The following is a 72089-nucleotide window of genomic DNA, read 5'->3' on the forward strand; positions in this document are numbered from 1 at the left end:
GCTAAGTGTCAAAACCGCTATCTCCAATCTATCTCATTCGGCCCTCAAATGGCAGAGGTCTGCCGTTCTCGTGAGATGCCCTTTGTTTATGGCCGGCACTTGGGAAATGCACAGATCTGATCTCCCGACCTTTGGTGTCCTTTGGAGTAAGGCACCACGGCCCACAAGACTCTTAGAGCATAGATATGTCCATATTCCATAAGTGGCATTTCTAAGCGAGTTATGCCAAAACCTCCTTTTCCATTGGAAAAGGTTTGGCATGGTGAATCCATTGATAGGAAACATCATGAGGCTGCTCTACTGCTATCCACTATTTCAGCCCAAAGTGATATTAACAACTTTCCCATGTTAACCCATGGGTAGAGCAAGCTTCATAGGTAGTGAAAACACACACAGGTATTCCTCACTACCTGGGCGCATGTGAGAAGCTAGAGTGCACACAACTTGTGACGGCAGGTTGGACACATAGTCTCCAGCACCATGGGTGCTGTGTGTGCTCACCTGAGCTTGCAACAGTAGACTAGACACTGATTAACTAGTACACATGTCTATGTTAATGTACAAGCCTGCGATGGCAGGCAGCACACGCATTCACAAGCACCATAGGTGCGGGTGCGTTCATCTAGCAGCCTGCAATGGCAGGCGGCTCTTGATTTTGATCACGAGAGCTGCCAGTGTGCACACACCGATCTGCGATAGCAGACCAGGCCATGGGCTTACCCAGGCCCTAGCACCTTCGGTGTGAGTACACGCTCACCACCGTACCCGGGCCAGCCGGACTCAGGTGTACCCCCCTCAGGTGCGATTGCACACACCCGGCCTGCGACAGTGGGTCGGGCACCTTGCCACTATCACCATGGGTGCAAGTGCGCTGATACAGGCCTGCAACGGTAGGCCTGACCCCGGTGTTGGAACACCGGCGATGCAGGAATGCACTCACCTGTCTGTGATGGCAGACCGGGCATCTATGCACAATGCGATAGGTGTCAGGACTCAAACTCAAGCCTGCCACAGGAGCCTGGACACATATTTGAAACAGCATAAGGGCCATGGCACATACCTCCGGCCTGTAATGACAGGCTGAGCTCATAGGCAACACCCCACAGGTGCAAGTGCGCACTCCTAGGTCTGTGTTGGTAGACCCACCCATGGTTCCGAACACCATGTTAGTGCCACTTCCTAGACCGTGCAGGGGGGCGCATGCACCACCACACTGCCTTGACACTGATGACGTGCTCAGAGCCCTGAGGCCATGTAAGAGAATCAGAAACACTTCAGGAGTATCCCTTGGGACGTGCCGAACTCCAAGGCAGGGGCAGCCCTACTTGGGGGGGTTCCTCTCTAACTGGGCAGGGAACAGCCATATGTACCTGCCCAGCCTTTAGTCTACCACCCTGCTTGTGCCCGGCAGGGCTTCAAGAGGGACAGCCTCATGGTATGGAACAACACACTTATGGTTGGCTGAGGCATAAGTGATGCCAACCTAGGCAGGGTCGCAATGGCGCCCCACAGGGCTACAGTTGGAGGCCTGATACAGGGTTGATAAGCTATCTTGTGGCTGGCACACTCAGTGCTATTCCCACTGCTAGCCAGTGCTGGTCCCACCGTGGGTATGTGGAGTACCTGTTTACAGGACGCACAGAGTTATGGCACCTAAACCTATTGTGTACGCACCCCCTGCCTAATGCGGGCAAGTCAGGCGTGCACATCTTTACATTACAGTATAGTGGGAAGGGACCCAGATTCCTCAGCTCATGCTGAGAGAGTCGGCAAAGACTAGGAGAAAAAAGGAAAACGTTTTGGGGTGAATTCCCCTGAGAATGGCCATGTCCAACAATGTTTAACTGATTATGTTTGTTGCAAATTTCAATATTGAATAAAACTGCAGCGTTCTTTTAAAATGTTTTAGAAGCAGGTGGGACACATTTCTTACTCCTCTGCACCCCATTTCTGTACTCTACAGCTGTGCAGTGGAACTGCAGATCCCCTTCACAGCTGCACAGAGTATAGAAATTGTAGGTCAAGGCAATTTTGAAATAAAGATTTCTATATTTGAAATTGAGCACATGTGACTGTGCCTGCTTAGCATACTGCGGCCACCATAGAAGTAAAAATACTATACCAGATGTCCAGAACAAATAAAAGGGTGACACGTTAAATAATTAGAATTGCTAACATTAATTTGTTTGTGTAACCCTTCATACAACACATCTGCCATTTTTAAGCACTGAAAATAACATGTAGTATTATAACCGCGCTAATGGAACTATTTTGCAGAGCTTGAAAAGGTGGAAAGAAGCACTGATCATTTAGGATTTGAATTTGTGACCTGTATTACACAACAGATATCAACAAAAACCTGTATCTCACTGAGCCATCTTGCTGTCCATTACCGGCATAAGTTAGCTCCATTACTATTATAAGATTAATGAATAGCGCATGCACCTGTTTAACACCAGCTCCAATCAGGACTTGAGCATAAGTTGTGCTCAGCCTTTGCGCAGGTAAATGCCATCATGCCCAACCTGGCGGTGATTGTCTATGCAAAAAATAAACTGCTATTAGTATATAGCAAGAAAAAGGGGTAAACATAACATTCGCAAATATTGTACCGCATTATTTTCTAACTCGGGGCAATCAGCAGTAACAGACTGCAAGGGTCATTTACGCAAAGGAGTTTTTGCAAACACAATTTACACATAGGTGTAAATACTCATTTAATTATGAGAACTTCAATTGGCCTTGTCAGCGTTCATATGTGTTACCTTCAGATCACATTAGAATGTAAGCCTGGCTTGCAAATACCGATACACTTGATAATTGGTTGTAACGGATTTATCCTTACATTTTGATTTAATTCCTTCCACCATTCAGAAAATCATTCACATAGCAAACTTCCCTCCCGTACCACAGTCTAAAGCTAATATCTTTTTAACAGCTGGGCTTTGTTCACAAAGCCTTCTTCCATAAATATGTCCGACTTACTACTGGGAAGTCACGAGTAAATCAATATTTCTCCCAATGTAAAAGCGCTCTAGAAATAACTTAAAAATTAAATAAATATTAAGTCATCAAATGCGAGAAAAATCCTCTGCCTCAGGGCTTGGGTTGGTTATAAAAGCACCAGTGAGTGCGTTTCCAAAGGCGAAGCGTGAGCACGTGACATCTCTCGCTCAGAGCAGTTTCCCATTTGCACTTCTTAATGACACTGTAAGTCACAGGCTTCCCTAGAGCCTCGTGTAACATTCACTGATTAAACCTGTAAATAAGAAATAGAATAATGAGAAGGAACTGGCCCTGGTTGGCTTGTAGTTACCAGGAAGAACTTCTCTGTTTGAATTCTCAGTGCTTGCACGGCACTGGCCAAGATGTCTCTTTTTTTGGTCTCACTTAGCGCATGTGCTGTCTCTTAGCGACCGTGGGCCAGATGTACGACCTTTTTTAGCAGTCGCAAACGGGAAATCGGCCCGTTTATGACCACTAAATAGGTCTGTGCAATGTACAAACCCTATTTTGCGAGTCGGTAACCTATTACCGACTTGCAAAATAGGGTTTGCGACCTGCTATCAGAAAGGGGCGTGTCAAGGGCGTCCCTACCTATTGGCAAGTCGCACTTCTATGTACAATTGTTTTGCAACTCCAATATCGGTTGTAAAAAACTCGCAGTTTAGCCACTTGTAAACAGGAAGGTGTCCCCAGGGGTCTCCTTTCCCTTTGTGACTGGCAGCGAAAATATTTTTAGGAGCAGGCATGGGACCACTGTCTACTCTTAAGAAAGGAAACAGAAACGTTTCATTTTTCTTTTTTCAATGCATCCCTCTTTCCTGTAAGGAAAAAAGGCTGCATTTAAAAAAGAGAAACTGTCACAGACTGGCCAATCCCAATGGGGATCGCAAATTGCGACCTGCCTCATAAATATTATTGTCATTTGCGACCACATTGGGAATCGCAAAACAGTGTCTGAGACATTGTTGTACATTCCATTTTGCGAGTCACAAAACGTTGCAATTTGTGACTTGCAAAATGGAATGGTCATACATCTGTCCCTTTATGTTTCATATCAGTTGTCTTAGAGTAGAGACACCCCCTCTTGCTCAGAGCCATACTGGCCATAGCGGGCACCGGGCATTTTGTCAGTGGGCCGGATGGGTGGGGGCCGGTTTTGGACCAGTGGGGGATGTTTTTGGTACAGTGTGCGGGTTTTGCAGCAGTGCTGCAATATCATCCCCCTGTACCAAAAGCAGCTGCAGTGTTTTCCACGCACCCCCCTCAGCCGCCCGCGGCCGGTCCGATTAAGTTGCCAGGGCCGGTTTGCATGCTCAGCATGGAACCTTGCAACTCTACACAACCACAATTTTAGGCACTCTTGTTCGGTGGTTCTAACTGGGTCCCCATAGCCGGCTCACGCTCTATCATGGGCATCCTGAACTTGTGACTTTGCCCTGGTCCGGCACAGCCAGATATCCACAGTTGCCACTTTGTGCTTTTTAGCTCTATATTTCCAGAAATCTTTAGAATTCCACATCTCCGATTCTACTGATTGCATTTTTGTCATTTTGGTCTTGATTTATTTATTAAAATGTACTCTATTTTTTTTTTTAATTGGCATGGAATTTGTTTTGTATTGTGTTTTTACTTTATTACTGTTTGAAGTGCTGCATAAATACTTTGCACATTGCCTCTCAGTTAAGCCTGACTGCTCTGTGCCAAGCTACCAGAGGGTTGAACACAGGTTAGTTTAAGGTTTGCTTGTGCCTCACCATGACAATGATTGTGGTTGCTGCTGGAGTAGGGTTTCACCCCGCTCAACCAGTAACCTAATTTCTTACAAGGCCGAAAGGTGAAATTCACTGTGGGGAGGCTAGACCTTTTACATGCAACCAGGGGTGGCTGGACAGTGAAATGCAGCCAAGGGGAGGCTGGACAGTGAACTGCAGCCAAGGGGAGGCTGGACAGTGAAATGCAGCCAAGGGGAGGCTGGACAGTGAAATGCAGTCAGAGAAGGCTGAATAGTGAAATACAGCCAGGGAAGGACAGAAAATGGAATACAGTCACAGTGAAGTCAGAGGAAGCTGGAGAGGGAAATGCAACTAATGATTGAAATACAGAGGATGCTGGAGAGGGAATTTCTTCCCAGAGGAGGCTGGAAAGAGAAATGCAACCAAAGGAAGCCAGGGAGTGAAATGCAGTCTAAGATGGCTGGGAAGTGAAATGTAGCCAAAGGAAGCCAGGGAGTGAAATGCAGTCTAAGATGGCTGGGAAGTGAAATGCAGCCACAAGAAGCCAGGGAGTGAAATGCAGTCAGATGAGGCAGAGGAAGCTGAATTGTTAAATGCTGCCAGTTGAGACTAGAGAATGAAATGCAGTCAGAGGAGGGTGGAGAGATGAAATGCATTTCAGGGAAGACAAGGAGTGAAATGCAGTCAGAGGAAGCTAGAGAAGGGAAATGCAGTTCGGGAAGAGCACAGAGTAAATTGCAGTTAGAGGAGGTGGAGAAGCGAAATGCAGTTCAGTGAGGCAAACGAGTGAAATGCAGTCAGAGGAGAATGGAGAGACGAAACGTAGTCCAAGGAGGACAGAGAGTGAAATGCAGTCAGAGGAGGTAGAGAGGCGAAATGCAGTTCAGTGAGCAAATGAGTGAAATGCAGTCAGAGGAGAATGGAGAGGCGAAACGTAGTCCAGGGAGGACAGAGAGTGAAATGCAGTCAGAGGAAGCTAGAGAAGGGAAATGCAGTTCGGGAAGAGCACAGAGTAAATTGCAGTTAGAAGAGGTGGAGAAGCGAAATGCAGTTTAGTGAGGCAAACGAGTGAAATGCCGTCAGAGGAGGTAGAGAGGCGAAATGCAGTTCAGTGAGCAAACGAGTGAAATGCAGTCAGAGGAGAATGGAGAGGCGAAACGTAGTCCAGGGAGGCCAGAGAGTGAAATGCAGTCAGAGGAGGGTGGAGAAGGGAAATGCAGCTGAGAGAGGCCAAATATTGATATACAGTCAGAGTAGAGAGGAGAGGCGAAATGCAGTTTGGGAATACCAGAGAGTAAACTGCAGTCAGAGGAGGGTGGAGAGGCGAAATGCAGTTCAGGGAGGCCAGAGAGTTAAATGCAGCCATAGGTGGGTTCAGGGAGGTCAGAGAGTAAAATACCGTCAGAGGAGGGTGGAGAGGCGAAATGCAGTTCAGGGAGGCAAAAGAGTGAAATACAATTAGGGGAGGGTGGAGAGGCGAAATGCAGTTCAGGGAGGCCAGAGAGTTAAATGCAGCCATAGGTGGGTTCAGGGAGGTCAGAGAGTAAAATACCGTCAGAGGAGGGTGGAGAGGCGAAATGCAGTTCAGGGAGGCAAAAGAGTGAAATACAATTAGGGGAGGGTGAAGAGGCGAAATGCAGTTCGAGTAGACCAGAGAGTAAATTGCAGTCAGAGGAGGGTGGAGAGGCGAAATGCAGTTCGGGTAGACCAGAGAGTAAATTGCAGTCATAGGAGGGTGGAGAGGCGAAATGCAGTTCAGCGAGGCAAAAGAGTGAAATGCAGTCAGAGGAGGGTGGAGAGAATAAATGCAGTTCAGGAAGGCCAGATAGTAAAATACAATTAGGGGAGGGTGGAGTGGTGAAATGCAGTTCAGGGAAGCAAAAGAGTGAAATGCAGTCAGAGGAGGGTGGAGAAGGGAAATTCAATTCAGAGAGGCCAAAGAGTGATATACAGTCAGAGTAGAGTGGAGAGGCGAAATGCAGTTCGGGAAGACAAGAGAGAAAACTGCAGTCAGAGGAGGGTGGAGAGGCGAAATGCAGTTCAGGGAGGCCAGAGAGGGAAATGCAGTCATATGTGGGCTCAGGGAGGTCAGAGAGTAAAATACCGTCAGAGGAGGGTGGAGAGGCGAAATGCAATTCAGGGAGGCAAAAGACTGAGATGCAATCAGAAGAGGGTGGAGAGAATAATGGCAGTTCAGGGAGGCCAGAGAGTAAAATACAATTAGGGGAGGGCGGAGAGGTGAAATGCAGTTGAGGAAGCCAGACAGCAAATGCTGTGAGTAATGCAGTTCAGAGAGTCAATAGAGTGAAATGCAGTTCAGAGAGGCCAGAGAATAAGATGTAGTCAGAAAAGGCTGGGGAGAGAAATGCAGTTCAGAGAGGCCAGTGAATAAAATGTAGTCATAAGAGGCTGGGGAGAGAAATGCAGTTCAGAGAGGCCAGAGAATAAAATGTAGTCAGAAGAGGCTGGGGAGAGAAATGCAGTTCAGAGAGGCCAGAGAATAAAATGTAGTCAGAAGAGGCTGGGGGGAGAAATGCAGTTCAGAGAGGCCAGAGAGTATTTTCTGGCTTCCCTGAACTGCATTTCTCTCCCCAGCCTTCTCTGACTGTCCAATACAGTCAGGGGTGAGTAGAGTTGAAATGCAGTTTAGGGAGGCCAGAGAGTAAAATGCAGTCAGAGGAGGCTGGGGAGCGAAATGCAGTTCAGAGAGGCCAGAGAGTATAATGCAGTCAGGGGTGAGTAGAGGTGAAATGCAGTTTATAGAGGCCAGAGAGTACAATGCAGTCAGGGATGAGTAGAGGTGAAATGCAGTTCAGAGAGGCCAGAGTACAATGCGGTCAGTGGTGAGTAGAGGTGAGATGCAGTTTAGGGAGGCCAGAGAGTACAATGCAGTCAGAGGAGGCTGGGGAGCGAAATGCAGTTCAGAGAGGCCAGAGAGTACAATGCAGTCAGGGGTGAGTAGAGGTGAAATGCAGTTTATAGAGGCCAGAGATGACAATGCAATCAGGGGTGAGTAGAGGTGAAATGCAGTTCAGAGAGGCCAGAGAGTACAATGCAGTCAGGGGTGAGTAGAGGTAAAATGCAGTTTATAGAGGCCAGAGAGTACAATGCAGTCAGGGGTGAGTAGAGGTGAAATGCAGTTTAGGGAGGTCCGAATACAATGCAGTCAGAGGAGGCTGGCGAGCGAAATGCAGTTTAGAGAGGCCAGAGAGTACAATGCATTCAGGGGTGAGTAGAGGTGAACTGCAGTTTATAGAGGCCAGAGAGTACAATGCAGTTCGGGGTGAGTAGAGGTGAAATGCGGTTCAGAGAGGCAAGAGTACAATGAAGTCAGGGGTGAGTAGAGGTGAAATGAAGTTTATAGAGGCCAGAGAGTACAATGCAGTCAGGGGTGAGTAGAGGTGACATGCAGTTTATAGAGGCCAGAGAGTACAATGCAGTCAGGGGTGAGAAGAGGTGACATGCAGTTTATAGACACCAGAGAGTACAATGCAGTCAGGGTTGAGTCGAGGTGACGTGCAGTTTAGGGAGACCAGAGAGTAGAGGTGAAATGCAGTTCAGAGAGGGAGAGAGTACAATGCAGTCAGGGGTGAGTAGAGGTGACATGCAGTTTATAGAGGCCAGAGAGTACAATGCAGTCAGGGTTTGACATGCAGTTTAGGGAGACCAGAGAGTAGAGGTGAAATGCAGTTCAGAGAGGCCAGAGAGTACAACGCAGTCAGGGGTGAGTAGAGGTGACATGCAGTTTATAGAGGCCAGAGAGTACAATGCAGTCAGGGGTGAGTAGAGGTGACATGCAGTTTATAGAGGCCAAAGAGTACAATGCAGTCAGGGTTGAGTCGAGGTGACATGCAGTTTAGGGAGACCAGAGAGTAGGGGTGAAATGCAGTTCAGAGAGGCAGAAAGTACAATGCAGTCAGGGGTGAGTAGAGTTGACATGCAGTTTATAGATGCCAGAGAGTATAATGCAGTCAGGGTTGAGTGGAGGTGACAAGCAGTTTAGGGAGACCAGAGAGTAGAGGTGAAATGCAGTTCAGAGAGGCCAGAGAGTACAACGCAGTCAGGCGTGAGTAGAGGTGACATGCAGTTTAGGGAGGCCAGAGAGGACAATGCAGTCAGAGGAGGCTGGGGACCGAAATGCAGTAATGGAAGGCTGGAGAGTCTGGGGAGGCTCGTGAGTGAAATGAAACCAGTGGACGTTTAGGAGTCAAAAGGAGGGGTGTGGCGCGAGGGGGTGACTTTAGCATTATACGGACAGCAGCCTAAAAAGACTGGGGAGTGGAAGGCAGACATAGGGAGTGGATACTTAGGAGCGCAGTGCAACAGCACGGAGGGAGCAACAAGGAGTTGACTAAATGAACCTGCCATCAGAGGGGCCCTGCAGCCGTGCAAGGGTGCACACAGGGAAGCTGTTGGTAGGAATGGCTCCTTCACTTTTCTTAAAATGAAGTTGATGACGGCGCAAGAGTCGATTTACCCAATTATGCATTAATGCTTGACGCATTGATTAGTTCATAATTAATTAGGGCAGCTTTTTCCAATTTGCCATTCCTGGACGCACTTCTGGCTTAAATATTAATAATTAGCTAATTAGTGATAAATACACATTTTAATAATGATTTTGGAAAGATTTGCAGGAGGCAGGCATCATGCCCTGCCCTGAAATGCCCTCTGAAGTAGCAAAGCTATATACACTTCCCTGGCACTCACAAAAAAGGTACACCAATGCAACATCAGCGCACCCTGAAGGCATAGCACCAGCGTCAGGCGTGAACGTGTGCCTCGCATGCAGGGCAAATGAATCAGGTAGCAGCAGTCCATGTACAAAGGACAGGATGACCCCCAAGCAGCTGAAATTGATGCTTTCTTCAAGCACACAAAGGCATACAGACAGCAGAAATGTGGCACATACAGAAAGGTCAACATGGACGGAGCACAATCAGCAGTAACACAACATTCCACACTCTCTCTTTCACATACAAGATTCCATCTCTCTCTCTAGCACACTCTCTCTCTCACACACAACCTTCCATCTCTGTCTCACACACTCTCTCTCACACACACCACCTTCTATCATACTCTCTCTAATACACACATACTTCCATCATTCGTTCTCACACATACACAGTCCTCTATTATACACACTCTCTCTCTTACACACACACAACCTTCCTTCATTCTCTCGCTCTCAAGCACACACAATCATTCAGCACACATACTTTTTCACTCTCTCTGCCCGCCTCTTAATCATCTAGCCCCTACTGCACTCTTAGGGCCTTATTTATGAGGCCTTGCAACACTTTTACGCCACCATTGCGTCATTTTTTGTGACACACCGACAGCGTAAAAAATGTGCCATGTTGCGCCTTATTTACAAAGTGACGTATTTAAGCAGATGCCTCTGGCAGGTATAATTTATGCAGGGCGAGCGTTTCCCCACAAAAAGCCTCGTAGAAGTGGGGTATTGAAATCAACCAGATTTCACTGCGCCACTTCTTGGATACTACTGCGTCAATATCTTAAACCTACCTCACAGCAGGCATAATACTGACGCAGGCCCTTTCACATGGGGCTTGCCCCACGTGAAAGGACTCATTGCTGGAGTTGCATCTGTTTTCAGACACACCCCAGCAATGCGTCACTTTTGCGCTAACAGATACGTCGATAATACTGACGTATCTGTCATTACTTGTGACAAGATGCGTCATACTGTAAATATGACACATCCTTCATGTCGCAAGGAGGGCGGAGTGAAAGCTGTTGCATCGCTGTTTTCACGCAGCGATGCAAGCGTTTTCATAAATGAGGCCCTTAGAACGTTTTTCCTGTCTGGACCCTCTTCTGACCCTGAGCTGTGGGTATTAACCTGTGTGTTTTCCCGAATGCCTACTTGCTTTCAAAGGATAGAGGGGCATATTTACAAGCCCCTATTCCACAGGAACGTCACTTTTTTTGACGTTTCTGTGGCAATACGGGCTTCGTCTTATTTACAAGGCAGCCTTAATCCACTTAATGTGGCTTAACGATGGCTTGAAAATAAGGCACTCTTTCACGCTATACTTAGCGTGAAAGGGGTGGGCAATGGGTGTTGCAGTGTGGGTTCCGCCTCAACACCCATTGATTTTGACGCTGCCCCATATTTACAAGGGTGGCGTAAAGATGGAGCAGCACCAAAATTAAAACCAAAGAAAACCTGGTCTAAAAATGGAGCAACGAGGAGAAATGCGTTATTTCTCCTCGTTTTTAGGTCTCGCTGAGCCCAGCGCATGCGCTGGCTCGGAGAGACATTTTGTATGTGGGATTTTTAAAGTGCTGCTGGCTGGCCTAGCGCTTGCGTTCACGCGATCGTGCACGCGCGCAGCCGGCCGGCAGCAGCACTTTGAAAACCGTGCTTGCTTTAGCGCATCATCGCGATCACTTTCGCTTTCAGAGCGATCGCTATGACTTTCGCTTTTATGGCCGCGCGGCGTTACTTTTACTGCCGCGCGGCCAATGCTTGTTATCTTTTTGTAGGTGTCCTGAGGGGCGACACGTCCGGTCTATTTGAGTTGTGGTACTGCAAACCGCCGTTGAGGTTTCATATGAAACAACAGTTTTCGTCATCCAGTATTATTATAGAGACTTTTTAAAGACTCCGTCCACATTTTACAAATCTTTCAATTGATGATGTTATTTGAAATGCTCGTGATAAAGTTGTGGATTTTATGTCCTCATGTTAGACACTTTAAATTGTTTATCGTTTTACCCAGAATTCTTTGTGTTCACGACACATCATTGTATGTCCGTAGATACGACTAATGATTCCTGGTCCAGTTCCAGTACCCTCAGTTTCATTTTTACTTTCTATTACAAACCAGCAGGAATGTTGTTCCTTTTATCAGCCATGTAGCTCATTGTGCGTAGATCTAATTTTCAGTTATCTTGGCTTGCAGGTAGATAGTTGTGATAAGCCCCTGTTCCAGTTCCACAATTTCGCCACAGTAATGTGTTTCTGTGGATTACAGTATAAACTTGTGCATAGTTTGGTGACCTGACTTTATTTGGAAGCAGGTTTTGCAACTGAAATGTGTTTGAGGGCGTTTATCAACTCCTATTACTCATCTCTTGCCAACAACCCTGACTCGTCTCTGCTCCAGGAACTGCATTGCCCGCCACTTCACTGCTTAGTTTTCCATACAGTTGGTGCACAACGAATGTGCTTACAGTTAATGGTTTGAAGTTTTGGTCTGGAATTGAGGACTTTGATTTGATTCTTACTGTTTTGGTATAGCTTTTACAGTGATTTACTTTGAGGGTTTCCCCAAATATGACTTGTGCGGAAATCCACTGTCCAAAAACCTATTGTTTTGTTATGCGGTCCCTTTTATTAGGTCTGGCTTGACAAAGCAGCTGTCACTTGACCTTCTATGATCTACCGAAAAAGAGCTTTAAGAAGCATTATTGAGAGAGGGGTTTTAGCTCTACCCACAGGCTGATTACCTTTAGTATAGCATTTGATTGGGCAGAAATGAGGCCCTTGAGACAAGGGAGCGCTTCTATTGAAATCCCATTAGCTAATGACGTTTCTCTTCATTTGCTATGGCTGCTGCATTCAAAGGTAACGATGCAGTGAGCAAGAGGGACATTCTACCATACTATTATGCTGTTTGTTTAATCCGCCCTCCCACGCCACTGTACTGAAACGCAATTGCACTGTGGTGTGCATAATCCATGTCAGTGATGTGCCACAGCTAGAATGGAACGAGGTGCCGGTGGAGTTCATCTTGTCTTACAATATTCTGTGCATGAAACGCTGAGGAATCACTGCTGGCATGGGCACATTCTTGTGCTTAAGGGATTACATTGCAAGGGAAGGTGCAGTGATGATTGGGAGCCAGTAATAGGTGTCGTTGGAGTAAGAATTGCACAAAGGGTCCCCATGCATCTCCAATTGTCTCTCTGCTGCGGGTGAATCCTTCTATCTCGCAAGCTGTTCTGTTATGGCAGTGTAGCAGCTAATAATAAATGAGCTGGACAATATTTCACGATTAAATTCAATACTGCAGAAGACCGCTAGTCGCTCTCGTGCACGAGATCTGCTAGTGTGCGTTGACCTGGCCTGGCAGTTCGGGCTGGACTGGTCCCATTGGGCGCAGGGTCAAGACTGATTTGCATATGGCTTGGTCCAAACTGGAATGGCATGGTGAGCAAAAAAACAATGGATTTAGGCCCAGATCTCTGTACTGTGGTGAATGTATGACATTGTTCTACATTCTGTCCATCAATTGTTATTTTTGCACTAATCGAAAGCCAACGCTCCCAACCCTACTTTTGCCATGCCACTGACCCTTCAGTAGCAATAATGTCCACAGAAAGGCTGCAACAGCAACTGGTGTGTGTGCCTGAAAGCCGTGCCCACCCTGCCGTACATATGTCACTGACATCTTCCTGTTGTTGTCCAGAAGGCAATGGCTACGGAATCTGCACCACAAAACATTGTTGTAGAAGAGAAGTCACCCATGCAGGAGTGCAGTGGCCCCTGTGCCATCAACGCCACCGCCACGTCTTACTGTATTCTTGTGTCGGCTGGTGGCCAGCTAGTGTTGAAGAGCTAGGATTCCAAAATGCCATGTCATGGATTTGAGTCCCACCCTACCATGTAGGAGATTCCCATCTCCACGTGCCGCAGGTGAACGGTGCACATGTAGCGAGCGCGCATTAGCTGATCTCACTATGGATTATGCCAAAGATTATTTTGTAGCTTGAGATGCAAAATGATTCAGACAAATCGTCTGTCCCTTCCATTCAAGCGTCTTTTTCCTGCTTCGCTTCGCCCTGCCCGCTCCTTGCGTCTCCTGTTCTTGCAGAGCTTTGAAGCAGCGGAACCCTGCTTAAGTACTTTTCAAGCACCAGCATGCTAGAATTTCTGGTTTAGTCCAAACATCTTTCTTTAACCCAACTCCTCTTCTTGTCTTGTTTCCCTTCTTCTGTCCTTTTCCCTTCCTTATCTTGCCTCACGTTTCTGGTTACCTTTGCCTTGCTTCTACTCTCCGAACAGGCGCTATAAAAGCACCACCATGGCATAACCCAATGTTCTGTTCATCTCTTGCACGCCCCTTCCCTCTTTGTTGTCCTGCCGCCCTTTCTCCTGGCTGCTCCTTCACTCCCCTGTTCTGCTGAAGGGTTGGTAGAATGCCTGAGGGACTCTTGCATAGACTGGAAACACCTGGGGGGGACAGATTCCAAAAGCACATTGTGGAAAAACATCTGCTTTTCAGACCAGAAACAGACGAAGGAGAGCCTCGATACAGCCCCAGAGCTAGAACTGGAGGGTTGGGGGGACGTCCATGCACCGCCTCGGTTGTATGGAAACCAGCCCATTCCTTGCCAAGTAGTCTGATCATTTATTTTACAGAGTTTAACATTCCTGGTGGGATGCAGCTCATGACAACCTGCCCCTAAAATACAACTTGACAGCAGATGGAAACTCCTGGCTTAATCAGGCTTCCGACATTGGTTTAGTGCTCTCACTTAGATACTACATGGCCTCAGATCTTACCCTTGTTTGCTCGGCACTGTTCCTCCCCAGCCTGCCTGGCCAGTTTGAATCGATTTTGCAAAGTTGTTCAAAAGTTAACTTGGACCTTGGTTATATATATATATATTGTGTGTGTTCGTTCACGATCAAGAGTGTATTTGTGTACAAGTTTGTGTGTGAGGAAGAGCAAGTACAGTAAGTTTTCTTTTAAAAAACATAAATAAAAGGCATTGTTATTTACAATGCCAATAGCTGGCATTGTTATTTACAATGCCAATAGCTTAAACTTGTTTCACTGCGAGACCTATTGCATTGCAAATGCTTGTTGCTCTTTCTATGTGTGCTGCCTTGTGCAGCACACATAAAAACAGCAAAACGCCATGCATGATAGGACAAAAAAAGGAAACACCAGGGGCCTTTTTTTACAAGCCCCTTGCGCTGCCAGTACGCCACTTTTTCCCATTTTAAAAGTGATGCTCGGCGGCCCAAGGGGCTTGTAAATAAGTCCCGCTGAAGTTACATTCTAACTTTGAAATAGTAACTGAATTAAACACGTCTCCAGTGCTGCGAAGCATGTTTGTGCTGTTAGCGCTGCACACATAAATAAAAAACAGACATCAAGGAAAATGTACTCCATCACAGAGGCAGGGCTGGGCATGAACATCTGCTCAACTCCAGCATACCCTCGCGGGTGACAGTGCACTTTAAAAATGCAAAAACATAACACATCATGGGATGCTGGGCTTATTCCCTTGGTTATTCATGAGAAATAGAGAGAGAGAGAGAGAGAGAGAGAGACATATGGTGGCTTCTTCGCAGCACTTCCCTGTGCTATCCTTTAAACTAAGCTGAAAGGATATACTGGTGAACCAGAGAGAATTTTCTTGGAATACTTCTCTGACGGCTTCTTGGAATCACAGGAAGTGTGGCACTATGTCTTAGACTCAGGGCAGGTGGGCAGCTCTCCTGAGGCCCCTGATGCTCGCTAAATGGCAAAAGGCTACCTGCATTTATCTTTCGACAGTTAAGGGACTTTGCATCAGAGGGCTTTGCATATTTATTAGGCAAAGGTCTGAATTAAACATTTTTGCTGTAACATTCTCCTTTAGCAGCTAGAGAGCCGTGTTACTTGCCAGGAGTGTCTGCAGCGCCTGCTGTTGATTGTTAAGACCAGTCTCTGCCCATCGACTTGATCAACAGGAACAATGCACTTCTGTGCTAAAGAGTTTGAATTTCAGGTATTGATTTCAACTGGAGACTGAAAGACATTGGGGCAGATTTACAAGACCGTTGCGTAACCAGTACGTCACTTTTTGTGACGTACTGGAGGCGCATTTCACTTCTCCATACTTACAAGGAGAGGAAAAGCCACCCTGTGTGACTTTTCCTTTCCTTGTAAATATGGCCCCTTCACACGCAGCACTTTGCGTGGAAGGGTCGTTCCATAGGTGTTGCTGTGGGTGTTCCCATGTAACACCCATGGAAGGAGACACATTTCCAGATTTACGAGGAATCGTAAATCTGGAAACGTGTGTCATTTGTAGTGAGGCACAACGAGGAGAAATGTTTTCATTTCCCCTTGTTTTTTCCTCTTTCAAAGCGTGCTGCATTCTACAGCACGCATTGAAAGAGGAAAATGCCAGTAGTGATTGTTTTAGTGCAGGAAGGTGCCCCTTCCTGCACAAAAACAATCTCCCCCATGATGCAGGCATCCTTGCACGCCTGCGCCGGCGCATGGCTGCAGTTTGTGTGCCAGTGTAGGGGGAAGCACAGGAATGCGACATATTATTGTAAATATGTTCCATTCTTGTGCTTCGGAAGTGCCGCAGCGTGGTGCAGCCAAAGGGCTTGCATTGCCGCGCTTTGGCACTTCCTTGTAGATCTGCCCCCAAGTGTCCAGAAGTCTGTGGTTCTAGAAACACTAGACTGCCCTTCATTTCTAAACCTGTGTCACCCAGATTTTGAGATCTGTATGGGAAACCAACCTGCTTCGGTTCTCCTGAAAGCCCTACCCTCATTTCTAAATGCACTGATCAAAGAAACATAGACACCACATCTGCACCTACCACTGTTCACTGGATAATTTAATGTTGGTGCATTATAGTTTGAGGCCCTTGTCTTTGCTGCTGATAGCCCAGCTGACCATAGTGCATGAAGGATGGAATTAGTTTGTTTGCTTCCACCAGTCACTGTGGAACATGAAGTGGAAGAAAAATTTCAATGCTGCTGACAGATCTGGGCTCAGGCCAGCTGGCATGCATGAAGACGGATTAGTAGAGCTCCCTCAGAAAGAAAAAACTTCACACTCACAGTGCAACAAAGTAATGATCCCAAGAGTTTCAGGCCTCTTCTGCTATCTGTCCAATCTCCGCCAAGCCACCTTATCCATGGACCCTCACACCTATAACTGGTTGGAATATACTTTTGAAAGACTGGTCTACATGATTTCTTTCCCTCTATTTATCTCTTGGACTTTTTTGAAAAATGCTAAACGGTTTTATATCCCAACTGGGCTATTTTTGATGCTTTTCATATTTTACCAATTTTTGAATGACTGATGAATATTAGTTTATGAATATTGGTCCTGTTTGTCCTCCCAACCTTATCATAATACACACAAGGACCCACTCACTTATTTAGAAAAAGCATAGGACAGGGCGAAATACTACACAAAGAAATATAATAAAGTGCCCTACCTGCCTCAATCTCTTTCACAAAGGAACAAATGCAGACCACACTTGGCCTATTTGTTTATATATAGCATATTACTTTGCCATATTTTATATTTTATTTTCTATTTGTTCATTTTGTCATCCTTCACAAAAAAAAATCATTGTTTATTACAAATCAGAAATTTATTAATGTATTTATATCATACACTATATTACAAATATTTCAATTACTGCAATGTATACATTCATTTGACACATTTTAAACACCTCAAAACATCAAACTCCATTTATCCTCCTATATCACACTCTACTAACATCCCACTCACACTGCAAACCATGCATTCATCATACAACAATCCGGAAAAACAACAAACATCCTAAATACACAGGTGTAGTGTCTAGCACCGGACCGGACACACTGACAATCTTATACCAGCTGTTAGTGACCTGGCATACTAGGCATGCTTTTTCACTAACAGTATGCCTTCTGAACCTCCTTCTGACCTCCTGTTGTTGCCGACTTCGTTTTTAGCTGGCCTTAGGACTCTGCACACTTTACCACTGCAAACCAGTGCTAGAGTGCTTGTGCTCCTTCTCTAAAACATGGCAACCTTGGCTTTTACCCAATTGGCATATTTAATTTACTTGTAAGTCCCTAATAAAGTGGCACCACATGTGCCCAGAACCTGCAAATTAAAGGTTTCTAGTTGGTCTGCAGCACTAGCTGTGCTACCCACTTAAGTAGAAATTTAAACATGTCTCAGGCCTGCCAATACAGAGCCTATGTATGCAGTTCTAAACTGCCATTTCGACCTGGCAAAGTAAACCTTTTGCCAGGCCCAAACTTTCCATTTAAATACATATAAGTCACCCCTAAAGTAGGCCCTGGATAGCCCATAGGGCAGGGTATAGTGTATTTAAAAAGTAAGACGTGCTTTTAAATTTTACATGTCCTAGTAGTGAAAAACTCTTACATTCATTTTTCACTACTGCAAGGCCTACCGCACTGATACGATAACATTGTAATTACCTTATTATCTTTCAGATTGTATATTCCAAACGGGAACAGGTAACCCCTTCATGTAGGATGTCTCTGGAATTGCAATCTAAACTCCTAACTAATGGTGAAGTCGAATTTTAACTTACAATTCTGAAAATGCCACTTTAAGAAAGTTAGCATTTTCTTGCCTTAGCCATTTGGTGCCTGTCTCTGGGTCACATGGCTGGGTTTGCGTGACAGTTGGGCTTTGTGTATTCCACATGGACAGCCGCACACAATGTAACGCTGAGCAGCACCGACTTCATTACGGATTGGACCCATATCAAAGACCTGTATCACCGTCATAACCTGAAAACCCTTCAGAACCGCTGCTCCACAACACATCCTTATTGCAGGCCCTTGCATCCCTCATCGACGGCAACCTTGAGGATGACGCTGGCCTCACAGCTCTTTGAAACTGATGCATCGATCCAACTGCATGCTGCATCTTCGAAGCTGGACTTCGTATCGCAAGCCCCATCAACTGAATTTTTGATGATGAAGCAGGCCCTTGCATTGCATCCTCACTGCATCAAAGAACCGACTCATCTTTTTAGCTGCGCAACGCATCTTTGAATCAGATCCTCGCAATACTTTGCAACCAGGAGTTAAGGTACTTTGTTCAGCTGGCCTAACTGTGTCCCCATGGCCAGCCCACGCTCCATCGTGGTCAACCTGAACTTATGACTTTGTCCTGGCTAGTACAACCAGATATTCACAGTTGGCGCTTTTTGCTTTTTGGTGCTATTTTCACAAAAATCTTTAAAACTGAATATCTCCAGTTCCACTGATTGGCTTTTTGGTCTTGTGTTATTTATTAAAGACATTTCTCTTATTCTAACTTGGTGTGGGATTCTTTTTGTGTGGTGTTTTCACTTACTTGCTATTTGAAGTTTTGCAAAAATAATTTGGGCCTCATTTATGAGACTCCATGCACATACAGAACGTCACTTTTTGTGACGTTCCGTGGTGCAGAAGCCTGCGTGGTATTTATGACATATGTTGGTACCACACATTATCTAATAAGCCAGCATGAATACTATGAGATATATTTTCTTGCTCAGGTACTGCTCTCAGCAAGCACTTAGTATTACTGCATAATCCCATACATGAAGAAAAATAACATTTTAATGTGGCTGCGAACATAAGTAGGCATAAAAAGAAAAGCATAACAGCAATACATAACTATCCACTAGTAGAGTTCACAAAATACTCCACTCGCGTAATGAAGGGAGACGTTGTTACTCTTGTGTCTCCTTTTCCCCCTCTTGTTCCCTTTCTGTCCGTGGAAGTGTCTGGGGCAAGGCAGGATCCATTCACACATCGCTCCTGTAAATCCATGGTTTCCAACCATTTACCTTCACAGCAGTGGGAGTACTCATTATCACCAAGAAGAGACCATCGCATCGAGGATCCTTCCATCTGCGGATGAAATTCCACATATAAAGTTGCTGACCAACAGGTATCGGGCTGGTCTGCTGGGCTGAGGCAGTCTTCTCTTTTCGTTACACCTGTTTAGAGAAGAAAGTAACAGATTTCATTAAGTTGGCCAAATTATAACTCATCTCATCCCCTAAGACTTCAGTTGTCTTTTGAACATCTTTCTTTTGCCCCGCTAGCGCTAAAGGGGTGGGCATGGGACATCCTGTCACAATTTGATGTGGCGTTAAATGGTGATTGCTTCCTGGCTGATTTCTGAGAGAGTACAAGGCTAGCGGTAGACAGTACAACCATTTCTTTCTCAGAGTGCCACACAGTTTGCTTATTTAATTCTTGAGAAGTCCATTCAGGCGCTCCACTATTCCATTACTTTCAGTTGATAAACAGATTTCAGTTTATGTTTTATTCCTAAGGTGGCACAAATTGGAATTCTGCAGCACACATAGAAAGAGGAAAAAGCCTCTTGTGATTATTTTTGTACAGAAAGGTCTCCCTTCCTGTACAATAATAATCATCCCCGCAACGCAGGCACCCTTGGACCCTACAACTGAAAGTTATCACTATGTATGCATTCTCCTCAACACCCTGCACTCTATTGACTATTCTAGTAGTGAATATTCCCCCTAACTTTTGACTAATCCATTTGCAACATCTCTATCTGGATGAGACATCAGCAACAACATCACATATCAGTAACAATATCACAAAAATAGGCGACACGGCCTTAAATAGACCAGACATCCAGGATGGTACCCAAGCAGACCACCCAAATGCCACTCACAGGGGACACCCCATCATCCACCATCTTATTTTGCAGGGTGTGCAAAGTTGCATAGCCTCTGTTAATGGTCTGTTATTGGTCTGTTATCGGCGTAGTAGGCTGGGATGTAAGTCCAACAGGTCATGTAATTCTTGCCACTTACTCATCCTGTTGTAAATAAAACAGCGATATGATTAAGCATTGCCTGAAGACATGTGCTGTACACGTCTGAATTACGTTTTCTGATTTATATTGACTAATGTTCAGACTCCATTTTGCTTAGCCATCCGCCATCTTGTATGGCAATGAAACCACGTGCTCTGCATGAGAAGAGTCTCACCTCTTCATTAGCCACTCCCAAGATCTGCCTAGCAACAGTCTATAAATAACTCCTTTGTGCGTTCAGTGCATGTTCAAGACTGACCACATCTGTCACTAATTAGGCTTTACTCGAATGTGTTTTCGTGGGTCTCAGGAAACGTTAACTCCACCCATGTATTGCACTGAACATGTCCATATAAGACCATAAATCTTGCTTCATGTTGTACCCGCCTACTTATGAGCCCCCCCCATTGTGTATAAAAGGGGACCATGTGCGCAAGTTCTTTGTGCAATACTGTAGAGTGTTGCGCAGGTTGTAGAACCACCTTTGAAGGTTAATAAACGTTGTCTTTGTATTTGCAGTTTCCGTGCCAATTTCCTTCTAGTACTTCGTACACAGAAGGGCGAACCCTTTGTAATTGCGGGCCTAGCTGGGGCCTGTACTCATCAATCCTTCCATAGCCGTCATTATGTCTAACACATATCTAAGCTGCATAAGCATAACTCTCATGACTCGCAGTTCTTCTGTGATGGCATTGAAACCATCCCCAGTGGCATTTATAGTCTTTAATAACTCCCAACGTGTTATCTGCAAACAATATTCAGTTGCTTTTGCTTGAACAAACAGAAGGATGCTCCCGAAGAAAATCCGGGCATAATTAAACAATCTGTGCTCCTTCAGGACATCTTCTCAGGCTGTAGTACCATAATATTCTCAAGTTCTCTTCCTCCAATGATGATGCAAGTAGTTTGTTGAACGCTCATGGGTTGATCATGCAGTTCAGAAATATCAATTCCTGGAATCATCAAAGAGGGGGTTTGCACAGTCACCAAAAAGCAGAGGCCTCTCCAACCTGAAGGGAGTTGTGTATACAGCCATTCACCACAACGCCAATAAATATTAATTAGACTGTTGGTGCCTCATTGCATGTAGGAGCTGAATTTTGAGACGTTGCAGTTGATGTTCTCTCCCACTGGGACTGTTCCATTGCCCCTAAAACACAAAGAGAAAACAATGGGTTTTCTACCTGCTCAAAGAGTTGTGGGCATTTCTACCTAAGTTAACCTAGATATATTCTTATCCCGCATTGCCTGACACTTCTGTTTTATACTATTGTCTGTCTTATTCCCTGGACATAAAGATAGGGCCCTGTACTCAAATGTAGCGCCATGGTGCCAATGATCATGAATATATACTGACCCATGTACTCAGAGATATGGAGTTGCCTGACAATCGTGGGGCCTAGGTATTGCAGAGTAATTCTGGCAGAAAAGCAAAGGTCGGGATATCCCTAAAAATCACTGCTGCGATATCTTAGCACTCCATGTTTCACTCTTGCACCTCATAATCCCTGTCTTGGCTATTGCATCTAACTTCACTCATAACTCTTTGTGGTCTGTTAAAACATTCATTATATCTGCTAACTCTTCTTTATACTGCATAGTGTTTAATAATAATGTTCCCTGTCTAACCCAGAATGGTTGCATCTGTGCTCGTATCCTACAAAAGAAATGGTGCAACATACACATGGTAATATTTGGAGGTACCTCCTTGGATGAGTGTAACCTATCTGAGTTGGTAGCATGTGTAATCAAAGAAAAAACAAAACAGGAAGTCTTAGCAGTCTGCATACCCGTCTCTGACATATGTTGGTACCATACATTATCTAATAAGCCAGCATGAATACTATGAGATATATTTTCTTGCTCAGGTACTGCTCTCTGCAAGCACTTAATAATGTTGCATAATCCAATACATAAAGAAAAATAAAAAAATTATGTAACTGCGAACATAAGTAGACATTAAAAGAAAAACAAAACAGCAATACATAACTATCCACTAGTAGAGTTGACAAAATACTCCACTCGCGCTTTGAAGGGAGACGTTGTTACTCTTGTGTCTCCTTTTCCACCTCTTGTTCCTTTTCTGTCCGTGGAAGTGTCTGGGGCAAGGCGGGATCCATTCACACATCGCTCCTGTAAATCCATGGTTTTCAACCATTTACCTTCACTGCAGTGGGAGTACTCATTATCACCAAGAAGAGACCATCACATCGAGGATCCTTCCATCTGCGGATGAAATTCCACATGTAAACTTGCTGACCAACAGGTATCGGGCTGGTCTGCTGGGCTGAGGCAGTCTTCTCTTTTCGCAACACCTGTTTAGAGAAGAAAGTAACATATTTCATTAAGTTGGCCAAATTATACCTCATCTCAGCCCCTAAGACTTCAGTTGTCTTATGGGCATCTTTCCTTTGCCTCGCTAGAGCTAAAGGGGTGGGCATGGGACATCCTGTCACCATTTGATGTGGCGTTAAATGGTGATTGCTTCCTGGCTGATTTCTGAGAGAGTACAAGGCTAGTGGTAGACAGTACAACCATTTCTTTCTCAGTATGCCACACAATTTGCTTATTTAATTCTTGAGAAGACCATTCAGGCGCTCCACTATTCCATTACTTTAGGTTGATAAACAGATTTCAGTTTATGTTTTATTCCTAAGGCGGCACAAATTAGAATACTGTATTGACAAAATGAGGCCTTGCGGATTGCATCAGCCTTGCCCATCTCAGTATCAGCTCTCTTATTAGTGTTGCGTGGCCCGTATGGACATTGTTGTCGGTCCTATATTAGCATGAGGACGTTACTGACTGTCCACTGCTTTGCGCATGTCACTACATGGATTTATTTTGCTTGTGCAACACTGAAACCTTCACATGGAACATGCTGTTGTTTTTGCACTTTGCTTGTTCCATGTAACATAGTGAACAAGGTCGAACAACAATGCCCCTTGGTATTTTGTACTGGTCAGGCCCTAGCACCAAGGCACAACATGCAGATGCAGCTGTTGTTGACCCGACCGTAATTAGCGCCAGGCACCCTGGTTCTCCAACCACCCACCGCTACGACTCAACTGCCCTTCATGCACTCAACCCTGGAAGGAACAACAGCTGCCAGCTGTCTACGCCGAACACCACCTACGGTCAGTTCTCCTGCAGACACTGCTGACAAACCTTCACCAACCTCCTCACCCCCACGGCAACCGCCCTCTCGCCGGACGCCAGCCCACCCGCAGCCCTGAGGTGCATCCTCCTCAACGTGCGCTCCCTACTCAGACACGCAATAGAAATCTGGGGCCTCCTCGAAACCCTGTTGCCAGATGTCGCCTTCTTCACGGAAACCTGGACCAACCCCACCCCTGCCCCGAAATCGATACCGCCAACCTCAACAGATACAATATCCAGAGGAAGGACCACCCTAACCACCCAGGAGGAGGACTCGCTATCGCACATAGGAACTCCCTCTGACTCACCACCTCCAGCACAAATGACTCCTCGTCCCCCACGGAACACCTCCAATTCCAGATCCAGACCTGCCCCAGAATGATCTTACGAGGTACCCTTGCCTATAGATGCTCTGGACCTCGAACCGCATTCAACATAACCATCACCGACCTCATCAAACCCCACACCATCGCCTCCACCAATTACATACTGCTCGGAGACCTAAACTTCCACCTCGACAACCTCAGCGACCTCAACTCTTCCGCCCACCTGGACAACCTCACTAACATCAGACAGCTCATCACCACCCCCCTCCTACAAGGCAGGACACACCCTCGACCCCATCTTGGTAGGAGGTAACAACATCCAAATTCGGCCACACCACTCAACCCCCTGGACAGACCACCACTGCATACACTTCTCTTTTGACAAAGCCACTGCTCACAAATCTACATCATGCCCTCCGCGACGGAACTGCAGCAAGGTCACCGAGGAGCACCTCAACTCCACCCTCAAGAAGGATCCCCATCCCACCTCAACAGACGCCAACACATCAGCCAAAGAACTACACAGATGGATCACCAACTGCACAGACAAGATCATCCCCCTCCGCAACCCCAACAGACAGCGCCCTGCAAAGGCCACCTGGTTCATCACTGACATCCAAGAATCCAAATGCACCTGCAAACGCCTCGAGAAGCTATAGAGAAACAGCAAAACTGTGGAAGATCGGACCGCCTACAAGAACGCCATGACTGAATACCACCAACTCATCAGATCCACCAAAAGAACCTTCATCCAGAATAAAATCCTCACCAACTCCACAGCGGCTCAAAGGAACTCTTCAGCATCATCCAAAAATTCACCAGACCCCCCCGGCGAAGCCATGGACATCACGCCCATCCAGGACTTTTGCAACAAACTCGGCTCCTACTTCCATCGGAAAATCAATTCCCTCTACGACATCTGCAATGAACAGGCACCAGTCACCGAAACCACTCCTTCCTCCAGCGACAACAGTCGGCCTACCACGTCCGCCTGGACCCTGGTCACCAAGGAAGACACCACCACGATCATGAAAAGCATCCACTTCCATAGAGCCACCACCGCCATAGCACCCGAGCTACGACACACCATCAACGCCACCTTCAAATCCGACACCTTCCCCAACGACTGGAAATGTGCAGAAGTCAAGCCCCCCCTCAAGAAGCCCTCTGCAGACCCGACGGACCTCAAAAACTACCGACCCATCTCTCTCCTTCCCTTCACTTCCAAAGTCACTGAGAAGATCGTCAACATCCAGCTAACGAACTTCATCGAAGAGAACTCCATCCTCGACCCTTCCCAATCCGGATTCTGCAGCAACCACAGCACCGAGACCGCCCTCTTCGCCGCCACAGATGACATCCGCACTCTCCTCGACCAAGGCCACACGCGGCCCTCATCCTACTAGATCTCTCTGCAGCCTTCAACACCGTCTCTGACTGCACTCTCACCAACAGACTCCACGACATTGGCATACAGGGAACCGCCCTTGACTGGCTCCTCTCCTTCTTCACCGGCAGAACCCAAAGATTCAGACTCCCGGACTTCCTCTCCAAACCCACAGGGATCAACTGCAGAGTACCCCAAGGATCATCGCTCAGCCCCACGCTCCTCAACATCTACATGGCCCTCCTCGCCGCCATCGACAGACAGCATGGACTCAGCATAGTATCCTATGCTGATGACACCCAGCTCATCCTCTCCCTCAAAAGGATCCCCACACCACCAGACTCAGCTTCCAGGAAGGAATAAAAGACATTGCATCCTGGATGAGCAGCAGCTGCCTGAAGCTCCACTCGGAGAAGACAGAAGTCCTCATCCTCTGACCCACCCCCTTTGCATGGAACAACACCAGGTGGCCCACTGTCGGCGGTAATACCCCCACTCTCACGGGCCACGCCCAAAACCTCAGCATCATACTCAACTCCTCCCTCACCATGACCCGACAGGTCACCGCCATCACCTCCACCTGCTTCAACACCCTCTGCATCATTCAAAAGACCTTCAAATGGATCCCCCCGAATCAAGAAAGACCATCAGCCACACACTCATAACCAGCAGACTGGACTACGGAAACACTCTCTACGCCAGGATCAACAAGTCTCTAATCCGCAAACTCCGGACCGTACAGAACACCGCAGCCAGACTCGCCATCGGCATCCCTCGACATGAATACATCACCCAGCACCTGTTCAACTTCCACTGACTCCCTGTTGAGAAAAGAGTAACCTTCAAGATACTTACCCACGACTACAAATGCCTCCACAACACCGGACCCCAATATCTCAAGTACAGTATCTCCTTCCACACACCCAAGAGGAACCTCCAATCCGCTGACCTTGCCATCGCCTAACCCCCGCGCATCTGCAGAGTGAAAACAGGCGGAAGAACCTTCTCCTACATCGCGGCCAAGACTTGGAACAAGCTACCGATCAACATCAGGCGCACCCCCACCCTGCACATCTTCAGGAAGACCTTCAAGACCTGGCTCATCGACTGACCGGAGTTGCTTTTCCCCCTCCCCCCAGCACCTTGAGACCCTTACGGGTGACTCACACGCTTATAATTTCCCTGATTGATTGATTGAATCTCTGCCCGGACCCCCCTAGATGCACTGGGAAGTCTCTTAAATTTAAACCCTATCTCGGAGGTAGTAACTAACAGTTTGATGCTATAAGTAAATTCTGTAGATCCCGTGTCCCCAGCCATACTAGAACAGGCAGAGAAGCTATTTTTTCGGACTTACTAAGTTTGCTCAATCTATCCTTTATCTCTGGGCATGTTCCCCAGGAGTGCAAGCATGCTATGGTGATCCCGCTTTTCAAGAAACAAACCTTAGATCCCTCTGTACCTGAAAATCTTAGACCTATATCTCTAGCGCCTTTTTTTCACAAAAATTGCTGAAAAATGTGTCAATCAACAACTGATGAATTTTGTGGAAGAAAATGCTCTTGTTCATGAAACATAATCTGGGCTCAGACCTTTTTTCAGCACTGAATCTTCCCTTCTATTCACGTCAGAATCTCTCCACCAAATAGCAGTAGAGGGCAAGCCGGCTGCACTAGTCATGCTTGACTTGAGTGCAGCCTTTGATACTGTCTGCCATGGACTGCTATTAGATAGGTTACACAATGCAGGGGTGGGAGGTACGGCGCTGGGCTGGTTGGCAAACGTCTTGGATGGCGCACCTTCCAGGTTGCCCTACGGTCATTTACTTCCACCACCCGGTTGATTAAACAGGGAGTGCCTCAAGGCTCAGCCCTGAGTCAACCCCTATTTAATTTATTTTTCCATCCGTTGGTGGAAATAATAGAAGGCTAAGGTGTGCAGATGGTGTCCTATGCGGATGACACAAAATTGATTCTAACTCTGGCTCAGGACAACAGCCCAGCGGCAGAAGATTTTAAAATATGTCTGGTTGACCTGGCTAACTGGATAAAAAGCAGCTGCCTGAGATTAAACGCTAATAAAACTGACATCCTGGTGGAGGTGAAGCAACCATCTATCTGGTCCATGATCTGGTGACCCAGTGAGTTAGGCCATCTGCCTTCCCCCAACCACAAAGTAAAAAATCTTGGAGTCTGATTCCACCTTACTTTTACAGACCAAATCTCCGCTTTTTCAGGCACTTGCTTTGGGGTCCTGAATATGTTTCAGAGGATTTTAGGGCTCATTCCAGATTGCGCAAAAAGAACGTCAGTCTAGTCTCTCGTGGTATCATGACTGGACTATTGCAATGTCAGTTATTTGGGGGCCTCTAAGAGGAGCATTCAAATGCTCCAGAGAGAGCGAAAGGCAGCAGCCCGTATGCTGCTGAACATTCCCAAACATGCCCCCACAGGGCTAGCCTTGGAAAAACTTCACTGGCTCCCCATTGAGGAGAGGATTGTCTTTAAAGCCATGTGCTATGTACTTCAGGGAAAAGGTCCTAGCTATCTTCTTCCTCTGATTCCACCTTACCGCCCCAATCGCTGTCTCAGATCAGCAGGAACAGGTCTCGCCAATGTTTCTAAATACTGTAGAAAGCGCCTTGGTGGTAGCTATTTTAAGTTCCTGGCAGCCAAAGAATGGAACCTACTCCCTTTGCATCTTAGATTAGAGCCTTCAGAAGCTTCTTTTCAGAAACACTTAAAGACCTGGCTTTTTAGGAGGAGCTTAAACCAATAAAAGGGGTAGTTTGTTATCCACTCAGTCTCTCAGAATTCAGCACGGGGACACTCCGAATTAGAGTAACCATGCACTCAAGACACTACTAACATAACATAACAAAGGTCCCCAAAATAATTCCACGGGTCAGGAGTCCCATCCCCCAAATGAGAAGAAGTGGTTCCCTGATAGTAAATCTTCAGAGAAGGCACCTGCCTAGTGCTCTGTGTGGGAATGCCAAGTGTCCCAAGCAGGCAATCCCCCCCCCCATTGGTGGGCAGTCACTGGGGTTGCCTAGTGTAGCACTTGGGTAAGAAATTGTCCCAGTTATTAGGGGCACAGTGTAGATGTTACCCTAGTGTCCCTGGGTGATAGCGAGATGGTGCAGGGAACTCACATACCTAGTGACACTGGAAGTGGGGGGGGGGGCTCAGGTTCCTTGAGGAAAGCTATAAGTCCATCCATGCTTGAGGATTATCTGCTGGGCAATGACCTGGAGCACACCGTCTGGAAGGAGGTGGAGCTCAGGTCCTACTTGGAGATGTTAGTGTTGCCTGAATTGGTGTGCCTGGCTGCCGGAGTGGATAGTCAGGAGGAACGGGCACCTGGAAGAATGTCCAGATGCCTGCCAAAAAGAGGAAAGGAAAAGGGTGTGGGAAACCTGCTCCCAAATCTCCCACAGTCCAAGAGGAGGCTGAACTTGAGGGGGATGCCTTGGAGCCTACAGGTGGCTCCCTGAGGTACCATCCTGAGCTGGCCAACGAGCAGCAGTAAGGGGGTCCTTCCAGAGAGGAGTTCTGAAAGGCGCAGATGGAGTGGCCTGCTCTTGAGGGCCTACCCTGCATCCTGAGGCCCAGGAAGCTGTTGACACCTCTGGTGATCACCTGATTTACTAGAAGCATGGTTTCCTGTATGTCGATCCTAAGGTTCCTTAGCCTGGGGCAATACATGTATTGGTGGTCCGGCAGTGCTACAAGGCCTTCCTACTGTAGCTGGCTCATGATGTATCCATGGCAAATCATTTGGTGGGGCAGGACAAGACCTTTGATAGGCTTGTCACCCACTTTTATTGGCCTTAAATTCGGAGGGCCTCAGATACTTTCTGCAGGTCCTGCTCTACCTGCCAGGCTAGTGGCGAGTCAGAGGAAAAGCGCAAGGCTCCCTTTCAAACTTTTCCGGTCATTAGAACCACTTTGAAATGGTTGACATCAACATTGTTGGGCCTCTGGATCCCAAGACAACCATGGGCAAAAGGTTTATCCTGGTTTTGGTGGATCAAGCCACCCGGTACCTGAAGGCTATCCCTCTGAGGACAGTGACTTCACCTGCAGTGATTAGGGCACTGATGGGGATCTTTACCTGTGTGGGGTTCCCCACGGAGGTGGTGTCAGACTGTGGTACCAACTTCATGTCGGTTTACATGAAGGCAATGTGGAAGGAGTGTGGGGGGGTAACCTACTAGTTGTCCTCTTCTTACCATGCTCAAACCAGTGAGCTTGTTAAGAGGCTCGACACAACCTTCAATGGCACGATTCTGGTCCTTTCAGAGCCCTTGAGCTAGGAGTGGGATATCCTCTTGTCATGCCTGTTGTTTGCTTACTGAGAGGTGCCCCAGAAGGGGGTTGGATTCAGCCCCTTTGAGCTCTTGTATGGGCATCCCTTTTGAGGATTTCTCATTCTGGTCACGGAGGGGTGGGAAGAGCTCCCAGGAAGGCCCACATGATGTGGTCAGCTACATGCTGGCCTTACGGACCCAGTTGCAGCACTTCTGGAAGCAAGCTAAAACAAATCTAGAAGCCAGCCAGGAATCTGTGAAACAGTGGTATTATCAGAAGGCCACTATGGTTGAGTTTCAGCTTGGCCATAAAGTGTGGATGATGGAGCCTGTGGAGCCCTGGGCCCTACATGCCCATTGGTCTGGGCCTTATAAACTGGACTTCACGGTGGACGACTGCCCTGCAACAGACCAAGACAATGCTGATGATCTCTCCAGGTTCTTCCACCTTATGTAGAGAACTCCCAAGGAGATGGGAATTTCTCCCCACTTTCTGCTGGGGGACGAGTGTTAGAACTGGCATCCTTGATGTGGTTTCCCCTAACATTTTACCTCCAGACTTCTGTTGTTATGGACTTCATTTCTGCTGGCCTTAGGACTCTGCACTTTACGACTGCTAAACAGTGCTAGAGTGCATGTGCTCCTTTCCAAAAACATGGTAACCTTGGCTTATACCCAATTGGCATATTTAGTTTACTTGTAAGTCCCTAGTAAAGTGGCACTACATGTGCCCAGAGCCTATAAATGAAATGCTTCTAGTAGGTCTGCAGCACTGGATGTGCAACCCACTTAAGTAGCACTTTAAACATGGTTCAGGCCTGCCATAGCACAGCCTATGTGTGTAGTACTAAACTGCCATTTCAACCTGACAAACTAAACCTTTTGGCAGGTTCAAACCTTCCTTTTCAATATATAAAGTCACCAATATTAATGGCCCTGGACAGCCCAGAGGGGCTGGTGCAGTGCACAGAACAAAATTGGAAATGTACTTTTAAGTTTTACAAGTCTTTGTACTGAAAAACTCTTAGATGTGTTTTTCACTACTGCAAGGCCTACCTATCCCATAGGATAACATTTGAACAAATGGAAACAGGTAACTTCTTATTTGGTGTCCCTGGAATCACAATTTAAAATCTTAACTATAGGTGAAGTCTGATATTAACTTGCAATTCTGAAAATGCCACTGTTAGAAAGTAAACAGAACAATTGATGGACAGAATGTTTAACAATGTCAAACATTCACCCCAGTACAGATATCTGGGCCTAAATCCATCGTTTTTTGCTTCCCATGCCATTCTAGTTTAAACCCAGCCATATGCAAATCAATCTTGACACTGCTCCCAATGGGTATCATATAAGAAAAAAGGTACCCCCTATTTACTTTCAGGTACAAGAGGAGGGGGAAACAACAACAAATGAGAGAAAACCTCTATACTGACCTATCTAATTTCAACATTGGCCAAAAGCTCAAACATAAGACATCTTCCCATAAACACAATCTTGTCACATGTGTTTTCTTAAAAGATTGTTATTTTATTATGTATCAAAAAAATGTTTTTTTTCATTTTTATATATATGTTTTCTTCTTTTTGTGCTCACTAAATCATAAAATCATACATATGTTTACAAATTCATATAAGTTAAATCAATATGCACATTTAAGACAAAAATTACAAAGTTATGAATAACCCCACAAACAACCATCATACCTACATTCTCACCTATCAACCTATTCACTCATACTATCATACATGCTAACAACACAAAAAGTGACAATAAAATATGGGATCCTATATGACTTTAAATTCAATACATAGACATTCGAGAGTTAAAATATTCTTCTCAACAGATTCTCTTCTTGTCGGTGTCTGTGGTAGGAGTCCCAAGTGTCTACTAGTGGTCTACGCACGTTTTGGTGAAAAATTATTCATATCACCTTCATCAGGACCAATTACAGATACAATTAGTTATACCAATGAGAGTGGACGGGGGGTTATCGGTAAAAAACAATAATAACTAACATCAACCTGGGAAGTGTTATGATCTACAATGATTTAAGGAAATTATTTAAACATAGTCATGCCCGTGATGTCTGAAGCTAATACCAATGGTGGTATTACTCCATAATCTGCTTTATAGTGACAGCTTATCTGTACCCTTGGTCCAGTGCACGAAATTGCCAGAGTGGTGTGAGATTTAGTTCAAAGTTCTAGGAAAAAGACCAGAGTGTGCACACAGTTGAAGGGTACTAGGAAGGCAGGAAAGAAAAGAGAAAGGGAAACAAGAACATTTGCTTTACCTAGAACATAGAATCAAGAAGTTTATATTGTGGAGCCCGAAGAGTGTAGAACTGAAATTTATACGGTGTTTAAAGAAGTAGGAATAGAATTAGAAAATTAAAAAACCAGTCTAAACCTGCATAGTTCTGTTAGCAGCAGAGTTGTCTCTACTTTGCCATCAAACAAGAGCCAGCATATGGGTGTTCCTTGAAAAGCCGACTGGTTCTATTTACAAGGGACGAATACAATACAGTAAGTAAAAAGAGCATCTCCCAAGACTTCGTAAAGCGGCAGGGTTAGTACTATCGAGAAATTGTAATATCTCACCCCAGTCAGATTGGTCCTGTCAGGAGATAGTATTATCTCAGTCATTATCAGGTGTTGGCACATGTGTTAGATCGCATCCATATATAAAATGATTTTTTAATATGCTTCTAAAAATCTAAGTATTATAGTGTATGTCTTGGCTCCATCTGTTGAAAGAAGTTGACAGAGACATTAACAGAGACCGTCATAAAATAGAGTCTGCTCTGTGTCTGGGCACACTACAGGTGTTCTACAGTGTGGTAAACATCTTACCTAAATAGTCACGACACTTGTGACTAACGTCTCTTCATGGTTACCCAATGGACAAGAATGGACCAGTTCTCTTTGTGATCTAGATTACTCCAAAAGATTATTCTAAAAGGTAATAAACAGTATTTGCATCAAAATAGTATAGGAGCCAATCGTGAAATTAATATAAGTCCATGGCACAATCTATATGTTGTGTTTAACCTAGTAACACCTGCTCCATTGTTAAGAAATAAAATAGGCAAACATAATATCCTTGCTCTGAAATATGCCTAAATCTAAAGGCTGCTGAGATACTATAACCCTATCAGATCCCAGGTAATTAGATGCAAATGTCAGGCGCTCTCACAGAAAGAATAGAAAGATGATCTCTACATAGCCCTGGTTCAGTGATGGGCTAAAGATGACATAACCCACATGATATAAGTATGTGGTCACATATACAAAAGTAGTATTCTCTCTCTCTAATCTGGGAATAGGCATTGCCAGGAATTGACCTTTAATTTGCCAAGAGACAAGGCCAAATATCTCATGATGGCAATGATGTGATCTAGTATTTAAAATAAACGAGAGCGTAAAACAAACCGAGTGTAAGGTACATATTCTCGTATAGACATAATTTACGATATAAATTGCAAAGCCTTCAGTGAGCATGGGTACACACCCACCGGTCAATGCAAAGATTTCTTGTAACATCTATCTAGGGTGGACACAGAGAAGGCTGCGAGAGATAAGTAGTTTAAATGACAATAAATTAGTTTAAAAAGGGGGTTCCTACGCCTAGTGGGCGAAGTTCTCACCGATTATCTTGCTCTCATGCGACTGAGTCCATTCACGTTGTCCCATAATTCTTCTGTGTGTGTGGGAAATACTTCTGTATTTATGATGCTAAACGTAGTCCAATTAGCGAGGTCTCATGATATCACGTAGTTCCGAGAGATCCAACTCTTGTGTGTTCATACAGTAGGCACCATATTCAGATGGTTAACAATTCACTTATAACATTGAATATATACGTTTTGGTGGTTAAAAGTCTATAGTTGGAGCAACCTCAGGGATGCCTTACTATGAGGTGATAAAAATTGTGTATATTGATAGGCTTGGTATTTTATACACCAGACACCTGGATCGCCTGGGAAGATCAGAAGAATACAAATTATGTGACTATAAAAGGTCCCGAATTCAGGCTCCTTCTAATAGATGTTACGGTATATATCAGGAAGTAAATGACTAAAATCTCTTTTGCGCATGTGTCACAGCAGGTGCCATATTGGATTGGTTTTCAAATGGCCCCTAGTTCTAATAAGATGCATATTTTTATGTTCATAGTGTCCTAGAGAGGACTTAATATTGGTAATCTAATTGGTCACTAAAACCCTCATAAGCTTCCATCTCTTATGAAAGTCACCACATTTTTTAATGTGACGGACACTAATAAATTGCTACAATCCCAACATGGTGTATTAACAAGATGTAAATTTCCGAAAATATGATATACGATCATATGAAGTATTGGAATCATATATAAGGTATTTAAGTCAAGTATAATACTGTGTAATTGACATGAGATATAATAAGTATATATGATATAAAGCTGTCTATCAGGTATTAATGCGAGCACCGAGATGTGGGGCTCTAATGGACTACACTAGGTTACTGGGATGGAAACAGTCCAGCCCGAACTGCCAGGCCAGGTCCTCCCTGGACTCGAAACAAGCATCCTAGGGCCAGTTTTGGGGTCTCACCATTCATCAGTCAGGCTAGCTTGAATCCAGTGGAATGGAGAGCACGACACCCACATCTGGGCATACCCGCCCTACTCAGGGTGACAAATGCAAAAAGAACAATTGATGGACAGAATGTTGAACAATGTCAAACATTCACCCCAGTACAGAGATCTGGGATAAATGATGGATGATGGATTTAACCCAGATCTATTGACCGGGGTGAATGTTTGATTTGATCTGCATTCCGCCCATCATCTGTGTGTATTTTACTGTTAGAAAGTTGGCATTTTCTTGCCTTAGCCATTTGGTTCCCGCAGGCTGTCTCTGGGCCACATGAATGGGTGTGGGTGACAATTGGGGTTTGCAAATTCCTCCTATACAGCCACACATAATGGCAGCTTAGGTGTGACTGGATGAGCCATTACTGGCAGGATGGGAGAGAGGAGTAAGGCCCCGCCCACTTAAACTTGAATAGGCTGTGCCTTGTCTCCACACAAAGGGTGGCATACCCCCTTTAGTTAGTTTGGAGTCAGGGCTAGGAAGGCAGCGAGCCTGTACATTTCAAAGGCAAGCCTCTAGAAGGTTCTCCCCACTTCAAAAGCACAACTAGGTATAAATACTGGACCTCAGACACCACCACTTCAGTATACTTCTGGACCTGTGGAAGAAGGACTGCTGTGCTGCTGAAGGGACTGCCACTTTGCTGGACCGCTGCTCTGAAGGAACGTCTGCCCTGCTGTTCTGACCTACCATCCTATTGCCTGGGTGAAAAGGACTGGACCGGTATCTCTTAAACACAGGGTGACTCCAAGTGCTAGTTGGCTGGCCTCCTGATCTGTAGCCTCAATAACATGAGAGGTTTCCATCCACCTTGAACCTGTAATTGGACTCTGCCACCTGTGAGTCTACTCTACCAAGTGGAGCCACTGCAGGCCTGGACCCTTGGAAGTGGGCTTAAGGTGCTCTGCCAGCCTCTTTAGACCCAGCAGAACAGACACTTCCTGAGCAGAACTGAGGAATTTCCACTGCTGCATTGATTGGACCTGTTGTAAGGACCTGCATCGCTGCTGCAACCTGCAGGGACTTCGAAACCGCCAGGTCATGGCGCATCCTCAACTCAGGCACTTGGATTCCTCGACAACAGCCTCAACTATGACATCGTACTGCACATTGCAGTCTTGCAGCTCTTTGAAACCAACGCATCCTCGACACCGGATTGTGCATCGCAAGCCCCGTTGATGGGATCCTTGATGACGAGACAGGCCTCACATTACAGCCTCTCCATATCTCAGAACCAACACATCGCTTTGGCTGCGAGACGCATCTTCGACGCAGTTTTTTGTAATGCTCCGCAAACCAGAGTTTGAGGTACTTGGTTCAGCAGGCATAACTGGGTCATGTAGCCGGTACACACTCCATTGTGGTCGGCCTGAACTTTTGACTTTGTCACATTCCAGCATGACCAGATAGATATCCACAATTGGCACTTGGTAGTTTTTGATGCTATTTTTACTGAAATCTTAAAATCTACATATATCTGGTTCTACTACTTCGGTTTTTGTTGTTCGGTCTTTTTTTATTTATAAAAAATTACTCTATTTTTCTAATCTGGTGTGGGATCCTTTTGTGGTGTGTTTTCACTGTGTTACTATTAAAACTGTTGCATGAATACTTTATACATCGCCTCTGAGTTAAGCTTGACTGCTTTGTGCCAAGCTTCCTAAGTGCACTATCTTCACTGACAGCTTTCAGACTGCGTATCTCCGGTTCTACTGATTGGATTTTGTCATTTTGGCATCAAATTATGTTTTTTAATTTTACTCTATTCTTCTAAATTGGGATGGCTTTTACTTGTATGGTATTTTTACTTGATTACTGTTTGAAGTGCTGCATAAACACTTGACACATACATCATTGAAAACCAAAAATTCACAACAGGTGATCCCAAATGTATATATTGTTATATCTGTTGGACTGGGTAGTACTACTGAATATTGAAACTACAATATTAATGGGACACAATATTGGTGGCAGAATGTAGGAAATAAAATATCGACAGGTAAGTAAATCTACTGTTTCTATACTTAACTGCACATAAATGTACCTTTGCGGTACATATATTTTAAAGGTGCGCAGATGTGGAGTTAGGAATAGTAAATCTGTACACCCCTCGATATTCTGTCCTCGATATTCTTGTACCATGATATTGTTGGTGTCAATGTTCAGTGGCACAACCTGGTCCAATAGATCTAGCGTTATTTATATTTGAGATTTCCTATTGTGAAATATTGGTCCTGACAGACTAAGTCAAACATCTCACCTAAACTGCAGAGTACCCAGAGGTTCTGAGGGTGATTTTGGAAAATATTGTCCTCCACCACAGTAAGAGATAAGATACTTTAGTTTTTAGCCAACGATTATATCAGTGTATTTGGTTTGTTCAAGAAAAACACGGAAACGAAAGCTTCAACCATAGGGGGTTGGAGGGAATCACACAGAATAGAGCTAGATGATGATGATGCCATCCTTCTTTACTGGACTGTGATTTTGGATGGTATACTAATAGGGCCAAGGCCACGTAAGATTATGTCACCATCCCGAACTTCTTGATAGCTCTCCATGGTGCTGAACACTTTCTAATTCTTCTTTTTAATATTTAATCAGGCAGTACAATTAATGATACAAATGCCTACGTTCAGAAAGCAAATATAGCAAACAAAACAGTGCAGAGAATTACATTATAATACCTTAAAAATTAAGGAAATTAATTGACAATGATAGCTACTGACATTGATTTTAAATGTGCAGAACCAAAGGAAACTCAATCATCCGGATATCAAAATAGTATCAAAACATTAAGAACAAGCTAAAGTTAACGAGGGCTTTGTTTATATATTTATTCCATAGATTTCCCAAAATGTTCCATAGACCTCAATAAAGACTCTGGTTCTACCTATTTGCTTTATTTCCTCGCTAAAGCATTTCTTGAATGAAGGTAGCCATGCATAATTGTTCATTTGTACTTCTAAGTCAACATACTTTGCAATCTGTCATTGATTTATTAAAAGTTACAATAATTTAAATGTATTCTTTGTCAAGCACATATCTACCACCATAGTGCTCCTCAGAAAAAATTTATTCCTAAACTTAACTGTCCAGCATTCCATTGGAATATCATGGTGAATTAAACTCCCCCTGCTAACAAATGTTGTGATCTGATGGTCACAAATTTGAATCCCAGCGAGGTGTTTCATGATTTCGATATCAGTAAATCAGGGTAGTATGAATGGTCACATATGAAAAAAACAAGTTAATATTATAACTAATATGAAATAGGGCACAGATATGGTCATCCCTTTCTATACATTAAGCCCTTCACTGTTTTTAGCAGTCCCATGTTTTGCTCCCCAGTTTGTTAAACTCTTTTCGAGTAAAACTCAACTATGTTAATCCTCGAAAGCAGATCCAGTAGCCCTTGACCTTCTGCCCCTCTTCCCCTGCTGACAGCTCCTGACAGCCCTGCGAGACCAGGATTGTGATCACAATCGCCGTAGCCTTCAGTTCAAGACGGCTGCCCGGAGGTCTGCCTGTTAGGCATTTCTTTCTGCTTTGCTCGGGTTGAATTTCACTGGAGGCCCATTATAATCTAATTTAATTTTATTGGGGGTAAGCTTACATTCCTATTATAGTCACTTCCTCTGGGGTAAGACTCTATCCCTCGTTGTTTTTAGCTGTTCCCACTGCATTGTTTTCCAGCCTCATTGCTGTTCCCGCTCATCGCCCTCACGTCTCCCTGACAGCCCCTCCCGGACTACTTATGGAGGCCGCTGGAGCGCCAAAGGATATTCCGTCTACACCCATCCACGCCTGGACAACGCACAGCACCAGAACCTCTGGTTCTCCCACCATTCACTGCTACAGCTCCAAGGAGCTCCTTGCTCTGGACCTGGGACACCGCAACAACAGTTGCTTCACAGCCTCCCCGCAATCAACAAAAGGACCTTTCACCTGCCACCACTGCCGATTCGCCTGCTACACAGGACTTCCTACCCGAACTGAACCCTGCGCCACTCCTTGTCAGAAAACTATGAACAACCCAGAACAGCTCCAATGCATCCTGCTCAATGCTCGCTTCCTCTGCAAACATGCCAAGGAAATCTGGCATACCATCACCACCCTCTCCCCAGACATGGCCTTCATCACCGAAACATGGCTCAACACCTCCTCGAATCCCGGCATCACCACCACCACACCCTGACAGCTATAAGTTAATTCACCATGACCGTTCCAACAAACACGGTGAGGGCATCGCCACCATCTTCAGGGAAACCATCCGATGCACACTTACCAATGACGACCCGACACCTCTCATGGAGCACCTCAACTTCCAGCTACAGACCAACGCCAGGACCACGATAAGAGACACTCAAAATTTACAGACTCCTGGCACCTCATCCAGCCTTCTGCCATGCCATCTCCAACCTCATCACCTCCCCTAGCCATTGACTGCCACCACTACATCCAACCCAGTGACCTCAAATTCTATATGGACGAGCCCAACAAAGCTAACTCCATCACCCTCCTAGAAAACCTGAGCAACATCAGTCTCGCCCAACTGGTCATCGAAGCCGCACATAAAGCTGTACACACACTCGACTCCAACTTTACTTCCAGCAACAGAGTCAAATTCACCCACTCCACTGATAACACCTGGACCAACCACGTCATCATCCACTTCTCCAATGCTGACACCCAGCACACCACCACCATATTGCTGAAAGGAAAGAGGAAAGTTTCCTATGCTCGGAGCTTCTCTCTCTTCTCCATGCCTCAAATCAATTTCCTGATTGTGACTCAGATTTAATAAACTGTCTAGATCAAGACAACTTTTTTAGCAGGAATGGAACCGCAGAGAACATAAAGTTAAGGAACTAGAAATAAAAGATTTGCAACTAAAGGATAGGTAGGTACTCCTCCTCAAGCCCACATTGCTATACCCACATTGAAAAGAGAAAATTCCATTTTCTGTTTTCATAGGAGGGGGCAGGGTCAGATCGAGAGGGAGGCCCTGGTACATTTTCTGAAATTAAAAAAGGAGGCATAGGGGCATATTCACAACAATGTGGCGAAGTGTGTCGTTGAGCCAAGAAGGCTAACAACACACTCTGTCACTTCAGAAACGCAGGGTTGCACCATATTTACAACAATATGGTGCAGCACTGCATCTCCCCCTGTGCTGGCGCTAAATTTAGCAGCCTAGCCCCAACGCAGGCATCCTTGCACCATAGTGCAAGGTTGTCTGCGTTGAGAGGAAGATTGTTTATGTGCAGGAAGGTCTCCATTCCTGCACACAAACAATTTTTAAATGGTGTTTTGTTACTTTTATGTATGCTGCCTAATGCAGCACACATAGAATTACAAAATGTCACTTTTTTAATGATTTTTTATGTGCAGGAAGGGAGACCTTCCTGCACATAAACAATTATTGTCGTTTTGCTGTTTCCATGTGTACTGCACAAAGCAGCACACATGGAAATAGCAAAAATGGGGAGAAATACAGCATTTCCACTCGTTTTGCCTGTTTAAGACTAGGTTTTCCCTGGTCTTAATTTTGGTGCTGCCTCCTATTTACACCACCCTTGTAAATAGGGGGCAGCGTCAAAATTAATGGGTGTTACGGTGGAACACCCACGGCAACACCCATTGCCCTCCCCTTTCACTCTAAGTACAGCGGGAAAGGGGACCTTATTTACAAGGCAGGGTTAAGCCACGTTAAGTGGCTTAACCCTGCCTTGTAAATAAGGCGAAGCCCCTATCGCCACCACAACGTCACTAAAAGTTACGTTGTGGTGGCAATAGGGGCTTGTAAATATGCCCCATAGTTGTTTAAGTAAATTTAAGTAAAGTAAATTTGGAAGTGTTGGTAATTGTAAAAGAAAAAAATAGGTAAATAAGAACAAAGAGATGTAAAACTGAGAAGGAAATGGAAACAAAGGGTGAGGGACGCATACAGAGCCAGAGAAGAGAAAATAAATGAAACTAGCCCGATGCAAAAAAAGGAAAGAATGAAAGGACGTGACAGGAGGAAAGAAAGGGGTTGCAAGAAATGATGAAAAACTTAAAAAATTAAAGGTAAGTGGGGAAGATAATGGTACAAGAATACAAAATAAAGCCTCCCCCCCCCCTTCCTGCATCCCATCCCATTTCTTCACTCTGCGTTGTTCTTAATTCTATCTTTTAAAACTGCTTCAATGTGTTCCTCAGATAGTTTTGGGTTTTGTTTACGGCATTTTCTAACGATTCTTTAACCAAGGGATTGATAAGAGAGATCTCAGGTCTACAACCCCCATCCTTCTGCTCTAAAGAACTTTTTCTCTCCCACTCTACAGTGGGAAAGCAAACACACCTCGTGTAACATCCCACCTCTTACGGGTTTTAACTGCTGACATATTTAAATGCACTCCTTGTCATTAATGTGACAAAATCAAAGAGCAATGCGCTTCCATTTGTGAAAGGTACAAACAAAATGCTTTGTTTGTCTCGTTGATGGTGATTGCCATGTAGGGAACGCGCTGTTTTCATTGTTAGCCCCCATCACTGGATGAAAGCCTGTTTGCGCGTTCTTGGCATCAATATAATCACAAGGCTAGAGCAGTGCCATTCACTTCAATACAAAGGAATCTTGCTGCACGAAGAATCATCTTGTCAGTGCGTGAGGGGTGCTCTGTGCACCTCACCCCACCTCACCTCTTTAAGCCGCTACAAATACTCTGCACTGTACAAAGAGAGTTTGCCTTCCTCCAAAAAACTGGAAGTGTGCACTGCTGTAAACTTTACTCACTGATAACTGGGGGTGTGTGAAGTTTGTTTAATTTGCTATCACATAGTCACACAAGATTTTAGGAAAAATTTACAAAATTGGCGCACCTACATGAAATGAAAATCCATCATTTAGTGCAATATTTTAGCAGGAAATGTGTCCTTTATCAATTTTTGACGCGGGGATGCATTTTGTGGGAAAACACAAGTGCTTTGAACAACAGCCATTTGTGTAGTGGTTGTTCCCATTATTTTCACACTTCTGTGCTATGATTTTGCCTCAAACGACACAGTAATTACGCGATGTAGCATAATGGTGTAATTCATGAATTTCACTTAACGCTCATACCACACATTTCTCGAAATTACTCAAATTATGCCAGCATAATTTCAATTTTACCTGGGCCTACTAATAACTAAAGGTTATGCATGTTTATATTTAATTGGTAGATATATTTTTAAGTGGTTTACATAAGAAATTCAGATTTTGCAATCTAGTCTACACAGTCTAAGACAACGGCGAAATAAATACTTATTTATTAATTTTATTTGTGCTATTTTATATGCAGATTTATACAGTGTCACAAATATTTTAGGGCATAATGCTTCCATTGCTTTTAAATTGTATGTGAGAGGGGGATGATCTGGATCCTCTGAGTGCTTGTAAAATTAAAAAAAAGAACGAATGGCTGCACACCCTTCAAAGTACACATCCTTCCCGCCTTCTGTTTATTGTATGGCTGATACCTTTGTGGAGGGTCTGATACCCTTAATGACCACAAAGCACATTTCAGTGGGCGGATTGCATGCAACGCCTTTGGTTGGGCGGAAGAAGGTGGGTTTATGGTGCTACCTATGTGGGAAGTGTTTTGGTGTAATTAAGACTGAACAAATGGGTGTTGTATATTGTCACATCCATTGGAAATTCAGTGTGGAGTGGAAAAGATAGAGGAACTTATGCTTATACTTAGCAAAGTTTGGTTTGTAGAGAGTGGCTTTGTAGTGTGTTAAACAAGAGGAAGTGCTTTTATAGTGGTATGTTAGTCTTCTAGTTGTGTTTACGCATGAAGTGGAGAGGAGGCGAGCAAGAGATACATCTGTAGTGCAGTTAAAGAGTGTAGCAGCACCATATATTAAAGATATTCAAGTTCATTCAGTTTCAGGTACTTCTCGTTTAGACTTGTACAGAGCATTAATGGAGTGTCAGGAGTGAGTGGCATGGATTAACACAGCACTATCTGGTGTAAGGGTTAGGGCATGCTATTTAGGGCATGGCTCAGTAGCATGAAACACCACATTACAAGGAGAACAACTGAGGCTTGTGCATATTGTTGCACAATGTTTTACCATGATGTGCCTTCTCGATGAATCTGTGTGACAATTGCAAGCTTGATCAAAATCTAACCTCTGAACCCGTATGCCACTTCAAGCACTCTACAACCCTACAGTGTGCAGAGCCTTTTAGTAAACATTACCATACTGCAGTTATCTCAGGTAGGCCTGGGTATAAATTAAATAATGACAGCTCAATTTGAGTAATTTGGGGATTTTCCTGTTAAAGTTGTTATGTGAAATTCCCAAATTATGCAAATGTGCTACATTACATAATTACGTGCCATTTTCAGCAACATTTTACAGTGAATGCACACGCATAATGAGAATGACCAAAATGTGAGCAGGTTTTGCTTACACCACTTGGGTTTTTGTGCTATATTTTTACAGTGAAATGCATCCTTGTGTCAAAATATGACGCCAGAACACCTCACGATAAATAGCACCAAATGACAGATTAGCATTTTCGATATCTATGCTTAATGTTCCCAAATTTTGCATAATTATGCTAAGGCAAGTTGCTCAAATTTCTCACAACTCTCATCTTAAGGCAAGGTCTTATCATTTTATATCTTTCATATACTAGTACTCGTGGGCGCTCATTCCGAATAGCATGGCATTGGTGGCACAGTCAAATCACATGCAATTTTACAGTTAGCATGCAGTAAATCTGCCCCAGTACCATGCAATTACAAGTTAAGCCCCATGGAATATTGCATTACAGTGTGGGGCCAATTTTTCTGGTGGTAAAACCATACAAATTCTCAATTCTGTTGAGTGTAATTCATACATTTACACATACACATATGTGGGAATCTCTAGGTCGGGTAAAGTGTGGCCGGGTTTGGAGATTTGGGGGGGGGGGGGGGAGGAAAAAGATGTTTTCAGAAAATCAAATGGGAATGAGGCTTGGCTGCTTCTGCAGCCAAATGTTTATGCAAATGTATAGTGGGGAATTACCACACAAAAAAACTGGATGTGGTACTTTCACACCTGGAAAAAACAGGTGTGAAAATCCCAACACACTTGGAATCAAGTGAAGTAGAATTTCATGAGGCAACTCCACTCCATCTGACTCACAATGAGGGCCTGGGAGTCTGAGGATACCTGTCAAACCTGGGGGTCATGTTTTCACAGTGCTTCCGATAGCTCACCTACACATGCATACTATCCTACACCCACCACCGTACATCAGTACTGAAAGGGTTTCAACAGTGGTCTGCCCCTGCATGCTTGCATAGTCACAACAACCCTCCAGTGGTACTGCAAGGTGCCTATTTCATAACCCTCTTTTACAGCTCTAAACTCCACAAGTTTGCAAGAGGTTGTAGATGCAAAGAGTCATCAACCTCCAGCATGTATCTTTACTTCTCAGACATCTTAAAGGCAAGCTCCTTGTTGTGCATGGGTGTGTGGTCTCCAGACACTCTATGCCTTGCTGAAAATACTCCCCAGTTTATGCACATATCTCAGTATCTGGCATGGCCAAAGACTCCAAACAAGCTTTACTTAACACTCCATTACTAGGAAATTACTGCTAATTCCACATGATACTGTGGGAATGGTAATAGCACGTGAGTCTCCTTCCATGTCCATATTGATACAGCCTGTTATTCGTGTTCTATCAAGCTTACCTGAAGTAAGTATCAGAACTTACCCCTGTCCATTGCACAGATTTCAGACTTGAAGGACCCATCCAGTGCAATCTTAGTGGCCTGCTCTGGATGTGCTCTTTAGAATAAGTTCAGCACACTCCTGACATCGGGATATTGATGGAAAATGTGGGCATTGTGATTAGGCCTGGGAAAAATTTCGATTAAATTGAGTAATTTCAGAAATTCCGTGTTATTCTTTGACATGGAATTATCGATAATAATGCAATTACGTCTGCTGGTGTAATTCAGAGTAATTTAGGGGGGAAATCCTACAGCGAGAGCACATTTAGTGAGTGTGAGTGGCTGCTCGAGCTGCTGTTTTGTTCTTTTGCATTCGGCACTATTTTCTTTGTGTAAAATGCATCGTCGCATCCATTTTGGAAAAACTCTTTTGTGCTAAGAACCGAGCACTAAATCCTGGGAGTACATTGGGGGTCAAATCCTACCCCAAGTGAACATTCACTTGTGCTGCTATTCATGTTCTGTTGTGTTTAACTTAAATTGCATTCTCCCATCATTTTGGAACACAAGGGGACATTTTTGCAATAAGACACTGACAGTAATTGCAGAATTACTCTTCTTCCCTAATTCTGTGTAATCTAGCAGAGTTTTGGGGTAATTCTGTGGGATTACGATACACAAAAACACATAAATTACGCCCCCACCTAATTGTGATACGCTACCATGTGGATCCGGTGAATAGTAGGTGGGCCTGCTCCATTTGGCAAGCCATGTCTCTTGTTTTGTCCATAAACTTTTATACTGTTTTTATTAGGTATCGATAATACACACAAATAAAACCAATAGACAATAAAAGCAAGGAAATTTAACCACCTCACCTCTTCTGTCCGTTTGCCTTCATAGTCCCATTTGTTCATAAAAAAAGTTCTCTTTGATTAATTGCCTGTTCACTGCCCCTGGGGTCAAAGAACAAGCATCGCCCCCCCCCCCCCCCCTTGGGTTTTCCTCCCCTACACCCGCCTCATTGAGCAGCCAGTCTCAGGGCCCTCAGCATAATCGGTCATGGAGGTAATCTAGTAGAGGTTGACTTCAAACCGTTTGCGTTCATCTTGAATGTCATATGTCAATCTCTCCATAGGTTCCATAGGCAGCGAGCCCACATTGTTGCATCAGGAGGGCGCTTATCTTCCATTATCCAATGATGTCTTGCTTAGCTGCTAAAAGCATGTGCATAATCCAATCAGCTCCACTTAAGCATTTCCAGTTGTTTGTATGCAGACCCCGGAGAATTACTGTCTGATCCATGGGATTAGGCAGGGCCACCGCCCTTATATATGGCTTAGCACATCCTTCAAAAATACCATCAGTGCTGGGCAGGATCACCAAACATACATCATGGTCCCCTCCATGTTGAATCCCCTCCTGCATTTCCTGTCAGTTGCAGGGTAAAGGTGCTTCAACTTATAGGGAGTCATGTACCACTCACACATTACTTTGTGCATGTCTCTCTTCTCTGGACACTACAAACCATTTTCAGGATGTTGCTCCTCAGTCTTGACCACTCTACCGCTGTCATTACTGTACCTAGCATGTCCTCCCACTAATGCCATTTGTGTCTGCGAGGCGTAGAATTTTAAAAGCTGTATAAGGCTGATACGAAACCCTTGATCAACTCATAAGCGGGGAATAGTTTCCCAAAGGGCATTAGTTCTCCTGTGGCTGGCTTCCTCCGTTATTTGCCAGTTTCAGTCAGTTTATAATCCGCTTTAGAAAGACTGAATGGTTTAATGGTCCCCTTAGAAAACATGTCCAGTAGCATGGCATCGTTCCCCGCTTTCCATGTTGCGAAGCGTGACTTGTCCAGTGGTTGGATAAAAACAGCATTATGGAATAGTGGACTGAATGGGGAAGGAAATGAAGTCAATTGTTCAGTTCTCATGAGGAAGTCACACATGTCCGTCCAGAGTCCAATTATATTGGAGACATAATCTATTTAAGGCCTAGTCTGTTTGGGAAGCCAAAGAATATTCCAAAGGACCCACCAAGGGGGTTTCTTTCCATAATGGGCCAGTGATTTTCAGCCTCCCGCAGCGACCACTCAAATGCTATCGTAGACTGGGCCACCGTGGAATAGTTCTTTAGGTCTGGAACTCCTTTGTGTTCTCTAGACTAGGACATCCCTCTTAACTCTGGGTTTGCTATTTTGCCAGATGAACTTAGAGGAAGCTGATTGGAGCTGAGTTAATTACTAAGCTGAAGTGGACATAAGTAAAGCTTGATAAAGGTATGGGAGACGTGTGAGACTATTCATCTTCAACACAGCAATACCACCCATCCACGATATAAAGAGTGGGCCCCATCTTGTCATGTTTGACTTTATCTCCTGAACCAAAAGTGGGAAATTTGCTCGGTAAAGATCTCCCTGCAAGAGGGTCAGAAAAATACCCAAGTTTTTTGGCCTATTTAAAGGGTGAGAATGTTGGTATTTCATCTTGCATGACGTGTCTCAGTTTGATGCCAAGAACCTCTGATTTGGAGAAGTTGATTTTAAGGTCAGAGTCTCGCTCATAGTGTTGTTATATGGTCAGTACCACCTGAATGGAAATGGTCGAGTTGGTCAAGGTAAATTATACATCATCTGTAAGGAGATGGATTTTATGTTGGGTACTCCTACAAGGCATGCCTTCTATTAGAGCTGATTGTCTTATCATTTGGGCTAGCAGCTCAACTGAGAGGGCAACAGAAGTGGCAATAATGGGCAACCTTGCTGCGTTCCCTGCGAGAGTAGGGAGCTAGTTGATCTTTCCCCATTTATCTGGGTCTTACTGGGGTCTTGTAACTCGCCCATATAAATTGTTGCATGTGGGTGAAATTTCCCGTCCTCTGAAATGCTTGAGTCAAAAAAGCCCATTCTATGTGATCGAAGGTCTTTTACGCATCGATCACAAGTGTCAACAGTGGGATATTTCTTTTATTCGCATTCTCAATCAAATGCACAACTCTACTAATGCTATTGAAGCTCCGTCAAATCTTAATGAAGCCTGATTGATCAAGATCTATTAAGTATGGCAGGCACCCCTCTAATCTTTTGCCAAGATTTCAGTATATAACCTTCGGGCTGATTTAGTGAGATAGGTCAGAATGCCATGCATTGCTATTCGGCCTTGCCTGGTACATGGATGGAGGTAATGACGGCCTCCCTTATAGAGTCTGTCATCTCACACTTGTCCGTCGGGTCGGGTGCGAAGGTTTTTAAAAGCATTTGTTAGCCCTTTCGGGCCCGGGGCCTGTTAGAAGGTACTTTTTTGATCACCATCCTCACCTCCTCCATCATGATATCCTTCCCTAGTTCTAACATAGTATTTCTAGAGAAGGTAGGTAGTTAGATGGACTGTATAAAAGCAGGGATTGCTGTTGTAAAGGGGTGGTGACTTTGATATAATTGTTTTTAGAAACCCAGGATTGCTTCCCTTTTTTCTTGTTCTTTCTCTTTAGGGACTTATTTAAGAATCAGGCGTTAGGGGTGTGTTTCCAATACCTTGCGTGCCACAATCCGTCTCCAAAACCTTGTCTTGCAAGCATTTTTGTTATAAATTTGCTGTAGTCTTTGTAGGTTTTTTTCAGATTTTTCAGTTAGTATGAGTTTAATTGCCCTCGTAACTCAGTCACCTCCTTCAGGTGTATGATCTTACTCCTTTCTTTATATTGCTTTTCTCTGTCTTTTAGCTCTAGCTCTAACTTATATTTCATCAAAGATCATGTCCGCTGTTGTTGGGTGCTAATCGCGAAAGCTGTTGCTCTAATAACTACTTTAAAGGTGTCACTAGCCATGGTTACGTCTACGTCGTGGTGCTTCGTGAAGTATTCATGATTTGGTCTATGGTCACTTGTGTGGGGAGTCTGTTTTTCAGGATAGTTGGATTGAATAGCCATGGTTTGCTCCGTGAGCTCCTCTCCCCCCACCCAAAATCCCATATCACCAGGGCATGATCAGATACTGTTATGAAGCCTACATCTATCTTAGTTGTTTGAGATAACTTAGTGGTCGCCCCCCAAATGTGGTCTATTCATGAGAAGGTTCTATGGCTATGAAACAATAATGCATACTCCTCCTCTGTGGGATGCCTTTCCCACAATAAATCATACAATCTAAAATTAGCTAGGCTCTATAGGCAAGTGCGGGACACCCTCCTCCTTTATTGAGTGACAATTTGGGTGTTTATCCAAGTCAGGTTGTGGGACTAAATTAAAGTCGCCTGCCCACATTATCTCTCCCCTCACAGTTTCTGTAATCTTGTCCAATATTGAGTTAATGTATTCTTTCAATTTAGTGTTGGGGGCGTCACCGCTGTGATCTCTTGCCCTCCGATCAAGCCTGTTATAATTATAAAATGGCCTGGTGTGTGTGTGTAGCCTTTTTTAAACTCCATAGGAAAGTGTTTGTGAAATATCACCATCACCTCTCTTGGGGCATATTGAGGAGAAAATGTCAGAGCGCGGAGATATGCCAAATGTGGCAGCGCTGCGCTCCAACATTTTCAAAATGCAGGGCTGTGCCATATTCACAACAAAACGGCGCACCCTGTGTTTTCCATGGCAATAGCACTACATTTAGCATCCTAGCGCCAACACAGGCACCCTTGCACCATAGTGCAGGAGTGCCTGCATTGCAGGGAATGATTGTTAATGTACAGGAAGGGACACCTTCCTGCACATTAACAATCACTAATGACAGTTTGTTACTTCTATGTGTGCTGCAGAATGCAGCACACATAAAAGTAGCAAATCATCATTATTTAGTGATTTTTTACGTGCGGGGGCCCATTTCCGCACATAAACAATCATTAATTGCATTTTGCTCTTTCTATGTGTGCTGCAGAATGAAGCACATATAGAAAAAAAGCAAAAACAAGGAGAAATAAAAGTATTTCTCATAGTTTTGCCCTTCTAATGCCTGCTCTTTCATGGCGTTATTTTTTGGCACTGCCTCAGATCTGCACCTCTTTGTAAATCTTGGGCAGCGTCAAAAGCAATGAGTGTTGTGGTGTAACGCCCACAGCAACACCCATTGCACACCGCTTTCATGCTAAGTGATGCATGTAAAGGGACCTTTTTTACAAGGCAACGTTAAGCCACTTTGTAAATATGGAGAAGGGCATATTACACCAGAACGTTGCTAAAAGTGACGTTCTGGTGACGATATCCCCTTGTAAATATGCCCCTTGTTTTTTTGTCTGTCCGGAATGCAATACACTGCATGAGGTAGAGTCTGTTAGATATAAGCCTGGTGTCTTTGGGCAGCAAGTGTGTCTTCTTGAGACATGCTAAGTCAGGCAACTCATTTGAATGACCCTCCATAACTTTGTGGCGTTAGATCGGGGTGTTAAGAACCCATATGTTCCGAGTTATGAGTCTAACTATAGTCTTGGCCAATGTGCCTACTTGCGGCCCGGCCTTTCTGGAACTCTTAGGGTCGCTTAAGACTAACACTCTACAAACAGAAATTGCAATTTAGGTGTGGCATTTGTGTAGTGTCCACCCTCCCATGACCCTGTTACCCAATCGAAAGAAGAAACCAGCTCTCTTTTGTTATGTTACCTAATTTGATATAGCGCAATGAATCATCCCTGTAGGAATATCTCGTTGCTAGGCTAAATACAGGCCAGCACCAACAACTGAGCTAGACCAATTAACTTGAATAGCCAGGTTTTAAAAGCTTTTTGAATCTTCCATATACCAAACATAATCAAACATGCAAAGGTAGTTTATTCCAGTGGATGGGAGCGAGATAGGAGAACGGTCCCCTACCATATCTGACAGTGTGAATTCACCGAGTTTGCAAAAAAGCTTTATCTTTATATCTTAGCAGTCTGGTCAAGTTATGCTGTTTGAGCCTATTTTGCAGGTAAGATGGAGCATTTCCATTTAATGACTTATTTGTAAGACAACATAACTTAAAGATGAGCCTTTTCCTGAGAGCTAACCAGTGCAAGGAGTTCTGGATTAGAGCAAAAGAGGATCTGGATGGAAGATTGCAAACCAGTTTGGCTGCCATACTCTGTACCATTTGTAATTTGGACAGCAAAGTCTTCTTTGCAGCCACCAATAAGGCATTGCCATACTTCAAACGACTTCTGATCGAGGCTTACACAAGAGGTTTTCTGGAAGCCGGAGGGAGCCAAGGAAAAACATTTTTCAATAATCGCATGGTGACATAGCAGGTTCCATAAATAGTAGATACATGCTCTTTCATATTGAGAGTGAGATCTAGCTTTACATTCAGGATGTTTGCCACTTGTTTTGGGAACGGGGCTGGCCCCATTTCAGAAGGCCATCAATTGGGCTTCCATAGACCCTGTGCTTTGCCAAATAGGAGCATTTCTATTTTTTCCATTCAATTGAAGACAGTCACTAGACATCCAGGAAGCAATCTTCCTCAAACAGTCAGAGAAGGGGGATTTAACTCATTCTAGATCTTGACCAAAAGAGATAACCAGTTGTGCATCATCAGCAAATGAAATTGCCTAAAACTACATACCTTGATGATCAGTGCACGAGGGGTAACATAGACATTAAATAACGTAGGGCTAATTGTGGATCCCTAGGGTACCCCTTGGTCAGTGGGCATGGTATGAGATTTAAAGGGGTTCAAAGAAATGCATTGGGTGTGATCTTTTAGAAAATCATTACCCCATTTGAGCGCCTTGCCATAAACCCCAATATCATGCAGCTTGCAAATGAGAATCCCATGTGAGATCATATCGAAAGCCGCTGTCAGATCTAGAAGTGTCAGTATCGCTGGGGTGCCTCAGGTTGACTAACAGTATCAGTGACAGCTACCAGCACTGTCTCTGTGCTGTGGCATGCTCTAAAACCAGACTGGGAAGGGTCAAGGAGCTTGTGTTTTTCCAGGAAGGCAGAGAGTTGCTTATTTGTGATGTTCTCCAAAGATTTTCCAAGGAGAGGGAGTAATGAAATGGGCCAGTAATTAGATAGAATGTCTGGGTCAGCGTTTGGCTTCTTTAAGATGGGGGAGGCGAGCAGTTTTCCAAGAGTTTGGGACTGAAGCTAGGTCCGTAGAGGGGTTAAAAAGGGGCATGATGGAAGGAGCAGTTAAACTAGAAATGCTCGCCATAATGCTAGGTGGATACAGGACCAGTGGGGATTTAGCTGATTCAAGCAGTCCCAGGGTCTGCGCTAGAGTGCATGATAAGAAGCTCTCTAGATAAAAAGTGGCTTTAGGAGAGGGCGGATTGAAGTCAGGAGTGCTTTCAGACTGGCCCCGAGCGGCAGGAAAGTTTGCATAGATTTTATTTAGTTTTTCCTTGAAGAAATTGGCTAATGTGTCACATAAATCTTGAGAAGCCGGGATAGCACACGCACAGGCACATGGTTTTATAAAGTCGTTAAGTGGTTTTGAAGAGAGCTTTTATGGAATATCCTGCTTGCTCAATTTTCTTTGTAATAAAATCTCTCCAGGCAGTCTTAATATTATGATGATAACTTTTAAGCAGCAGTGTTAGTGCCCCTTTATCTGAAAGGGATTTAGTCTTTGCCATCGCCTTTCTAGTTTTTACACTTAGATTTTTCAGTGTCAGATCAACCGAGAACCAGGTGCATTGTTTCTTCTGTGGGTAACCGATGACTTTTGGTGGCGTGCGACTAGGTCAAGGTTCTGATTGAGAGAGTCGTGGAAGCTGCCTAAAGCATCGTCCATGCCTGGTCTCTTTTTTGGATAGCACAGTTTAATTTGCCTCAGAGATATGAAGATTTATTAAGTAATGATCCATTCAAAGGAGCAGTAAAGGAGATTCACACCTACACTCGATAATTGGTAAAGATTAGATCTATGGTATGACCTGCCAAGAGGGTGGGACCCACCACGATCTGCGTTAAGCCTAACATCTCCATATCAGTGAGAAGCTTTGCTACCTTAACTTCTTGAGTGTTTTCACCATTACAATTTTAAACTCTCAGGAGTACAAAGTCCTTGAATGCCAAATTTTGAGGAGCAATGCTTTCTGATAGAAAGTGACTGAAGTCTCTCTTTGCTCCAGGTGGCAGATACATTAAAGCATGCTTCCAAAAATTTGTAGCCGAGAGTTCAATTCTAAAGATATCCACTCAGCTAACAGGGTCTCGATTACTACTATATTGACTGTGTCTCTTAAAGCAATAGCCTCGCCTCCTCCTGGTCTGGTCTCTCTATCCAGATTAAGCAATTGATACGACTCTGGGAGAGCTAGTGAAATTCATGGCAACACAGTTGAATTCAGCTAAGTTTCAGTTAGAAACCACACATCAAAAGATAGGGAAGTTAACAAGTCCCAAAAGTTCTGTTGCATGCTTAGACATTGATCTAATATTGCAATATGAGCTGTTTAACGCATGGGTGGTGGAGGAACTTGGGGCTGGGAGGGGGGAATGGTCATTTGGGCTTCAGACTCTTTATAGGGGTTGGGCTCTTGGAGTTAACTGGTACAGAACAGCAGTAAGTGGAGAGGGAATAAAGGAACAAGAGAACCTGCACATTAAACAAGAGACAGGCCCTTCTAAGTTAGAAGGGAAATTGCCAAGGCAGCATAAGGAGAGCAAGTCAGAGTACAGATTGGAGTTCTGCAAAGTAGCAGTGTAGACTTGGTAAGGAATCAGCTTCTCTAGTTACAGCAGCAGAGTACCTCTTACAATCTCACTTGTCTTGGTAGCTGAGGTCTCAGTCTGTAGTCTGTTCCTTTAGTTATTTTGCTGTTGGTTTCCCTCTTCTTGTCTTTTTGGATTTCCTCGTCCTCCTCCCCCATCTGTCAGTCAATCTGCATTGGCCCAGTAATGATGTAGAGCCCTCCATGTCTTTTGAGGGACCTAGCAACTCCAGCATTTCTCTCCCCTCCTCCATGGATTTGATGATTCTAGTTTTTTATGCACAGAGGGTATAGTCTAACAGTTTCATAGTTCTTGAGAGGAAAGTCCATCACACCCTCAATAACATACTAGATGATCAGCTTCTTCTTGAGTTCTAAGAATGTCTACAACATAAACACTGTGCTGTTCTGGAATCGTTTCTTCCAGTATATGCATAACTGTTAAACCATAATTCTGTCTGTTGTCACACTTTCATTGCCTTTATCACACATGTTCTAACAGGTTATCTTTCTTTACTCTCTAGGGGACATATTATCAATGGCCAGTGATAATTATCGCTGGCCGTGCTTAGCGATAAATTTCTTATCGCAGGCTAAATCTGGAATTTATCGCCCTGGTAGCGCGTTATTAACAACGCGTTTCTCCAGGGCGATAAAAATTCCAGAGAAAGCAAGGTTATCGCCATTCTACAGGGAACATCGCTGGTTTTCCAGCGATGTTCCCTGCAAAACGGCAATAACCTTGCTGATACGACCCTGTGGTCGTATCAGCATAATCCACCCCCATGTCAGATGTTAGATTTTGGCAAAAACTAACGTTTTCGCCAAAATCTAATGTCTGCTAAAATCCGGTGGGCTGACTTGTAAATATGGAGATGTGAACAACAGCGATATTTGCAAGATAGTCCATCCGGGGTACGCCCAGTGATGCCCACTTTGCATCTCATTAGAGATGAAAAGGGAAGCGCTGGGAAAAAGGGTGCTAACATGCGATTATGCATGTTTGCCCCCTCTTGTAAATAGGGCGATAGTTTTATCTCCGCTTTTTTGGCTTTATAAGCCAAAAAAGCGGAGAGAAAGCCCTTGTAAATATGCCCGAGGTCAGCAGCAGGTGCACTAAGTGTACACTAGACACTAGCGCCTTACCTTCAGATTCAGAGACAGCATTTTATGTGTTTCTTGATTCCCTACTTTGGTTGACCGCCGCTGCAGCAGGATCACTGGAGGAACGAGCGGGACTCGTGCAGCATCTGGCGAGCAGGGTAGAAAACAGGCAAGTTATAGAAGGCTTCGGAGTTCTATCATCTGTGCTTGGTCTGGAATCCAGGCATGGAGCTCAGTTCTTCTCCTGCGTTCTGGATGGAAATCAAGGATAGCAGATTGGTGGCTGCTTTATATTGCCATGTCACAGTCAAGATCGCCACCAATGTCACTGGACCTCCCTGTGACCCAAAGGTTTGTGGGTAGATGTGAGAGGTTACAACCTCTGGCACCATGCACCCCCTGGAGATCTGAACCATTCGGCAGAGGCATGCATTGAGGCTAGGGTGCAATGTTGTGAGGTGGTGAGATGAGGTGCAGGTTCAGGTCACTTATGAGGGCTTGCTGTTCCTTGCTTTTTTGAAACATTGCCAATGTAAGTTCCCTCTGTGTTGGGGGAGGTAAGGAGTGCAAATGTGGCTGTTCACTCACCCAACACGACTTGCGGGCTCTCTGGTTAGCAGTTCCTACATTTTTCCTTATATGTCACTTGAGGGAGTCTGACAGTCAGTACCTCACTAGCGATAGTGTCCCAGAGGTGACTCTAGATTGTATGGTCCCAGCGTTGTTTCATCTATGGAGTTTCCCTTCATTGGATGTATATGCCCCTGTGTGTCTGTCCTTAATGAGCTCCTCTCGGGGATTCTTCCATAGGAGGCATGCTGTTATTGTTTTGCCACAGCAGAAGCTTCTCTTGGTGTAGAGGCCTCCCTCCCTGATGCGCCAATTCTTTTCTCAATTCTGTTTTATCCTGCAGTAAATCCAACCTGAGTGTCCTATTTTGCCACATTCCTCTAACATGGTGAAATGAAGTACCGTGGGAGTCAAGGTTAGTTTCTGCTTTTTTTTTTAGCCTTTATAGTGATAGCCAGGAGGGAGCAGCCAGCCAGGATCCAACCATCTGCACACACCTGCCTCCCGAGCCTTCCCGTCCAATCACCCCGTTCCATGGAATCACGGAATGTGGAAGGCTCACGAGACACGATGCAGCACATCTCTCTCCTCACAACACAAAAGAAATGCACAAGGATCATTTCAACAATTAACCCCTTGCATGCCCGCCCCTTTCCCCGCCCAGTGCCGCGCCTTTCATTAGCGGGCGGAGTTCATGACGAGCTGGACTCGTCATGGGCACAGCGCCACCGCAGCCCATGACGAGTCGAGCTCGTCATGGGCACTGAAGGGGTTAATGATACTATAAGCCAATATGAAAATAACTAACAGATTTCAACAGGCAATTGAGATAAACACATAACAATGTAGTTACCAGGTGACTATGGAACATACCTAGGAAAACATGAGAATAACACACTATAAATACAGGTTCTCATTGGTCCATGATCAAATTCTCAAACCCTTATGGTAGATTATGTGTCCTGATCTGTTTCACCTCCCCACGTTCAGACAACCCCCGCATTATCATACCATCACTTCCACGTTCAGACTCCACAGCACTCTCAGTCATTTCTCCATGTCACAGACAGTCAGGTACCTTCTTGATATTCCACCCATTACCATCACTCAAAAGGACAGTGTAGAGATTCACCATTTTGATCTGGAGCAGCCTGGAACATTTTAAACAAACCCTTGCTTTCCATCAATTCGTTCTTCACACGCACCCTTCATTTATACAAAAACACAAAATAAAAATGGATAAATGCAGAAAAGATGAGCAAAAATAAATATGGATAAATACAGACATAAATGTCCAAAAAATAAAAACCATAAAACTGGGAGCCCTAATCTTGACTCAGGGAGTACTGGATACCTTCTTTCAATGTCCTGTTCCACCTTTCCACGTGGCCATTGCGTTGTGGCTAATCAATGATAACTAATGTATTCACAGGACAAGCACCTAAGACCTTGTAAGGCCCCTAGATGTTCATTCCAATTTTCTTCCAAGGAGCATCCATCTCCTCCACATCCACTGGAGGATAAGTCACAGTCTTCTGTGATTTATCATTCCATGCACATGCCAGGCACACTCTGACCTCTCTTTCCACATCTTTGTCCAAACCGGGCCACAAATATTCCGCCCTAATTCTTCGCTTAGACGCACACATGCCCACATGACCCTCATGCTCCAAACAAAGAATACATGACCTTAAGCCCCTAGGCACAACCAACAATTACCCCCTCAATAGAACACAATTCTCCAGAGACAATTCTGTACTTTTTTTTATTTTATTTATTATTCGATCAATAGCATGATCATACACTCATATCATAAAAACCCAACACATATTAAAAAAAAATCTCATTGCATAAATTAATTGCCAGTAAATACAAGTAAGATGAATTAGCAGCGTAACATCAGGCGTAATGTCAAGGGTATATCGAGAAGTATGACTTTTTCAAAGATTAAAATAGAATAAAGAACAATTCAAATATGTGGAATCTGATGAGAAGTAAAAATTTAGCTTACGCCACTACACTTGGTTCAGGGCCCTCACTATAGTTTCCCCCAACTTCAGTGAGCATGGGTCGTGTTGCCGCCTTGGACCTCACCCACCAAGCATATAAAAGATATCTGGATAAAGTAAAAACAAGCCATTTGGTTGTGTTGGAGCTAAGTACACTCAAGGCTTCTGAAGGACGGGAAAATGACAACATTCAGCATGCCGGAACAATCCATTTTTTCCTCAGAATAGCATACACAGGACAGTAAAATAAATAATGTTCAGTGGTTTCACCATCAGAGTTGAAGGACGAACACATAGGTGTAATGGTTGAGTTTGTCCAACTGCTTCTAGTAGCGTTTAATGGCAGAGTGCCAAATCTGAACTGTATATCAAGTGCACATGCCTGCGGTGGTTCTACATCGTCCATATACGTTTCAAATCTAAAACAACTTTTGACGTTTAAAAAATGTGTAGATAAAGTGCCTAGTGACCTAGCTTCAGTGCAATCAGAATTATTAAAATTCCAGTACATTATTTTCAACAGAGGAATCATATTTTGTGTTATGGAACGTGGATCATCCCACAAGATACCCAACCCTATTTTAAAGAGCCACCCCTTGACTTTCCCAGACCAGGGCAAAAGACCTGAATTCTTTTGGAGAGATAGTAATTCTTCCACAGCTTCTTTTACTTACGGGTACTTGGGTGTTGCAAGTACAGAGTCTCACCCAGAACATAAGCGCCCTCAAAACAGCTAAATGGGAGATGGATTTTAGCCCAAGGTCGAGTCGAAGTGTCAATAGGGGTGTGTTCTTTGGAATATTAAGAAGAGCTCTTAAAAATGTGTTTTGAGCAACTTCTAATTGTTTGATATCCTCAAGACCCCAGAGGTCTGCCCGTAGAGTGCTGCTCCCAAGCCTTTTTCCCTAAGTATTTCTAACAAGGGCGAAACATTGAGCGTTTGGCTCTTTTCAGTAATGCACAATCTAAGTGTTGGAGTGTCAGCGCACTTTTCGAAATTTGAGGGGACCATGCCAGGTTATCACTAATTCTTATGCCTAGATAGTCAAAGGCATTGACCTGCTCTAATGGTTGACCATCCAACACCACTTTCCCCTTGGCAGATTTATAGGGGTTGAAAACCATGTACTTGGTTTTCAAACAATGAATTTGCCAGCATTTGAAAATTTGGTTTAAACATTCTGGATGCCCATTGAGGTTTTAGATATGAGTAACGTATCGTCTGCAAACAAAAGTGAAGGAATTTGCTTCCCTCCCAATTTCGATGGGTCGCCTCCACAATCGTACAACTCATTTATCAGCTCATTCATAAATATGCTAAGCATAGTTGGGGCCAGCACATACCCCTGGTGCACTCCTTTCCCAATTAAAATATTTCCAGACAGCCTCCCATCTTAACTCCATCTGACTCTGGCATAATTATCGTGGTGTAACCTGATTAAAAGATGAAGAAGGGCCTCAGGGTAGACCAGAGTCTAGTGCGATCAATGGAGTCAAAAGCAGTTTTGAGATCAACAAACACTACATAAAGATGGCCTTTCTTAAGTTTAACCTCTTTCCAGATGAGCAATAAAAAATGAAACACTTGATCTAAAGTACTGGTAGCAGCTCTGAACCCCGCCTGCAGGTGCGAGAGTATATTCTTGTCCTCTTGTGGAAATTTAGCTTGCAAACTGAACATTATCTGCGCCATCTTGCCTCTCCCCAGCGCCACGCACAGCGAATGCACGGCCGCCATTTTAAGCACCCCACTCTCTCCCCGCTCGTTCTCGACCGCCAGTGCTTTCCCCTGGCGCTGCGAGCATCCCCCGTGCGCCGGCCGCCCCCGCTCTCTCATACACGGGCCATAAACCCTCTCATTCAGCGCGACCCTGCCATGGGACCACATCCCACACCTGACCGACATCCCATACATGGTCATGCCCCTCTTTGATAAACCCCCTTCCTCTGCGCCCCATTGTCCGAACCAATCCCAGGCCATCACCTAGCCCTGCGGATGCAGTTTATTGCTCCTACTGTAAGGGAAACACCCCACATCAAAGGGATTACGGTGGATCAAAGCCCCTACCCCCTGAGACCCGGCCGGTTGCACACACCCCCGGGAATTGGCGGAATATCTAGCTGCGTGATAGCCATCTCCTACTGTGGGTGGGGTGGGGACTTCTACTGTAGATATGTGTGGGAACGAGCTTGAAGTGGGGGTTCCAAGGAATGTCTTCCCGTACATCAAAGCCTCAACAAGAATGTACCATATGTAATAAAGCAATAAACCTGTGTATAAGAGACCAGGTCTCAGAGATGCAGTTAGAGCACCTCGTGACGATACCTTGCTGTCTGATCTGATGTGTTCTGCTCCGACGGAATAAAACTTTGTTTCCTGCCTTCCAGTCTCCGGCGCCTGCCTCTTTCATTGGTAAATTATCGAGTGGTATGAGAGGCGATTACCGCCGGGCAATACTTGAAAGGTTATCGACTGAAACTGCCGCTACCATTTAACAATTGGCGTCCCAAACGTGGGGCCCATCAGCGACACGTGGATCCAGTGGGAGAGGTCCCGACGACAGAGTGAACGACTGCAACGATCGGGAGAGCTCCTGCCCAATAGACCCTCGTCTGGCAGCCGATCATCCGAACTTCACTGGTTCCGAGCAGACCTCTCTCGAGTGATCTACGGTCCTGACTGGGAACCATCAGGAGTGCCGCGGCAAATACGGAGAGTAGAGGACGATCGGGCGCTGGAGGCGGAAGACGAGCAACTGTCCACGCGGTCCGGGTAAGGTCGTGATACACGACAAATTGCGAAATAATTGATTGATTGTTTGAAGCTTTGGAATACTAGTATTGCTCATTGATTGTGCTCATTGATTGTTCTCTTTGAGATATTCGCTGTCTACAAACGGGGAGGAGTAGAAATACTCTCTCTCTCTCCCTTTGCAGATAGTGAAGGGTAGGTAACGCAGACTTTTGTCCCCGTTGAAACCCGTCGTGCCTATCTTTATCTCCCCACTGATTGATTGTCCGAACATTGATTGTTTTGAAGAATAGTGCTCTTTGAGATATTCTCTGTTTGCAAATAACGTAGAATAGAAATATTCTGTCTAGTCTTTGCAAATAGTGAAGGGTAGGTAACGCAGACTTTTGTCCCCGTTGTAACCCGTCGTGCCTATCTTTATCTCCCCATTGATTGATTGATTGATTGTCCGAACACTAGTTGTTCGATATTGGTTCTTTTGGAGGTATTCTCTGCTTACAAATAACGAGGAATAGAGATATTCTGTCTAGTCTTTGCAAGCAGTGAAAAGATAGGTAGTGCTGACTTTTGTCCCCATTAAAACCCGTCATGCCTATCTTCTCCCCACTGATTGGTAGTTGGTTCTGCCCGGACCGCTTATTAGAGGTGGACCATCCGGCTCCACTGGAAGGCACCCCTAATAAGGACATGTTCACTAAATATGGACTAGTCGCCGTAGCTTATACCAAGCTATGGCATAAATATACAAAGAAGGACCCCGAGAGTCAGTGGCCACTGATGGGATCCTTCGACGACCATAAGATAGAAGTGCTAGAAATAGCTCTGCGTAGCAATAAGACGACGCCTACTATGCTTGACAGTATCGGCATGTGGCGCAAAGAAGCAACGCAACGGAAAAAGAGGGAAGAAGTAAAAGCAGAAAAGGAATTACGAAAAGCAGCTCACCTTGCCGCTAGAAAGTTAGAAGAAGAAATAAAGGAGAGAAGGGAAACTAAACTAAGACAGGAGCCCGAAACATCAGGCCAGTACGCTGTTAGGACCCCTTCTTTGCTCTACCCTGAGTTATCCTCTAAACAGCGAACGAATGATGAATTACTATTAGGTCCCCCGATCATTTACATGCCCCCTCCATACGCACCCTCCCAATCAATAGTGCAACACCCACAACCCCCAAACACGAACAAAAGCAGTACAGGGGCCTCGGTCCTCACGGCCACCGCGCCGGCCGAGCCTCCTGTACTGAACACAACGTCGGCAATAACGTCGGATGACCCTGAGATGAGAAAGAAAGATCCCACCAGAATGAATCGACTAACGAAGGATGAACGAGCAGGAATCGACAAAATAGTAAAGACTCTAGTGGAGCGTAAGGAAAGTGAGGAGTATATAACAGACGTATATAACTCGTATGCAGACAGCCGCAGACGACACTTTGTCGTACGACTTTGTTATCATGCCCTAAATGCATATGAGGATAGGTACCGCGATAAAGGTCTCGAAGGCTTAGCGACCCTATATAGGAAGGTAGACATTGGGGAAGAAGGAGAGGGCGATGTAACGAACCTCTTCACTCGTACACTCGAGGTCTATCGACACCTTAGAGAACACAGGCAGACCACCAAAGCAGAAACCCCCATAGCGACTAAGCCCCAAGAAGGAAGGGCTGATACCATGATGCCCATCAAAGAGGCTGCCCCCTACTGGGTCCCCCCACGAGGTCAGGGAACACATGACGACATCAACCACCAAGATGCGAAGGGAAGGGTTGTATATAATTGGGTCTACCAGCCATGGGACCGACAAGATATTTTGACCTTTAGAAAAACTCTACCCGACTTGAGAAAGAACCCGACTGCCTTCTACACTGAACTGGGTACAGCCTTAGGTTCTACGATAATGACTTTAGCAGATATCGACTTGTTCTTTGGGCTATGTCTGCCGGCTGATGTGTGGAAGCAAATCCGGAAAGTTGACCACGCTGAGCCATTCGGATATACCTGGGTACAACTCGATACCATAGATAAACAGCGAGAACCGGGACAGAAACCCCCGAAAGCCATATTAGAGCTCCCAGACAAGATTGTACTTAAGTTGAAGACTCTAATCCCGGAAAGAAAGGTAGATTGGTCAATAGTGACGGCTTGTCGCCAGAAACCCCAGGAGGATGTGTCTGAATATTTCTCTCGGTTCGAGACTGTGTTTTCCGATTATAGTGGCCAGGACATGACCACTGCAACCGGACATCACCTCTTTGTCCAGAATTATGTGAAGGGTCTGTCACAAGAAGTTTCCCAGAAGCTACAGACCAGCGAGAGTAGTTGGGCAGCCTCCAAACCCGCAGCAATTCTCCAGATGGCCCAATATTACGAAAACCAGAAGAACGAGAACGATAGGGCGTCAGAGAGAAAGAAAAAGGAACTGAAGGAGAGGGTAATGATAGCACAGTTGCAAGGGGTGACCATAGGAAGGGAACCCCCGAAAGGGAATTACCAACCAACCGCCCCTAGAAAGCTACCCCCTAGAGACCATACACCTGCACCCTACAACGGACGGAGAGACTTAGATGGGAACCAATGTGCGTTCTGTAGAGGGTTCGGACACTGGAAATCCCAGTGCCCGGTCCTTCTGGAACTGAACAAAAATAGGGATCCCAGAGACACAGCATATGACCCCAGAAATAGAGGACAGGGACGAGGGCACACGAACGACGCAATCAACGACAGGCCAGGCAGACCAAACACCTTTGATCGCCCCCGACAAAACCAGTGTCAGCAGTCCGACTACGAAAGCACCCATGACTTCGCATAGGACCGCCAGGGGCAAGGGAGGGATCCAGTCGAACTCCGTGTTGACCAGCAAGGTCCTTACATCACTGCTAAGGTCTTGGGCACAAAATCTCCATTCCTGGTAGACACTGGGGCGACACGTAGTGCGTTATCCAAACGACTGATCCCTAGGGCACCCTTGTCTGGCTCACATGTAACCTCAATAGGCTTCGATGGAACGCCCTCCACTAACCCCTTATCAGCACCAATCTCCTTTGACTTAGAAGATAACACCACTGACACGACCTTTTTGCTCTCCTCCAACACCCCCGATGCTATTATGGGACTTGATTTGCTAAAACATTTTCGAGCTACCATCAGATGCTCCCCAGACGGAGTTCGAGTCATCCTACACGATAACCCAGATCTGTCCAGACCCTGTCACACACGGCGTATGCTCTCTATAACCGATGCTGACATGTCCCTACTCGACACATTACCTTCACATCTATGGGCTAAAACCGACTCAGATGTAGGGCGCATGGTGATCGACCCGGTACACATAACCGTCCGACCGGACGCAGTGCTCCCAAAGCTTCCACAGTATCGGATATCACCCGAAGGCGAGAAGGCATTGGTGGAAATCATCGAGTCCCTAGTCGAGGCAGGAGTGGTAGAAGAAGTAGTCAGTAATGTTTGCAACAGCCCTATCCTACCCATTGTAAAGAAGCAAGGCGAGGGAGATGAGAAAGCCTACCGTTTCATTGTTGATTTGCGAGAGGTTAACAAAGTAGTCATACCTCAGTACCCCGTGGTCTCAGACATCACCACCATCCTCACCCTGATTCCATCCACTGCCACCACCTTTACTGTTATTGATCTCAAAAACGCATTCTTTTCCATCCCCATCCACCCAGACAGCCGCTACCTGTTCGGCTTCACTTTAAAAGCCCGTTCGTACAGATTCTGCAGGGCACCCCAAGGCTACACTGAGAGTCCCAGAATTTATAGCCAGGCCCTCAAGAGGCAGCTAGATGCAGTCCAACTACCCGATGGAGTGGTGTTGATACAGTACGTCGATGACATTCTTTTGGCGTCCGACACCACTCCACTTGCCGTCACAGCCACCATTCACCTCCTCCGCTTCCTTGCGGAGAACGGTCACAAGGTCTCCAGAAAGAAATTGCAATTCTGCCAGCCCCAAGTAACGTATCTAGGCCACCTACTATCCAAAGACGGGAGGAAGCTTACCCCTGACCGAATTCAGACCATCCTAGAAACCCCTGTTCCCAAAACTCAGAAGCAAGTGCGGTCCCTAGTAGGCCTCACCTCCTTTTGTCGACAATGGTTGCCAAACTTCAGTCTTATCGTAAAACCTCTGCTTTCCCTGCTGGCTAAAGATGTCCCCTTCCCCCTCCCCTGGACACCCGAATGTCAATCCTCCTTCAAAGAATTACGAGACGCCCTCTGTTCGGCCCCAGTCCTAGGAACCCCAGACTACACTAAACCTTTCTCCCTCTACACCCACGAAAGGGAGGGATGTGCGTTGTCTGTCCTAACCCAGTCCATAGGCCCTAAACAACGCCCTTGTGCCTACTTCTCTGCCACTCTTGACCCTGTGGCCAGAGCTTTGCCCGCATGCCTTCGAGCAGTAGCCGCCGCGGCTATCTCTATCCGGCAAAGCGAGGGGATCGTACTCTCAAACCCCCTCACAGTATTGGTACCCCATGCGGTTGACACCCTCCTGAACCAAACCAAGACTCAACACCTGACTAGCGCACGACTGACCGGTTACGAACTGACTCTGCTTGCACCCCACATCACATTGAAACGATGCACCACTCTGAATCCAGCTACTCTACTACCTCTCCCTGACACTGATCCCAATGCGTCCCCTATACACGACTGTGTGACCCTCACCGACGAACAGACCAAGAGTAGGGTCGACCTCCGAGATACTGCCTTCCCAGACCCTGACGGAGAACTGTGGGTGGATGGCTCATGCATCAAGCTCCCCGATGGCACCACCTCAGCTGCCTATGCAGTCACCACAGCCCGAACAGTTGTTGAGACAGCCCGCATCACACAGCGATCCGCACAGGCGGCGGAACTAATTGCTCTCACACGAGCCTGCATCCTGGCAGCAGGGACAACCGCAAACATCTACACAGACAGTCAGTACGCCTTCGGGGTAGTTCACCACTTTGGGCTCTTATGGAAAGAGAGGGGATTCTTGACTTCTCATGGCACACCCATCCTGCATGGAGATCTAGTCTCTGCCCTGACCGAAGCGGTCCTCCTCCCCACACGGCTAGCTGTGATCAAATGCCAAGCACACAAGAAGGTGACAGACATTATAGGACAGGGAAATGCACTAGCTGACATTACTGCCCGAACCACAGCCGAGAATAGGTCCACGACCCGTATGTACGTGACCAGGTCACAAGCTGAGAAATGGAAGGATGCTAGAGAAACGATTAGGGACATCCAATTAGCCAGTACACCACACGAGTTAACTGAATGGGCACGGGTGGGATTGAAGGACGATGATGGTTGCTGGCGGACTAAAGACTCGAACAAATGATTGCTACCAGACTCATACTTGATCCCCATGCTGACCATGGCACACTCCCCCGCACACATAGGGTCTGCCCCCATGATCGAACTCATCTCCAAAGTCTGGCACAACGACAAGATCCCAGACTCAGCCAAACGTCTGGTCCAACAATGCCTAGTATGCCTCCAACACAACCCTGGGAAAGGAACTGCTGTACCTCGGGGAGGGTTCGGGGTCCCCAATCACCCTTTTGAAGTCCTACAAATGGACTATGTCCAGTTAGAAAGGTGCCAAGGTTTGAAGTACGTACTTGTCGTTGTGTGTGCCTTCAGCAAGTGGGTGGAAGCCTATCCAACCCACGACAACACCGCCATGACTACCGCAAAAGTACTACTGAAGGAATTCTTCCCCCGATACGGCCTTTGTCGAATTTTGTGGAGCGACAACAGCCCTCACTTCGTAGCCGAAGTTATCCAACTCATCTTAAAGGGGTTGGGTGTAAAACAGAAACTCCATGCGGTCTTCCATCCCCAATCTGCAGGCTTGGTTGAGCGACACAACGCCACCTTGAAGCTTAAGATAGCAAAAATAGTCGCCACCACAGGACTGAGATGGCCAGACGCTCTCCCGCTAGCATTGCTATCAATGCGTTCCACCCCCACTAAACACCACTTAACCCCCTACGAGGTCGTTTTCGGGCGGCCCATGAACCTTTGGGCTGCTCCAAAGCCAACATCCATCCACGACGTCCCGGACGTCCTCATGTCTGACTATTTGTATAACCTAACTAAAACGTTGTCTGTCATCCATCAGCAGGTGCTGCACGCCATTCCCGATGTTTCCAGGGGCCCCGGACACGACATCCAACCCGGTGACTTCGTCTTAGTGCGTAACTTCCAGCGCACCAAGAGTCTGGAGCCCCGGTGGACGGGCCCCCTGCAAGTCCTGATCACCACCCGAACAGCTCTTCGAGTGGAGGGGAAACGCAATTGGCTGCATGCACACCACTGCAAGAAGGTATCACCGACCCTGACAACCACGGACAACATCGCCGCCCAAGAAGAACTTCTGGACAAAGACCGACCATCCCTGAGCCGCTGCCCAGATACAGAGACACTCGAGTTAGTAAGATATCCTGATCCCACCGTGCCATCCAAGGAAGGGTATAACTTGCGACGAAAGGAGAGAACTTCGGCTAAGCAGACCACAGGCTAAGTGGAAACCTCAGAGCGGTAGCCTAGTCACCTCAAAGGCCACCAGGAGAGAAACTAAACGAAGTCTGTGGTTCTGCCCGCTACCGAGTCTCTTGAAGGTGATGGAAGCGCCCGACATGAAGATGATGGAAGCAACCGGACGTCCGAAGATCCACTATAAAAACCCAAAGACTGACCGAATGCACAGCTTAAAGACTATTGCACTTTTCATTACCCTTCTCTTTTGCCTTCTCCTCGTGGTCACCTTTTGGATCATGGAGGAGGGCACACCCGCTCATAAGATGTTGCTGACCACCGTTCAACCTACCACCACGAAAGAACACCATCTGATCTCACTTTCACCCCAACTCCGAGAAAGGCGTAAGGAGTTCTGGAATAACTCTTTTGTGCAGTTGCTCCACCAACACAATCTTGCTGCCAACGCCACTAATTGCTGGATCTGTGGATTGCTACCACATGCCACTGGACACTCTATCCCTTTCATCCCTTCACCTTTTTCTGTCCATGGTTCCTGCCTCGCCTGGCTAATCCTCCTGCAAGAAAGCTACAAGGACAATGCCACTTCCGGCAGAACCATGTCACACTTCTACCATGGGTTCTGGCTGAACAAAACTGGAAGAACTTCTGCCCTCTTCTGCCCTCTGAGATCGAACACTTCCTTTCACATGGACATCCCTGCCAAAGAACGAGTTGAAATGCAAGTGTTCAACAACCCAGCCAGACCCACCCTCTCTTACCTCCGGAAACGGACGGCCGCCACCCTAACAGTGGCCCTGTCCGTCATCAACATCACTGGATTTGTGTGCCTCGAAGGCCTGGGGGCGCAGTTGGTGGGCCACAGCTCCTGCCTCATCACCCGAACATTGGACTCAGTTGACCCACCCTCCTTTGTTGCCTCCCCGAATATGTACTTCGTCTGTGGTACTAAGGCCTACACCTGGCTTCCGAAAGGTTGGGGAGGCACCTGCTACATCGCCTTTGTCCTTCCTCCGACATATGTGGCTCCAGCAAACCATCACCGACAGAAGCGGGCCACAGACATTGTGCAAGCCGACTCCGCCGGAGCACAGTTCATGGACGCAGTGAAAGGCCTTGTTCCACTCTGGGGTCCAATGGCAAACAGCCGTGCCATCCGCCACTTAACCCAGGCAGTCGAAACGGCGATGAACATTACGGCTGGCGCCCTCGCCAACAACACCGCCGAGCTCCAGGCCGTCCGCTTAGTGGCCCTTCAGAACCGCCTCGTTCTAGATGTGGTTCTGGCTGATCGTGGAGGAGCATGCCGCATCATTGGGTCCAGCTGTTGTACCTACGTACCGGATAACTCACCCTCAGTCTACAAAGCAATTGAACACCTCCACAGACTGTCCGCAGAGGTCCATCAAGAGCAAGGAGAATGGTCACTGGGGAGTTGGTTTTGGGACACTATTAAAAGTTGGGGATGGAGGCTGTTTTCATTTATCCTCATACCAATTGTGATACTATGTGGATGTTGCTTGGGGATTCAGTGTCTGCCACCTTTATGTTCGCTTTTTATGAACTGCATCTGCCCTAAGACTTTGGACTTTGAAACAGAGCGAATGAAAGCTCTGTATGAGGTGGAAGTTCGGAGTATTATGGGGATAGATCCGAACTAGGCAAGCTGGCGAGATATGTTAAAAAGGAGGACTGTGGAAATTTAGCTTGCAAACTGAACATTATCTGCGCCATCTTGCCTCTCCCCAGCGCCACGCACAGCGAATGCACGGCCGCCATTTTAAGCACCCCACTCTCTCCCCGCTCGTTCTCGACCGCCAGCGCTTTCCCCTGGCGCTGCGAGCATCCCCCGCGCGCCGGCCGCCCCCGCTCTCTCATACACGGGCCATAAACCCTCTCATTCAGCGCGACCCTGCCATGGGACCACATCCCACACCTGACCGACATCCCATACATGGTCATGCCCCTCTTTGATAAACCCCCTTCCTCTGCGCCCCATTGTCCGAACCGATCCCAGGCCATCACCTAGCCCTGCGGATGCAGTTTATTGCTCCTACTGTAAGGGAAACACCCCACATCAAAGGGATTACGGTGGATCAAAGCCCCTACCCCCTGAGACCCGGCCGGTTGCACACACCCCCGGGAATTGGCGGAATATCCAGCTGCGTGATAGCCATCTCCTACTGTGGGTGGGGTGGGGACTTCTACTGTAGATATGTGTGGGAACGAGCTTGAAGTGGGGGTTCCAAGGAATGTCTTCCCGTACATCAAAGCCTCAACAAGAATGTACCATATGTAATAAAGCAATAAACCTGTGTATAAGAGACCAGGTCTCTGAGATGCAGTTAGAGCACCTCGTGACGATACCTTGCTGTCTGATCTGATGTGTTCTGCTCCGACGGAATAAAACTTTGTTTCCTGCCTTCCAGTCTCCGGCGCCTGCCTCTTTCATTGGTAAATTATCGAGTGGTATGAGAGGCGATTACCGCCGGGCAATACTTGAAAGGTTATCGACTGAAACTGCCGCTACCATTTAACACTCTGCCCAGTTTTGGATGCGCGTTTTAAAATTAGTTTGGCAAAGATTTTTTGAGACACATCTATCAGGCTGAAGGGCCTATAGTTTGCAGGGTCCCCTTTTTTAAATATTTGGATTATTTCAGCTCCCATCCATGTGGCTGGGATCACACCACCACGGGTAATGGCATTGAAAACTGAATGAAGCAAAGGGCCCCAGATATTGGGTTCTGATTTATACAGATCTCCAGGGAGTCTACCTAACCCTGGGGCTTTGACGGTTGGGAGGGAAGTAATTGCATTTTTAACTTCCACAAGTGAACATCTCTTTTCCTCAATACAAGCCAACACATTGTTGCAAGCCCTAGATTCCTTCCCTGTGCCACCCTTGGCCCCACCGTCCTCCTCAGAGTATAGCGCCTGGAAGTATTCTTCCCAGATATGTGGCTGTATGTGGAAATCATTTTTGTGAACCTGGAAAATAACCCCCTTCAAGAAAAGTTGCCAGAATAGCCGGCAAACCTTTAGCCTGGAAGCCTCAACTAGGGGACGCCAACTCTCTGTTTCCCAATTGTGTTTGACTTCCCTTTGAATGCTCTTATAGGACTTCCTTTTATTATGTATCGTAGGCCTTAACTCCTCCTTTACGGTCTCCATGAGTTCAGCTCTTGTCTTCCTACATTCCTTATTATACCAAGAAGTATTTTTACGTTTTCGAGGAAGTAACCCTCATTGGCTCCTAAAATAGGGCAAGATATTATTCGAGAGATCCTGGTAGCTGGATAGGAAAGCGAAGTCGTTTATGGTGGCATAAGACGTCTTCACAAAAAACTGCACCACTTCTTTGTACACTTCTGGAAGAAGCTTACCATCGGCAATTATATTAGCCCACTTGATTCTCCTATTGTTATTGGTTGTTACCAACTGAGCCCTAGTTGGATTTTGCTGAGGCTTTAGAACCGGTAGCCCAAAAAGGCTTAACAGTAGGTCATTGTGGTCACTATCATTTCGATTGAGAATGGCCATATCACTTACTTGAGGCCAAAGATCGAGTTTGAACAGGATGTAATCTATACAATTCTGTACTTATATTCCGAAGTAACTCAACTTCATGTGGAACCTTTCCTTTGGCAGGCCATCCTCATGACATGTACCTCACAACTTCCTCAAAAACCTTGTCCTCCTTTATGGCTTGCTGCCACTCTCCATGCTCAATTCGACCTACTATAATCACACAAACACCCACCACCATTTCTCCACCCTCATCCAACTCATCATCACCTGAACATTCGACCGGCATCTTGATAAACAATCTGCCACTACATTTTTCCTTCCCAGCATGTACTGCATAGTGAACAAAAACTCCATCATCTTCAAAATACAACATATCCTAGACAAAGCTAAACTGGTCCCTTTGTTGGTAAACACCTCAACCAAAGTGCAATGATCAGTGTGAACCACAAACTGCGTTCCCCACACAAACATCTTTTTTTTAAAACTTGTTTTTATTAAGCATTGCATCAAGGATATATATAACAGTTGTCATGCACAGACATTTACATCTCAACAATTGTTTCATTGTAATAGGTTAATGACATGACTTCACTTTTTCCTTCAGCCTCACTACCCCTGAGCCGATTTGCTTTTAGCAACAGTGCATTTTCAACTGACGCTCAATCATATAAACAATAATACAGTAATGATAATCAAGAGAAACTAGATTCCCCCACATCTGTCCCATCCCCTCCCCCCAAAACCGCACAAACTTCTTAAAGTGTTCACCCCCCACCAGCTTGTCAGCGCTTCTCTCTCACTGGTGGAATGCATGTGCTCAGCTCCATTCAACTGTATAGATGCATAATCAACAGTCACCGCTCTCCCTTGTCTTTGTAGTACAAGAACAGCACCCAAACCTACGTCCCTGGCATCAGTGCACACTACACTCCTGTTGCAGGTACAAAAGGCTTGAGAGCGTGCACAGACACTATCTCCTCTTTAATTTACCTGAATTCCAGCTCACACTCGGTACACCAAACAAACCTAGTATTTTTAATCATCAAACCTCATATGCTCACAGTCTTGTTTGCAAACTTAGGAATGAACTGTGAATAATATTCGGCCAACCCTCAACTGGTCCTTATCCACAGGTGAAGGGGCATCCTCTGTAGCCTTCACCAACTGCAATTTAGGAGACACTCCTTTATCATCAATTACCTAGGTTCTTCACACCACTGACCACAAACGTACACAATTTAATGGTCAACCCACTGCCTTACAAAATACCTAACACATAGACATCTCATCATTCTTAGTGTGTCGTCTTGGAAATACGTCACATTGTTTAGTCCTTTAAATAGCTGATGCATTGCCCTCTGAAAAACAGCTGAGGCCAAACCAAAGGGCATGCGCTTGAACCTGCGCTCTGAGTGTACACCCCTTCCGGTGTACCAAAAGACATAAGATGTCTTGAATCTGAATGCAACACTATCTGATTATAAGCTGACGACAGATCCAGGGCAGAGAATACTCTCACACTCTTGATTTTCACCTTCCCCAATATTAGGCAGAGGATTTCTGTCAACCCAAAGAGCCTGATTCAGATCCCTCAGGTCGACACACATCCTTAAATCCCCATTAGGCTTCTTGGCCAAAATCACTGGGGCCAACCATTCCGAGGCCTCAATCTCCTCGATTATTTCCGAATCACGCAACTTTTGTAACTCTTTCTTCAAGAGCTCCCTCATTACCAGAGGCACAGCCCGAACCTTGTGCACCTTAGGAACCACACCATTCTACAACACAGTCTTGAGAGGAAAAATCCCTTAAGTAGCCCTAACTCACTCTTGAAAACTTCTTGAAACTTCTCTTGCCATTTCTCACCACACACCTCACTTACACTTGACCTTGCACCCAACACTTGTTCAGGTTGATTTAGATCCAGTTTTCTCATCAAATCCCTTTGTTGAGGCCACCCCAGCAAACATGAACCATCCTTAGCAATGTACACTTTAGAATGTGTCTCCACTCCCTGAAACTCCAATACCACTTCTAAATACCCCAACTACTCTATGGGCTTGTTTCCATAAGCCACCAGTTTAATGTCTGGCTCAAATAATGTGTGATGTGGAAACTTTCCTAGATGTTCTTCTCCAATCAAAGTATTCAGCGCACCAGAATTGACCATCATGCCTACCTCAACCCCATCAACCTTGATGGTACTATAAGGCTATACCATTTCCAAAACAACACCCACTTCACCAATATCTCCTCTCCATACAGATGTTCTCGCCCACCTTCACCGACCATGCGAACATCAACCTTTGATTTGGAAAAACTCCCCTTTCTTTTGCACATTCTAGTAAAATTCCCTGTGGCTTTACGTCTTCTACACACTTGCTCCACAGCTGGGCAATTAAGATCAGTAGCAATGTGCCATCTTAACCCACATGCAAAACGTGTAACCCCTCTAATGCCTCCAATTTCCACAAAGAGGAGTAATTTTGTTTTTAACTACACTGGATAATTTAGCCTGAATGGATTCCACTTTCCCAGTTCCGCTAGATGCCAATTCTTTAAGCCCTTCTTCTGTATTTCCAGCTCTTTTAGCTAAATCCATCGCCTTTGTCAATGTCAAGTCTTTAGTATTCATCTCCTCTACGAAACCATTGTAGTTGCAAGTTGATGCCAACCACCTCCAGTGCCTTCCATTCTAATCACACGTTCCAAAGAATCACAGAAGGTGTACGGCTCCGGAGACACAATGCAACACAGGATCTCTCTTTTCTTCCATTCAAGGATTTCCTTGGTAATTTATTCCTGTTTAGTGGTATAGGGCTATTCTCCTAACCATAGCTGGCTTTCTGCTGCTCCCACCTTGGCTGTACTGCATGTGTAAGACACCAACCTCGCACCCCAAAGGGTGCATCCTGCTTCCCCGTCACTATTTTGGAATCTGCAGGGAGGTCTGCCAAGGTACCAGAAGATTTTGAAATTGCAACTTGCTTTAACATGACAGCACCTCCACCCAGATCTCTGAGGGGGCTCCAAGAGATTAGAGGGAGGAAGCTCCTTCTAAGTAGTCACAGGCTACACACAGTGTGGCCGCCCTTCGTCTAGTACATCTG

Source organism: Triturus cristatus, chromosome 3_1 (assembly GCF_964204655.1).
Source record: "Triturus cristatus chromosome 3_1, aTriCri1.1, whole genome shotgun sequence".
Taxonomy (NCBI): domain Eukaryota; kingdom Metazoa; phylum Chordata; class Amphibia; order Caudata; family Salamandridae; genus Triturus; species Triturus cristatus.